This window comes from Hyalella azteca, unplaced genomic scaffold (assembly GCF_000764305.2).
Source record: "Hyalella azteca isolate HAZT.00-mixed unplaced genomic scaffold, Hazt_2.0.2 contig1513, whole genome shotgun sequence".
Lineage (NCBI taxonomy): Eukaryota > Metazoa > Arthropoda > Malacostraca > Amphipoda > Hyalellidae > Hyalella > Hyalella azteca.
Genome location: NW_025931829.1, coordinates 237,042 through 309,130, shown reverse-complemented (window position 1 = coordinate 309,130; position 72,089 = coordinate 237,042). Strand labels below are relative to the sequence as shown.

Genomic DNA, 72,089 nt, shown 5'->3' with positions numbered 1-72,089 from the left:
CTCACAGTTTTTTCCCTGCCGCGTTTTTCCCCTAGAGCAGGGCAGAGATCAAATGTTTGACCACGAGCCAAAACTCCCCTATTTCTGGTAAATTTCTCTGCAAAATATGTACTCCCGGCACCTAAAAAACGAAATCATTATCATCTACGGAGAAATTTTCAAATGAACGGCGCTTGAGCATCGGGCTCGAGTACGTGAAAGTGGTTTTAAATTTCAGATTTAAATTCGCGCTATTAGCTTCAACGAAACGACCTCCAGTCCGACTCGAGCTTTGGGAATGCAGTCAAAATTTATGTTGAGGCCATTCTTGCTTTATGAACTCACGAATGCATATTTTGAATGTGCAAAGTATAAAAGATATCCATGTTAATAAGTGATGGATATATTTTAATGAATAATTAAGTAGTGAAATATTTCAGATACCGTAAACAATTTTGTTTAAAAATTTATAAGGATTTTTACAAGAAATGAAACGCGTTCACGCGTATGATTACCATTAGTGATCCAAAGAGTATATATTTATCAGTTTCTTCCCATGATAATTTCTTCTAGTACAATATTACACAAATATAGCTATCTGTCAGTTACCCATGAATCTGGTAAAATTTTTTCTTTCAGGATCTCAAGAAATTAAAAAAATATATATATCTCAGAGCTTAGCCAACTTACCGCTACTGCATCCGGATTCTGGGTAGGTGCGAAATCCCGCAAGAAATTCAGAACTCCAAGGAGCCAAGTTAGCGCAAATTTTACGGCACAAGCCATGAAGTAAATTTCATACACATTCACACCCTACAAAAAGGAAGGCAAAGGATTTTATTGGTTGGAAAACAGGTCCATGCCTTACAAGTTGGTCTCTGATGAAGTGGTCTTGCCTGGATAAGAGCAATGGTCGCTAGATTTAAAAGTGGTGATTGGACCAAGTTGGCTTACAAGCCTCGTAGAAGAAATTATTTCCGAAACTTTGTTTATTTTTTTCCTCTTCAGAAAAAGCCTGAGGAATTTTCCATGAATCTCTATGAATTATTTACATAAGAGAATAACGTTATTCTACATTTCTGAGCGGAATCATTTACATTATTTATGCCAATGCAGGTACACCTAATGAACAACAAATGAGTAAAGAACTTTAAAGTAAACTACGTAATCATGAATTGACAACCACACTACAATGTGATGCCAATGTTCACGCTTTAAGGTCTATTTATGTTATACAAGTATATCAAAACTCACGTATTTACTTGGCGATATAATCTATTTTTAAACCATAAATCACGTAAAAATCATAAATAAAACAGCTTTTAATCAAAATCACTATTTTCAGAGTTAAAAACAGGCTGAAAAACTCTAAGACTAAATTTTTTTCATATTTCTAGCAAGTCGAAATGAAAAGCGTCAGAAATAATGGCGGCAAGCCAGGGCGCCTAATTCATCAGAGGCGCGGGCGGGGAAGGTGCGCTGCTCAAAGCGGCTCTCGTAAGTCGAGCTGGCGTCGTGGAGGAGTTAGAGGTCCATTGGAGAAGCAACAGTGACGGCTTTATAGGCCAAGCTTTGTAACGGAAAAAATAGCGCGTGGCTACGAACGAGATAACATGCATAGAGATTAGAATAACGCACACTAAACGATGAATGTCAAGTTGGAAAACGGAGAATGTTTTAGCTCAAAAAAATGGATTCACAGCTTTGTAACGGTTAAAATAGCGCGTGACTACGAACGAGATAACATGCATTGGGATTAGAATAACGCACACTAAACGATGGTTGTCAAGTTGGAAAGCGGCGAATAAGAATGCTTTTAGCTCGAAAAATTTGATTCACAGCTTTGTAACGGAAAAAATAGCCCAACAAGCGCGCGGCTATGGAGAGGATAACAATAATTGAGATTAGAATAACGTACATTTGACGAAGATTGTTAAGCTGAGACGTGACAAAAAATGTTTTAAGCTCCATAAAATGGATTGATTTTAATATGACAAACATAGAAATGATAGTACAAGCATAAAATTATTGAATTCATGTAGCGCACAGAAGTGTTAACATAGGGTTCACAAGACATTTATAAGTTTAAAGAAAACGAATGAGCGGAAGAATGTGAATTCAACACAAGGATAATGTGAATTAAACACTGAAGGCAAGTTATTAAATATGAGTTCAATAAAAGGGACTGAGTTTTCTGTATTTTGACCGACAGAAGATGAAAAGGAGTGCTGGGCTGGGCCGAAAAGGAAAGCACGATGTAAAAGTAAACCAATATTTTTTTTTTAGCTTTTATCCGTAAGAATAAGTTCTGTTTATTAGAAGTGGAGAAGAGATGGAGATCGAAACTAATCCACAATAAATGATGGTTTAGTCATTTTAAAAAGATCCTTGCAGTTTAGAGCGTAAGTTTAATTCAAGTTTTGAGCCGTTGTGTGCCTAATTCCAGTAATTTCCTTCATCAATATCTATTACTACTAAAACTTGGAGATACTCACAAATAATTAAGGTCCAAACGTGAAAATTCTTTCAGTTCATAGCCCACCGGAGCATCTTAGCGTGGATTGGGAGGCAAGGTAAGTCACGCAGACGTGAGGCATCCAAGCGTTCGCTACAAACCGGATCTATTATGCCGTCCGATATCCGGTAATGCAGCTAAGCAGGCGACACACGAATCAATATCGGCTATTTCAAGTGAGAATAATACAAATTATTTTCTCGTTATAATATATGTTCAGATTTGAAAAATATATGTTCAGATTTGAAATGCCTAGCACCATATCGAACCCGGTGGAAGTCTAGTAGCTACTTGAAACTATCGTCAGTCATGAAAAGATCCGGTCAAATGAAACGATATTAGATCTTCTGTGAACAAGGCACGAAAAGGGAAAAGAATCGGCGACAGGCCACATCAGGCCTACACTTCAGCGCCAAGATCAATATGTTAATACGAGATTCTAGTTGAAATAATACAATATATTTTGGATTAAATGTTGCAAAACGGAGAAACATGACTTTACTTAGAAAATAAATCCAGTCGAAATAAGATTATTATGACAAGATGAACCACTTGCTATTAACAGTAACACTAGTTACCTTCTTTTAAGATACAAATTGTATCGACGGTGGTGATAATATCCGTGGATTATGTCGATCATGAAACGACTACTCTATTCGAGTCGAAAAATTATTCTATCAGGAAACTGAAAAATTTTAAAGCGTAATAGTTGCATGAACTGCAATAAAACGCCATTGAGATAATTGGTGACTTACATTACCTTACTCTGTGTTAGAAAGTTATCTTTCGTTTAATTAAGACGCAAAGAAGTAACTGTCGACGAGAAACCGTCTAACTTAAGACATGAGGAATAAAGGAAAAGATTGACTAAAAAAGAATAAAGAAATAACACTTATTAAAAAAACATAAAGATAATCGGATATACAAGCTTCAAAATAATTGTACCACAAATAACTCCAAATAAAAACACATATAACATAATATGATTTACGATTTGCACGATGCGAAAGCAGCTCAGTTGGGATGATACAGCGGTCAGGCCGAACATCGGTTTCCCAGCTTCGCAGTGATTTTGATATCATCATTGCACTCTAAAACTACAATAAACAATCAAATCTCAAGACATTTGATAATAAATTATAAATTAACAACATATTATGCTGGGAATGAATTTCTAAATTGAATGATTCCAAGTCGACGTTTTCAGTTGTAGAAAAAAAACTCAGTAAATTCGCAGGAAACGGCAAATTTTACAACGTATTTCTTTAACAAATATTATCAGGAAACTAAGCCCCGGCGGTAAGTGGACTAACGCATGGCTGCCCCTCATATAATCGACTTATTCATTCTCTTGGAGGCGCATGATATCGCGAAAAGCTTTCACCGTAAATGAGGCTCGATATCATCTTTTGGGAAAATTAACACCGCATTTACTTTGGGCGAATCGCCTTATAACTTTCTCCTAGCCCGACCAAAATAAAGAAAAGACGAAGAAACTTAACGTTCAGCTCCTCTATTCAGGCCGAATATTTTTATACTTCGTACAGACCTCAGAGCGATAGCGTACATGACAATAGGGAGAAATACAATTGGTACTAAGCAAAAGCTCATTTTTTGCCTTCTTATTGCTGGAAATTAATTTTTAAAGCGACGAATCAATCTCAATAAGGTTTCAAATTTCTTTTTTAATACTAAATAATTTTGATAAGTTTCTCCTTAGCCAAGTTCTCGGCCTTCGCGCTAATGGAGGTCACAGGATGTCACTTATGAAAACTTATATTTGAAATAGGCAATTAGATGGGTAATAAAATAGATTAATTTTTTGCGTTGTTGCAGATTTTTTCATGTTTTATAGTCAATTTCAATATTTAATTCAAAAGAGAACAATATTATTATAATAAATACAACAATTCAAGATTTTATTGAGAGGAAGAGAGAGATGAGATGTTTGGCAACCACGGGCAGAATCACAAGGATTTTTTAACTGTGAAAAATCCTGAACTCAGTGAGAACAAAGGAATATAATTAAAATATTGAAACTTGATGCTTGCCATCAACCAATTTCCTATAAGCTTCCATAGCTTTTTGAATCAGTTTTTTGTTTTCTAAAATCGAGGTTCGAGACTACAGTTCTCAGACTCAAAAGTGCATCTTCCTTTGACTTAGTTTTAGGGGCACATTGAATTGTCGAGGTTCCGAATCCACATTTCCATGTTCAGGAATCATAAATAAGAATAACATTCGTGAATAAATAAATCAACAGTGCAGAAGCTCCTATGCAACAATATTTGCAACTATATTCTTATGTAATTGCTATCTCAAAAACCAAAGATAAAGACGATTAAATTTGTGATCTGTGCTAAGAGTATACATCAAATATTCTCAATTTAGCTATAACAAAGTCAAATATCACAGCCTAAGGAGTTACACTCTTCCAAGTTAGGACTGGGCTCTCAGAAATGTTTTATAACAATATTGACGACTAAACTGAAGGTAAAGCTTTTCAAATATTAATGTCGAATAATTTACAAAGTAGTTACTTGATAAATCTTATACATCAAAAAATATAACTCAGTACTCACTGCAGTGAGTGACAGAGAGCGCATTTTATTGCGACGAAAACGTGGTCACGGACGGACGGACGGACATGACGAGCACAATAGCGCCTTTTTTCCATAAATGAGAAAATGCGCTAAAAACTGACTATATCGATAACACTCAGAACTATCGCTGCTATACTGCTTGCAAACGATAGCAGTGTCAGTCTTTTAATTTATTGCGACTTCGCCGTCACCAGGAGTTACGTGTAACAGACCATAACAATATTCCCTTTAAAAACAGCGACCGCTCGTTCATATTAAATAAGTAATATCTTATAGAGAACAAAAGTCTGCGGATCCACCTCAGGCATAATGCAATAACGGCAGGAAAGCATCAATGCACAAGATCAATAAGGTGTGATATTGCAGCCACAGGCGCCAGTGTTTAGGGGCACCAGAGTAAGCCATAGAAGACCTGCCATAACAAAAGACGTGACTCGACCACCAACCGTCTAGAATGGCCTAGAAAAGTATTACGATAGCATGTCCAAGGAAATATTGCAATGACGGTCTGCGAATAAACTGGCTTCATCGCAAGATCACGACGCATGAGGAAGAGATAGGCTAAAAATAATATTTAAGTCAAGTATAGGCGCTCGACTATACATATATATAATATATGTGACTATAAAGTCAAATATAGGCCATATTATCGTATATAGTATAGAGATAGGATGGCCTAGGAAATATTGCAATATAAATGGGACCATCGCAAGATCACGACGCATGATGCAGAGATAAGCTAAAGATAATATTTAAGTCAAATATAGTCACCGGACGATGACTATAAAGTATTACGATAGGATGGTCTAGGAAATATTGCAACATAAAGTGGGATCATCGCAAGATCACGACGCATGAGGTAGAGATTGAGCCGAAAATAATGAAATGTTTAAATTTGCTCACAAGCTGGACGACCTTATTAGACTATTAAAAGTCTTATAAGTTTTTGTACGTGCGATCATTTCACTGACGAAGTTCTTTTGAAGAAATATTCAACCATCTTCTATGATTGATAATGAAAACCGCGATATATGAAAGCCTATTTGTGAAAAAGGTCTCACGGTTAAAGTTATAACATTTTGACTACATATTTATTCCATCACAATCATATTCCAAATTATACCTCATCACATTTTAAAAAAGTGATTCCAGTTTGCATTTATTGTCACGGCAGCAGAGATTTACTTCACCGAAGTTTGCTCTATTCAGTCTCATACTTCATAACAATTATCCTACAAAATTACTCGCAATTTGTAGGATACAAATTATCAATTTGTAGGATACAATTATCCTACAAATTTGCTCGCAACTCACTAAAATGAATTGCACAATTCAGCCACCGTCCAAGAATTACGTTCAGTAAAATGAACATCGGAATGAATCACGCTGCATATTTCCAAGTCTTAGAATATAAATTTACACAATTTTCCCTCAGTTGTTCACGTGAGTCGACACATTTAATCGCTTTTTCTTCACTGTGTCATATCATTCTCTCATAGCTTGAATCAAGAACTAAAAAAATACCGGTGAATAAATTGCCAAAACTTCAAAAATCACTGGTTGGTTTTCAGCATTTTACCGCCAGAACATTAATCACAATATTATTCTCCTATTATTTTGTTCTCTGCAATGTCCTTTCTCGAGATTTACTCGCATTTTCTCACCAGTTCCCCCGACGACTCGGACTGCCATGAATTGCAAAGCAGCTCGCAGGCCGCAGCATCATTCGTCTCTGTTGCAGCGCCCGCTGACCCATGCAAGCCAGCCTATTACGTTGCTCCTCCCTCCTCTTTGAAGCTACCCGACTATTTTTTATCTAATAATCAATTATACTCTACAAATAATCACAGCATCAGATGATGACATGAATTCCTACTTTTCATCAGTTATATAATTCCAAATTTCTAATTCTAAACTTCGTTGGGGATTTTTTAATACTCCTTCTTCTTCTTTTTCTTAAACCCACGCATTTCTAGCAACTCTGTAATCGTCTTTTCCTTTCGTTCAACACATTATTTTCATTTTAAATTATTATAGTTAACCATATCCTTTAATTTTGCCGTACACCATAGAATCAATTAAGAAGACAACTCTCCTCATTGTCTTATGTAATTACCCCGAGTTCTTTCTTCAATAACATCACCCATATACCTTACATATACTTATTTCTTCCTCGCGTTCGGATTCGTCATCCTGAAGCGTCGCCGAGCTGAGCTTTCTTATATGTAATGCCGGACACATGATTAAACAGAATAGTTTTACTTAATTGTAAAAAATATTTCACAGAAATTCTCAAAGAAACTAATTAAAACTTCAAGCGGAAAATAGGAAACTCCTTTTGATATAGAGGGGAGAAAGTTAATTCTAAGCGCCAATGCACACTTGTTCAATGTTAAAGAAGTACAGCTTTGTTTGACTGGCTCGGACGTCTATGGTAAAGATTAGAAGGCTTCTTTCCATTATACATGAAATAATAGGCTACTATGGAAGAATTAACTCGAACTAAGTAAAGAAACTCATTATTGTCTATCTTTGAGGACTTTTTAATATGAAGCTGTCATGTTGAAGACTTCAACACATGAAAGTGATCACTTCAATACAGAATGATCTGCATCATAATAGACATCATAGACACGCCTACATAATGGCATTAGGTTGAAAAGATTCTACGTGTTGCCACAAACGAATAAGTATACCGATAAATACTTATTACTACACTTGAATGCCGTTCTGTTTTACGATCATGACCATGCAGGAGATGAGTTAGTAACCAAATAAGTCATTAAAGACGTCAAGGTTTTAGTAATAGTAATAAAATTAGTTGCAGAGTAATGAACTTTCTTCCCATTCACGTGTTCGCATTTAAGGTTCTAACTTCTTTAAAAAAATGAACTTCTTGTTCATGGTTAAGATCCTCGGCGATCTGATTTATTATATCGATGATTGGATGCATTTGGAGGGATGGAGGGATGCATTTTGATGGGACTAACAAAAAGCAACGTAAACTTAACCCGTGTCAAAAAAGTATCTGTAATTGAGCAATTTAATGGAAAATACTAACTTGACGTTGGGTATTGCTACTTATATTCAATGGGAAATATGCATAATACTATCAAAATAGTTAACGATTTATATAATGTGCGAGGGTTAAGTTCATATGGTGTTAGGTTCAACCAATAATTGAACACGCATTTGATAAAAAATATGTCAGTTAAATTTTCAAATGCAACACTAATTCTCTTGCATTAAACACACACTCTCAGGCAACATAACTGACATGCCCAGCTCCTACAGGAAGGGTCGTCAGAAATTGTTCAAAATCAGCCTTCTCATCAGTATCAGGGCAAATGACCATTTAATCAATATGGCAATTAAAATAATCAATAATACTTTGACTTCTGGCATTTGCTTTTAATTTACAGTTATGGTATTTTTTATTCTACAGTAAAAACAGTACAGTACACAGTATTCTCACCATTATTTAAAAGAAAGCTATTGTGAAAAGTCTAGCTTCACTTAGATGAGAGCTGAAATCACGTGCCTGGTAAAATTTTCAGTCGTAAAAAGATCAAATTTCAACACTTACTCTCGTCCAATATCAAGTCTCGCAGTTTCAGTGAAATTATAATTCTACTCCAGGTTAGAGTTGGAAGAAAAAAGTTAAGATCAATTAATTGTTGACACGAGTTGTTCTTTGGAAGCCAATTTATTGCACAATTCATTTATTGCAAAAAGAGATCTAAATGATATGCGTTTAAAAATTACTTTTTAAAGACAACACGTCTAAAGAATCCAGTGTTTTAGATGTTACACGTGTACAATGAATTTCTAATCTTATTTTCAAATATTAAAAAAATTCTTTTTCAAATATTTTTAGTATTTAAAAATTTTGTAAATTTTCAAAATTATTTATTCTGTCAACTGATTTATGCACTGTCTCCGACTTTATGCAAGTGTACAAAATTTCTGATCGATTGGACAGGTAGAAGTGTGTCAAATATGGATTATAAGATTTGTAGCAGACAAAATAATTTTAATTTTTTTAATATTGAAAAAAGTATATATTTTTGAAATTATTTATTCTGTTAATTGATTCATGCATTGTCTCTAACTTTACGCATGTATGCAAAATTTCAGATCGATTGGAGAGGTAGAAGTGTGTTAAATATCGAATACAAACAAACAAACAAGAATAGAAAGAGAAGTGTTGTAAACAGGAATTCATTACAGATCTAAAAAAAGGCTCCGGTCGATAAGTCAGGAAAAAATTCGGCATGCGACTTTTGTAATCAAGCTATAATGAAACAATTATAATGCAATCGAAAATCCTTGCGCTATGGATACATCGGAATAATGGAATAATATTCATACACATCGAGTGCTTTTCGAATATAAGTATTTTCCATGAAGTCTACAACTCTTTAAAGAGAGTGGAAACGATCCTTATTTACTCAAGTGATTTCTCAGAGCAGAACTCACAGAGATGAGTTATAAAGTCGCTAGTCCAACAGTTTTCACATAAGACTTCATTATTTCCAAATAGAGTCTAGATCGGTATAAAATCTCTAATGAACTTTTCTATTGCTTCAAATGGCATAGTAAAACTCCCGCACCCCACGACTACTGGTTCATTTTTCAGTCCTATTCAATTTTTAAGGTCTTAGGTTCCATCTTAATTTTTGATCTCCCAGCACAAGGCATTTGTCATCTCCCAAATATTTTCGAGCTCTTCCCACATTGCACTTGGAATCTCGGAGAAACTCGGTGTTAACACAAGCAAGTTAACGTTTCTGAGTCAAGCAATGCCCGCAACGACCGTATCCGCAGAACTGGGCGGCATCTGAATAAATTTCACCGATTCACGGCGGGCTTTTAAATGCAGAGTTGAGATTAGCATGCACCCACTGCACGTTGATCCTCACAGTATAACTGGGAAGGATATTCTGATTAAGCTGGGATACTCTGATTGATCAAGCCAGGCCACATAGTTCTGGATAAGGGCTGAAGGTTACTCTTTATTTTGTTATCTTATAATTTTTTACACTTTTTTTAAGCATCAACTAACTAAACATCAATCTAACTAAGCATCAATCTTAAGCATCAATCTAACTAAACGACTTATTTCAGGCTGCACAGCACTCAACGGAGCAGAAAATACAGAGCTTGGGAGAAATAAGACGAGATAAGAGAAAATATAGTCAAAATTCTGACGAGTACTGAGTGATTTAAAATACAATATATTACTGAGCATTGTGATAATGATATTGTCAATACTGAAATCCAAATGTCCTCATAATCGCGGATAATATACTATTACTTCGCTTCGTGTAACTCTGGATACCTCATTTATGAGAACAATTACACGCCGAAAACTGAATACTATGAGAATGTAAAATTATTTCATTATTCATTAACCATTAAGTTACAGAAAACATCGATGGAATGCGGCGATGAGCATGTCAAGCCAATTATATTTTTCACAACAGGCTTCCTAATCAAGCTTGTTAGCTTTCAGCAGGAAGAGCAAACTCATTAAATGATTATACATAAAATACTATGTATTTTATTCTTGACTATATATAACTACTATTTATGCCTGGGCAGAGATATGATGTTCCACCGCACTTCAATAATAAATTACTTCTTAAATAAATACAATATTTATCAGCCTCTCCATCTTATGCCCGAAAATCTTTTACTTCTTTTATCAACTTTAATTTTTGGAAATCTTCAGTAAAGAAAGATTCATTGAGACTGAATAAGTAAGAAAGAATAATATTTTAGAGCGAAAATCAATTTCGCTAAATTATATCCCACAAATGCCTAAACTTAGTAAGTTTATCGGGCGTGTGGTGCGTATTCCCCAACTTTATAAGCAAGAAAAGTTAGCTGGAAAAATAAAAAGAGTAACGCACCTGAGAAGAAATTCATAATAAATTTAAAGGCAGTTTATTCTCTCTCCCAGGAAAGTGGTCGCATGACGAGCGGTTCTTGCACTGAATAAACAACGAAAGCGCACAGAGAAAAATTTTTGAGACTTTGTCCAAATAGTGATGTACTTTTTGCGTATGTATAGTTTTATTTTACCTAGTTTGGTCGTGCAAAAGGGCGTATCAGGGCTACATAAACTCTTTGTTTGTGCTATGGTAATAAAGCGTCTCTTTTTAGCGCTTTTCTCATTTATGGAAAAAAATGCGCTATTGTGCTCGTCATGTCCGTCTGTCTGTCCGTGACTCCACGGACGGACGGACGAGAAAATGCGCTCTCTGTCACTCACTGCAGTCAGTACTGAGCTATATTTTTTAAAAACTTGACCCAGTCATTTACCTGAGTGCCAGCCAGCAATTAATCTTCTGCAGGCAAATGGCTGTACACGGTTTACTTTGTCCAGGCAAAAAATGAAGTCAGGACCTTTCTTACAGTAAAAAACCTTATAGTAAAACTATGAAACGACGGCCTTCTGCACGATTAAAATTAAGAGTTTTATTTAAAAAACAATAGGGGAAAAGATGACGCAAGATCTCCATGAAGACGGAAATTGGTAGCTAGAAAGAAGTTTGTAACAGTATTTTTCTCTATCAAAGCGTGAATAAAAATCTAAATATAATAATTGAAGACGGATTTCCAAGAGTTAAAGTGGAACCTTTCAAGAACTGAAAATTGTTGAAGGATGGATGTGCACTAAAGATTTTCTGCTGAAGAAAACCGAGAGAATTTCTGCAAATAGCGATGCATTTTTTGCCTTTGAGTTGGTCATCCCAACCCTGTTTGGTCAGAATGGCCTAGTTTTGTTAAGAATGTGTCACTAACTGGATGTAATTACCCATTCATATTTTTGAGTGCAACATGGAATCACGGCAGGGATGATTGAGAATTGAACCTGAGAAGGAGCGCCTCAAGGGCGGCTATTGACACCGAGGAAATGGCAGACGGTCAGTTGGAAAAAAAAACGAGAAAGCTACTTTCTAGAACGTGAGTGAATATACTGAATAATGGATGAATGGACGAATAATTTCCCTACTTTCCACATTATTATAATTTTTATTAGAAAAAGGGTTTTTATCAGAAGAGTGTGTTTATTCCACAATAGATTTTTTGTTAAAAAAAAATTTTCTGTGCTAACGACAGACAAATTCATATGCATCCCTTTCTTCGATTATAATAGTTAATTTGCAGGATATGTCTTGATCATAAGTATAACGTCATTTGATATCTTTTCACGTGATCATAACTCCCCCATCTTCTTTCAATATTTTGTTTAGTTTGACGTCGGCATTCTACTAGATACAACTTCTCGATCGCTTAATATCATAGTCTTCGAATTTCAACATTTTATTAAGTGTTGCTATCAACAAAGAAACATTTTGGACAACAAGAAGAGTTTGAATTTCTGCCCTTACGAAGAGCCGCTGCTCTGAAATTAGTCAAAAGGCATTATTTTACTAAAATTATAAGAAAAAATTAAAGTGATGCAGCGCAGAGATTTAAAATAAAAAATAATAACACGAAAAAGTATTACTTATCAGAAATCCAGATAAAATGATTCTAATGCTGACTTTTTGTGTTTATTATTATATTATTGGTTATTACTTCAACAAAAAAACTATAAAATAATCATCGAAATGATAAAGAACTAATGTACGTAATAGTACCAGACAATGTATAATGTGATTTATATATATTCAACAAATTAATGTTCATTAAATTAAATGAAATACTAAACATTGTTGACCGGCTTAACTACTAAATAATTGGAAGATATTCCACTAAGAATTAAGCACTGGCGTTAAATAAAGTATTAATCGTAATTCAATAAAAAAAACACAAAGAAAAGCGTGGCAAGATAATTAACATGGGAAAAATACTAGAAACTATCAATTTTCTATAAAAATTTATAGCTAAAAAGGCACGCAACTTTTTAAATTACCAGATTATGAAGGGTACAATAATTCTGAAGCGATGTTCACTGTCAAAAATCTATAACAATTACTCGTAAACATTAGGGGAGCGTCAATTTGAGCGTAAAAAACGAGTTCAAAAATTAAACTAGCAAATGGAATCATTAACATCATCAAGTTATTAAATAAATATTGCTCGGAACGTCTGAAAGCAAAAGCAAAATCAATTGATATCCGTCGATGCATAACGGACAACTCAATTTAATTGTTAATAAAACGAATTTAAAAATTGCAGTGACAATGTAAAAGTCGGAGACGACAGAACGAAAAGATGTTAACAAGCAAACTAGATCTGGCCACGCATATCGAAACACGACAGCAGCTGGCGTAAACAAACGCAGCAATGCAAGCGAAGAATAAAAAAAACTCGAGAAAGATAAACAAAAACTCAAAGGAATAATCGGATAAACACGATTTGAGATGAAAAAATAAACGAGTTAAATTGAGATTAATGAAAAAAAAATTGAATGTTAGGATTACACATAAAAATTTACGAGTAAGAGAAAATTAGTGCTCGTAAACTTTTGAACGATATATAATTACCAGAAGGGCATTAAAAATTTCTAATTATATCACTATGAAAGGAAATTATCTAATACATAATGAAATTACATAATACATACATAATCAAAAACATAACTGCTAGATGGAATTAAAAAGGTTAATTACAGAAGTGATTTTTTAATTTTTTTCTATTAACTTCTATTTATAAGATTGGGTGAGAAAGGAAAATTCATAATGCAATGAATAATCGACAGGGATTAACAATGCTAAATTATGTAAATGCTAATAAAATAAAGTTAAAATGATACAGTTACTGAAATTGATTGGAAATAATATACGATATGATAATAACAGAACTGAGATCGAAAAATAAATCGAAAACGATAAATTAATAAAAAATAATTCAGTTTTTAAAGGATACATAACTGACAGGACGCATATGAGGCAATTAGAGCCTAATTAAATAACATCTTGCGGTAATTATTTCTGATTTCGATGATGTTTTCCATCAGCCAGCAAACATCGCAGCCTGAACGAGTGTTGGCAGCGCCAGGCCAAAATTCCAGGACTAATTCGAAGCTCATTATAGCGGCATTAATCAGCTGCTGCCAAACTTCAGGCTTGGTAAGAAATTTGCTCGATAATTAGCTAAGGATCGCTTTATTAAGACGGAACGATCCCAGCAAACTTAGCAGGCAAATTGCCGTAAAATGTTGGCCTCTGTTGAACAGATGGTTACTTAAGCCATATTAGGACTGGTCAACAACATTCTGGCAGTAATTTAGCATATATTTGGTGAAAACTTTTTTTGAATTGGAAATTTTAAATTCAATGGTGGAACCACGAGGCGTGGCAAAACCGGAGCAGGGAGAATGGACTGAAAATTCTAATTTTTGTTAAAATTTATAAAACGAAATTGTTGTCAAAAATGAGGATCAACTATATTAGGCTTCATCAGGTTTGGTTGGAAATAATATAATAAGGAGAAAATATAAGCTTATTGATAAAAAAAGCTTTTTTCCAAGCTTTTTGATACCAAACATGAATTTGCATATTGTTGGAATCGTCGCTACGAATTCGTGGTCAATGAAACATAGTAATTAAGAAGTCACCATAACTGTGCATAATCTAGGCACACCTTATTTCATTAGCGGTACAACGGCATCGAGGTAATCATTATGGAGTGAATTAACTCAATTTTATTTTCCCTAAGTGGCTTCTGGTAGAATTTATACCCACTTTTAATGCTGAGCACTATACAAAAATTTTTAATAAATCTGATTTGGATTCTTAATGGAAGATTCTGTATGTACGTATTTAGATTTAAAAACAATTGAGAGTGTGAATTTGAAAACAGCGATATTTCGGTCAGATAAGATAAAGATAGATAAAAAGATATTAAGAAATATATTAAGATATTTTATCTCTTTAAGAGAAAAAACTATTTTACGTAAAAATAGGGCCTGCATTCGGCAATTTAGAGTTGAAAAAATAGGGATTCAATTCCCTGGAAAGTCATTCAATGAACCCCAGATCGGCCCTTAACTTTTCAAGATGCAACTTACGATTCTCAATTTCGGCTAGACTATAGAAAAAAACATTTCTAAAATTCGTTAAACGTATCAATAAATTTTCTGTGAAATAAATATTTCTTACTTCTGTTTATGAATTCACGATAATTTATACACTATTTTTCGACAATATTTATAGTCATTCTTTTTTTTTTTGCAAATGTGAACAATTTTTTATAGTCTCCGGGTAAATCTTTTGCTCACTCGAAAAGAGCTCAACAAATCTCATCAAATGGGATCGGTTAAGCCGATATTGAGCCAATAAATAAAGTGGTGTGCGGCGCAAGATTGAACACCTTCATTCAGGCCACAACCTTGGTTAAATGAAAAATAATTTAAAGAAATTCAACGTAAGGCCTTGAAACGATTTTTTCAACAAGAGTTGGCAATAACTCGTTCCATGAAATACGAGTTCCCATTTTAACAAAATTCATTTTTAAATTCAAAATATCACAGCTTGTAAATAAACCCATACAATAACCAATTAAACATTTGTTTCCATGAACAAATTATCTAACGATTTGTACACGTCTGATCGCCATAAAATGAAATAAATCGATATCGAATTAAATAAATTATTTCAGATCAAATCAATAAGCGCAGGTATTATTCTATTCATTCATAAATCTTAATTGAAAATCAATTAGCTACACGCATGACAGAAAATTGCCAAAATTACGTTTAACCACTGAGATCCTACTTATTGTTAGTTACGTACATTCAACGATGGTCTTGCATTAAGGTGTAATTATTGACATAAAGGTGTAATTAATACAAGTATCAATGAAGGTAACGAGGTCAAGTTTGATTTACGACAAGAGATGGAACCAACGCTACGCCACTACACTTTCAATCAGATGAAATTACTATACAATGGTCTACATAATAAATACAAAAATTTATAATGACATCAAAAGGCTCACAATACTAAATAATTTAGTGAAGGTAGCTAATTTTCGACATGAGTCTTCGCGCCAGACTACATTTATAAAATCAGGAATAAAAATATTTATAAATGACACGTGATGGAAGAGCAACTAAAGGCAACTAATTCAAATGAAAATAAACACCTCAAATGTTAAAGAGCTGCGGCTACACTATGTCTCTAATAAATATATGTACGTGTTTCAGCTTTACAGGTAAATACACAATCTAGAAAGCAGACATCTCTTTAAAGAAGCGGAAGTTAGCGTACTTCGCAATATAGTGTAAACTACCGGGAAGTTTGAACAAACTTATGGAGCTATCTTGAGCTTGAAGGAACTAATCTGACTAGAAGAAAGCCAAACTTGTTAACAACGTACTAAAAAAAACGTTACAATTTTCCTAAGTAACTTCTGAAATCTGCCGGTGAGTTTAAAATCCTAAGAATTTCAAGGCAGAGTAAATCACCAACAACATTCCCGCCCCATGTATAAAAGAACTGCAACGGGGCTGAGAGATGATTATACCACACAAATGATAACTATAAACGAAGGTAAAAACATTACAAACGATTAATTATTACGGTGCTGATCTCAAGATAATGTAAAACGTTAAGTAGTAGTCAAATTATGCAGATATGACAATATAATATCAACAGTTTGAATTATAACATTATTTCATTCCGGTTTGGTGCTTAGATTGTGTATAATTAAAAGGAGTGCTCAAAATTACAGAAAATGAGCAAGTATGTATTTTATCTTAATTTGATTTGGCAATCTGAAAATCACTGTCAGTGGCAAAACCATTAGTAAGAACGAAATAAAATTCAACTAAGCGATTTCAAGTTTATTTCCGTAGAAATTAAGTGGACTTCGTGAAACAGTGAAATTAAGTGAAACATTTTTTACAGACTTTTCATATGAAAAACAATATAATACGAAATTTATTATAATGTTTTATTAAAGTTGGTTATTTCATTAGGTACCGGTACTTGAACGTAATAAAAACATAAACTAGAATGCGAAAGAAAAACGGCGAAAATTCAGAATAAAATTAGGAGTTCACAGCAGGTCAAAAATTCATTTCATTAATTTTAAGATAAATTCTAAATAACTTCTAAAATTTTTCGGCTTTACAAAAATCAGAACGAAGTATAAACTTACACTATACATCCATAATTATTACAACCGTAGCATTTTAAAATATATTTAATAATAAATATGGATTATTTATTTTAAAGTGATTCTAACCAAAGAGAATTTTTCTAAAATTATTAAATAATTATACAAAAAAGTTCTAAAAGGCACAGTTCAGTTAGTCTCGACAGAATCCACGAGCCTTTCATGATTTTTTCTCGAGCCGCTTTATTATATGAAAGACCAGCTGCCTTTCTAGGCCATCTACCGCACATAAACAAGTCCGAAGTCTTCATAGAAAAATTCTAAACTTCCATAATCACCAAAGAGCAAACTTGAGAGACTTCGGATATAACTTTCTAACTTAAAAACTATTCGTCATCGCCGACACGCCGGATTTTCCCCCCTTAAACTAATTCAGGAGAAACCCAACAACAGAAAATAAGAGAAGTCGCCACAAGTAAAAAAATGTGTTCAATTATCGAAGGATACCAAGGGACAAATAAATAAAACTCATTTTTCTAAGAAATTTTGAAGGAAAATAAAGCAGGAAAAGTTTACCAAGAAGCAGCGCAATTATGAGTTCAATACAAGGACATCAAATATTTGTCAATTGAATTTAGTCTTTTTCAAAATGTTAGCAACAGTAAATCGACTATAAGAACATCATTTGACAGCTAAATTTAACTAGTAAAGAGGTTGATCTATTCTCGTTATTCATTGAACATTTCAATGACTATAAATGGGCTCCTTAAGATTAACTTCGTACAAATATCATAACTCTGAAAATGCTCTACGTTCTTCACTAACTTAACAATTAAACTTCACATACGGCACAAGTAGTCGAAATACCTTCTCACTTAAAATGAATGCAAAGAACCAAAAAGTATGAATTAAACATTATCAATGCTATTTTACTCATTCAAAACTCTCAACAAAAGCAGCATTCAGAAGACGAAAAAATCTTCGTTCGCCAAAGAATGCAGGTACTCGCAATTTTCGAGACATAGAAGCGCTTTAGAAAAGGATTTTACGGAGAAAATTGCAGGGTTTTGAGCGACAATTAAAGCAGAGGAGAACTGTAATGTATCTTTTGGTATCACAATGTGATACACTTGGCACTAATTGTTTGAACAAAACGGCAGCAGTTAGCTCTAGTTGGTTGCACAAAACAGTTACAGTTCGCACTTATAGGTTGAACAAAACTTGTGCAGTTAGCACTAATTGACTGAACAAGTTTAAGCCACGTCCATTGACAGCACAGATTCCAAGAATATGAGAGCGACAAAAACCTAAAAAAATTACGTAAGAAATAAAGCATTAATAATTCCCTAGATGAGACATTTCTCCGAAATTATAGCAATTTTATTATCAATTTTCTTTTTACTTATTTACTTTGAGATATTGTTCACGGAGCTACAAGAAAAACTGATTCGCGAATATATAAATGTCCGCTGATTGGTTAAAATAGCACGTGTGTTTAACGAGAAAAGTATTGATCTTAATTTAAATTTAAGTATTGATCTTAATTCCTAAAGATGTTCATCAACAAGCATGAATTCATCTCCAAGCATCGGCAGCGCCCATGATGACCAACGACAAGGTAAAGATATGGAGACAGCGTGAAAATTTTATTGCTTTCGAGAATCTGGACATATGTCACGGGAATGACATTTTTATTGATTTTATTTAAGTCTTAAGTGACTGGAAAGGTCATAAAATTTCCAGGAGACAACTTTATTGCCGAGACCGCGAAGCTTCAGTTTATGGGAAGCTAGACTAGCTTATTATGGCTCGTGGCTGCAACAACAGTGTTGCTGCTACACCACAGTGTTGCTGCTACACAACAGTGTTGCTGCTACACAACAGTGTTGCTGCTACACAACAGTGTTGCTGCTACACAACAGTGTTGCTGCAACACAACAGTGTTGCTGCTACACAACAGAGTTGCTGCTACACAACAGAGTTGCTGCTACACAACAGTGTTGCTGCTGCACAAGTGTTGCTGCTACACAACAGAGTTGCTGCTACACAACAGAGTTGCTGCTACACAACAGTGTTGCTGCTACACAACAGAGTTGCTGCTACACAACAGTGTTGCAATATTACATTGCCAGATAGTTGCTTCAAATTAAAACACATATAAAACGCAGCTCAAAGCAAAACATATTTCCCCTGGCTTCTTCGAACTCATACCTCGAGTTGCAAATCTGCGACGTCTATCAAACAGCCTTCACGCTTTCCTGGCAATAGTTTTCATCGCAAAGAACTGTTGTCTTTTCTCCATTAGTGGTTTTTGCGTTTGATAGACGGCCTACTCACACTCGCCGTCTGCATTGACGTCTGATAATATTAAAACATTGTTATCTTATAAAAATAACAATTACGTTTTCTATTCCTACAACTGTTTTACATTTTCTATTCATCGGTTATTTTCACGTCTACGCGGTTTTATTGGTCCTATCAGCTATTTTCCCGTCTCCAAAGTTCATTTTACTGAAGTTATCAGTAATTTTTAAACCTAAACAAATTTTTAAATGCTTAATAAACTATTTTCACGTCTGCAATTGTTACATAAACTCCATCAGCTGTTGCTATGTCTCAAACATCTGTTGTATTAGCTGCATCATCGGCTTTCGTCATGGATGGTGCAATTATTTTTTTTTTCACGCAGCTGCGCCTTTTATGCGCTATCAAGTCAAGAAGGCTTCAAACTTTTGTCATCCAAGGTCTGACCCTGCGTCGCAGAACCCAGATTCTGGACAATTGTCCTAGTACAGCTGTCAGAACTGGACGTCTGAAGCATCACCAGTGGGTTGACAACATGGTTGAACTATTTAAGATTGAACCATAACGATTTCCGTCTTTCAGTTCAGCTTCTTGTTACGTCACTGAGATCGAGAAACGTAAACAATCCCATCATTTCCATGACGGATTGGTTGACTAGCTTGATCACATTTCGGTGAATGGCTAATTCCCGTGACGTCACTGAGATCAGTGACGTCACATGCGAACAAAAAACTACATCCGCAAAATGAGCTTCTCATGGGTCAACCTTATACTAGTTCAACCATGGGTTGACAAGATTTGGCTTTGCTGTCCATTTGAGGAAGCGGATTAGGCGAGAAAAAAAATTTCAATTGATGCATTGTCGCATGCATGTAGCAACATAATACCTACCTCGGATGCATTACGTCACAAATTAATAAACAATACAAAACCATGCATGATAATTGTAATTGTAGTTGATAAGGATTCATAAAATATTACATAGTAAATCAGGATGAATTTTTTTACATTCTTAGAATGAAAATGACACGAAACGAGCATCATAAAAATTTCAGCATGAATATAGGTAGTAACAAACGTGATTTTCTCGTTATAACGTAACTCACGTGTTTAAAATAACGAACGAAATAACAGAAGTTTAAGCTACATAAATTACCGTGACGAAGCTGCAGAATTTTCAATACCTTGAAAACTATGCACATATCGTTCATTATTCGAAGAATGGGCTGGTCGTTGTACGTGTGTTCACTAATATCGCGGCGAAAAGAATAATTTATATAATCTTGAGCCAACGTATCGATGATAAAGAAATAAAAAACTGAATATTGACTCATACTCATGATAAAAGTTTTTTTATTACAGGCACGACGTTGTTTTCAGCCACTGGCATACAAAATGAAGAGCAACAGTAATAGCATAGGTCAGTTATAACGCATATCAAATCGAAATAAGCATAGAAAATGATTGAGAAGAATTAACTATGCTAATAAACTTTTTCTTATGCATCATTAGGAAGTAATAACCAACAAATCTTTTATAATAATAAAAGATTCGTCTTTTTAAATCAGGAAAAAAATACACCACTCGAAGCAACAGGTCACACAAGGGACGTATTCAGTGAATTAATTACTTATGTATTCTAATTTTGATGAAAAGCAAGTTAGTGTTTGATAAGAAAAAAGGCAGCCCATGCATACGACTCTTGCTAAAAATAAAGGACATTATTTCCGAGCTGAGTAAAAAGCACTTGTGACCTTCAAAGCAAGATGCACCCAAGGCAACCCATGCATACGACTCTTGCTAAAAATAAAGGGCATTATTTCCAAGCTGAGTAAAAAGCACATGCGACCTTCAAAGCAAGATGCGCCCAAGGTTTTTGGGAACGCCTCAAGCTCGGTCAATACGGCTGCATTTTGTCCGGCCATCTATCCGGCGCGGGTAAGGATCCCTTCCATCAGTGCGTGATACGAATGCACCCAATAGCATATTGAATATAATATCGGGCTATTCATCACTTCTCGATCATCTGGATCTCTCGAGAGCCATGGACAAGCTCGGAAGGGAGTTTCTGAAGAGAAGGTTGAAAGAGAGTATAATTTAGATAGCGGTGAATTCGTAGTAAATTCTATCGGAGTCAAGACAATGGATGAACATAATTAATGTAATATACAGGGGGGGGAAATAAATATTCGTACACTTGAAAAATCGTATTTTAATGTATGTAAGTACACAAACTTAACAGGAAAAGTGATTTAAATTATGTATAGAGACGTCGTCTCTATACATAATTTAAATCACTTTTCCTGTTAAGTTTGTGTACTTACATACAATAAAATACGATTTTTCAAGTGTACGAATATTTATTTCCCCCCACTGTATGGATGCTCAACACAAACGAAAAAAATTTGCTTAATTTATAAATTGATTTTAATAAAATAAGATGAAAAGAATAAAATAAGATTTTAATAAAATAAGATCTATTTGTCAAACTTTTAAATGATCTAGGAATTCAAACAAAATAAATAAATAAAATTTATTTATTTATTAAATCTACAGGCTACATCTTCATATATAAATAAATCTTCATAAATAAATAAATTTTCAGTCTACATACAATGAGTGTCACCAGCATTTAAGGGACTTACTCGCACCAACGAATCGAACGTAAATAGGAATTCTCATGGTGACAGCTGTAATTTAAGTAAAATTGGATGGTCAGTGATTTCACAGTTTCCAAGAAATCTGCAAATTTGAAATATTCAGTTGGCATGCAACTTAAAACATGAGTACTTTAAAACAAGTACCCTTGTACTTAAGTTGGAATAAATCAAAAATAGGTACAAAAAATAAATATATATGGGTTCATTTCGTATTGAAAAAATTTGATCTTGAATATCCGTAATTTATTTATACACAAAATGTTAATTTTTACTTGACGGCAATGTGTGATAACCCATTCGAAACCTCTAAACCTTTGTTACCTAGGCGTGAACCAGATTTGGTCGCAATCGAAGTCAGCCATTGGTATTTGGTATCACATGCGCAACTCGTCTCGAACTTGTTCACAAACTTCTGACTTACTGATGGATCAAAGAAGGTCCATTTATGCTCCACCGAACGCCGACTCGAATACATTCCGAATGTCAACAATCGCAACAGAATATAACGAACTTTAAAGATGCATGCAAGTATAGCGTTTCAGCACGCATCACTAACTTAGTTGCTTTAGAAGCGCATTTGTGGCCAGACAATGTCGATAAAAAAGTAAATTAAAAATTAGAAGTTCAATAGCGTAAAATATTTCACCAGCAACCTAATTATTTTGAAGCTAAAAGCACCATATGTGACATTCAAGAGGCATACCGCGCCACAATCTATGTCCGTAGAAAAAGATACTCAATTACAGCAGAATAAATCAAATAGATAGTGAAGTAAATAAGAGTAAAAAGTAAATAAGAGCGTACTTTCAAAATAACACACCAGATGGTTTAATTATGGAATTAATAAAGATTAGTTTAGTTTACTAATAACACAATTAATTTCAGCACTCAATTTGATAGTTCAACAATACTAGCACGTTTTTCTTTAATAGAACGTAATAAAAGTTAATGCGTTTAATAAGTGTTGTGGATCCTGCTTGAGTAACTTTGCGTATACTGACAATGATTCGAGTTCCCAGTCATTTAAGTATAGCATTAAAGACGGTCAATTCATCAGTAAACAATGATTTAAGATGACTTAAATAAGGATTTATAAAGGTTTCACGAAGAAAAAAACTCGAGGGAATTATGGGAAAAACGTGATATGTTTCTTAGAAGTATGTGTAAAAAGGTCAGCCATCTGTGTTGTTGAATAAGGGAGGTGAAAACTGGGGATGATTTGAGTTGTTTTTGGAAGAACAGAATGTTAGGAAATGATTGGAGAGAAAGCAATAGAATTTGACAAGTGATAAACCGGTTAAGGGCTTAAGGCATTATTGAGGGCCTAACAAGTGACAATTCTACCGCTCCTTACGAAAGAGCATTTGCAAGCAAGAACGAAAATTACAATTTCTAAGCACACAGCGAAAACATCGGCTTCAATTACGTATCTATAGGTATATGCATCATTTTTTAAAGGTAGCTAACGTACGACTTGGATTCAATTTGCCCGACGTAAGCGAGATAGAAATTGTTTAGAAGTTTTAATCAAGAATGCAAGCGTATGCTTCGGACACTTGTAAAGTTCCGAGTTTTTTAACCTGAACTTGGCAACTCGAGGAGCAATCGTGAGCAAGTTTTGACATCTCGAGCAGGTGTTGGGAGCTCTAAATTTGTTTGCAGGAACTAAGCGATGTATTAAAGCACTTTTCTGTCACCAAGCTAAATCAGGAGGCGAAAGCATCAGTTTAAAAGCGAGAAGTTCACCGAAGTGTTGGCCATTACATTTGCGCATATGCGAAGTTTAGTAACGAAAAATAAACCCGTTCCCAAATTGAATTCAAGTTTATAGAACTGAATTTATTCCAGCAGTGAAAATATTGCTCGACAGACAGAAAATTACGCGTTAATTAGAAATATTGATCAATTTCAAAATAATTTTCTAATTTGAATTCCAGTTAATATAAAATAATATACGTAAGGAAGTAATAGTAATAATAAAATGATACAAGTGATGAAATACAAATTATGCCAAATCAGTCAAAATGAATTAGTTTTATTGGTTTAATGATTACATAGTAACAACAGACATGAGCATCTGAAATCAACTCCACTAAAACAATTCAGAAGAATTTCAAGTCAAAAAGTGTACAGATAACGAATCTCTAGTAACAAATCTTCTCAGAAAACTCTGCGTTAGAACTAAGCGACGACATCTTCCGGTAAATTTTAACGCCCGAGAGAATTTCGATCAGAGGATCTTAATGAAGGTTTTTTTTATCCTCGAGCTACCCACTTGTTCCGCTTGTGGAACTGAGGAAGACATCACGACTGCAGCAGTTGTGTAATGGTGCTACTTAAATTAATGATCATCCTAAGGACCATGAAGATCTTCGCCCATTTCTTTTTTGTAACAAAAATGCCTATTGGAAATCACACCTTTCCTTCAGATTGGATTTATCTAGGATTTCAGAGAGTTAAGCTTTACCGAAGAAATTACCGATTTTTCACTAATTTGAGGAAATGACAGTCGTTACAGGAAATTTTAAACGAGAAAAATTAGGCAAAAATGTTGGTTTATAATATCGTTATTGTCTTAATCATTTTGAAACTATTAGTGAGTAAATAAACGAATAAAACTAGCAGAAAGTAAATCCAAATTCTTACCTTATAAAGGAGCCATCTTGAGATAAGTTCAGGAGGGATATGAACTCGGTGTAGCATACTGACCACAGAATCAGCATGTGTCTTCCAATTTGACCTGCAATAATTATTTGAAACAAGTTTCGACAACCTTCACTTAGTATTCTACTAGAATATTAAAGGAATTTAATTCCGCACATTAATTAACAATTGTTATCAATAAAATAAAGCTTTTCATTTTTAATTTAATTTAAAAAAATGCCATACCACCACTTTTCAAATTCACAACCGTCTTGTGTCTCGTAATTTTCTGCGAATAAATGTTAAATTAAACTTCTCAAACTTCTAGCAGTAAAATATAGTCATACGGTAAATGCGATTAAATGGTCTAAACACGTTTTTAATTAGTGAATAAGGAACATACAACCCATCGTCATTTTCTCTATTATGCTGATTGACTCGTTAAATCTTATTCAACTAACAATACAGACAATAAAAGAGAAAAATACAGACAATAAAAGAGAATGCTTTAATGAATAATAGTTTGATACTAAAGAAAGAGTATAACAACTGACCACGCGTTTACAGCGACGATGGACTCGACTGGACCATGTTTCAGAAAACCGCCAGCATAAAAAACGGCTGAATAAAGAGGGTTTGATACGCTGTTCCGTGAGGATATTGACAGAGCGTCGAAAAATGCTCGTCTTTATCGACTTTTGGACTAAAAAATTGCACGTCTAAAGGGAGTCTCACGATAGCCTTGGACTCTGGTCCTATTTTTTATTATTTTTTATTTTTTCAATGAGATCTAATCCAAGGACGTCATGGCCAGGAACGGGATTGAATATATAGAAAACACGTTGAAAAATATATTCCACACCTCAGTAAAAATTTAGAGCAACTCTCATAATTTGAAATCTCGGCAGAAAAGAGGGACAAAATGTAAGCATTACATATCAAAGTATAAACATTAGTAATTATAAGCAATAATAATAATACGTAGAATGAAGGGGGCATATAATACGATGGTACAAATTTCAATAAAAATTTTAAGCGACCTTATCGAGACTTACATACAAAGAATAACTAGATCCTCTGAATCAAATTTAAATATCAAACGACTACTTTCCGGGTTAGACCTTCAACTACTATTTTGGTCTCGGTTGGACTTGGAGTTGACAGCATTTCCATGAAAGTTTTCAATTCTCGTTACCGAATGCAACTGGTATTCTTATATACACTAATCTATTTATAGAAAGTTACGTTCATTATAACGAAAGTTATAGAAATGCATCAGTTTTACTTACGGTATAAGCAAACAAATTCCGTTAGCCTTGATGCCGCCTCTGATTAGGTAACATATTTGAAACACTGAAAGAGAAAATAAAACGCTTTTAAAATATTATTAACGAAGACGATAGCAATCATAGCATCAGAATTAAGAAACGGATCGCCAATTTGAGGCGACGAAATTTCAAGGACATACATATCTAAAAACAAATCCAACTCTGCGATTACCAGGTTTCGCCATTACCATTTACATTAAGATCAAAGGCAAGAGGGATCTCATTTTCGCTCAAAAAGCAACTACAGTCAAATATTGCAGCAAATCTCTTGCTTCATCATTCCACGACGAGAATCACAATCCCGATCAATCTACTAGACAACTTTTCAATAACGAATTCACATGTTGATATCTTTCATATTTTCACACTCGATGCACCTTGATCAAAAATGACTTTTGAACTACCGATACGTCTATGTAAACGGTAAAGTAATACCGTTATAGAAACGGACGTATATAACATAATTTTCTTGTCTGTGCCGTATTGAATACTCGTCAGTATTTGTACTGTTTGTTCTTAACTTCTTAATTTAATGCGTCGTTTTACTGTGGCTCAATATCTGAGGATCGATACATTACTTCCCACGTCCAAATTTATTAGTCCCATGATTAGGTTTCGATAGTTCAAGTGATCACGCAGAGTCGCTGACCTCGCAGGCACACCTCAAAAAAAAGTTGACCAGTGAATTTCCTCGCCTTCGTTCTTTCACGGGGACGGACGGGCTACAATGCACGAAATTATTTAACTAAACTCCAAGCTAAAACAAATTATTTTACACGAATAAAACGAAAACTAAAGTATTTGAGTAGAGGAGCTAAGCATAACTGAGCTTTTGTGGAATGAATATGCGTAATTGAATAGGATCCTCCAAATTATCATATCGGAACTAAACATTCCTTCGAATTGTAGACGAAAGACTTTCTTTTTCTGTTGCTCACCATTCTATGATTCTAATTAAGCTTGATTATAGTTACTTGTACAGCGAGTTCATTCTTGCTTGTTGTTTAACGGTAGTCACGCAGAAACAAAAATAAAAATGTCATAGAAGACACTATAACACGAGTTGACGAGTATAACATTAGTAAAAACACCCAGTCGCAATTCTACTGCCTACCGAATTAGTTGAACTAATTACCTTTCTTTATTACCCCTGAAAATAGGCCTCTTCGATAGAAGATTTACACAGTTTTTCGATATTAACTGATAAAAATTGACCTAGAATACTGCTACAGTAATGGCTAGTAAGGCGGCTACCGACCGATCATTCCACGTGCTTCAGTTTTCACTGAAGTTGACTCTTGACTCTTCAGTCTTCATTCAACGGCAACCCTAGTCGTTCCAGACTTTCGGATTCACTAATTTTTTTATAAACGGTTGAAATTTTCAATTCGAGCAAGCATCGAATACAATTTTCCAAAATATTCAGAAAAATACAGTGAGGTTAAAAAAACAGTTAATGATTATGTTCGGCTTGGAGGATAATTTTACTTTCAGCTCATATGGCGTTTCTGAAGCATCGAATTCTTCGGCAGTCTTGACAGTGGATTAACAAGAAATCACTTTATTCCCCCCACTTATTACCCGTTCAATTCTGAATCTATTTTGATGAAATAAAAACGTATCCCATCAATATGAATTTGCCGCCACAAGTGCAGTTAGAATTTTTGTGTCCTCTGCTTTCCATTTCACTGCAGAAAAAACGCATGTTTTATCTAAATTGCCCATCGCATATCTTCCTTATTTACGAAGCGGTTGTTAATTTTATGGCAGCTACATTTTAAATAAGAATGAAATTTTCATAAGTTTATGCGAGGATAAGATAGGTTCAGGTTAGGCTAAGCTGGTTGCTACATCAGAACAACTTTACCTAAACTAACATGACCTAACTGAACCAAACTCACTTGAAGACTTCGTTTCTATCAGAAGTGAATTATTATTCATCTATCTCTGTGAAAATTATTTGACTTGGTTTTGATAAAAAATGACGAATGGATGCGCTGGGCACTTGTGCAAATTGTGCTTGTGTACGTTTTAATAGAAAATGAAGCCAAACAATTTTTAGCTTGACGCTCGAACGAGCAGAATTTTATAAATGCGATTTAAATTTCGTCCTGATCGGTCAAACATTGATGGAGTTGTGAGTGGGCCAACAACTGGCGTTTTGCTTTTGAACGAGTCGGCGCGTTCGTAAAAATGCTTATCTTGTAGCAATCCCCCTCAGGGGGGACTTCTGACGGGTGTCTGTGCTCGTCAGAAGTCCTATGGGATTTCGCGCTCCTAGGGGGATTGTTCCTGAGCGCCCCACCGCTGAGCTCGCGGTGTCTGACTGCAGGTCTCAGTTGTGGGGTTAAGTTATTATGTAGGTAGGATTCCTTACATTTCCCTTCTCTGTCTCTCTCGTGCGGGCGGCCGACGTCCCGTGTAAGCGACCTCTTCGAGTGTCATTGTTTCTGTTGCTTTTCACCTGTCCCTCATTGTCACTTCGTCTCTTTGAGATGCTAACGCTGCGTCTTTCGAGCCAGCTTCAGCGGGCTGGACAATTGAGACCTTCCACCCCTTGTGGGTGATGACCTATTTTTGATTTGAGAAACTTTTGATAATTGAGACCTTCCACCTCTTTGGTGATGTTCAACATGACTTTCGGTGCGAGATAGCTGCATAGCTGAAGCGCTAGTAAACATGTGGCCACTAAACTAACTAACTATCTTGTAGCAAAGGCCCACCTCGTTAGATAATTAATAGATAGTTTGTGAGCAGAGGGGGCGAAAATAGTTCCCCGATATTTTACAGCCAGACTGAGTACTAGTTGAGTTCGTCGGTTATTTCTACACTTCAGTGTGTAAAAATAAATATGAGCATTTGGTATTGACTGCATACCTCATATATTTCAAATAAATGACGAGCTTTTACGAAAGAAAAACAAGTGGAAAACCAGTCATGATTCTGACTACTTAAGTCACCAGGTTAATTTTCAAGTGGGACTTAATCTATCAATGGATTGTAAAACCACGGAAAATTTGATTACTTCCAACATTAGAAAAGCGTAAATTCGCATCATCATTCTGCACCTGATAAAAAAATTAGGGAAGAATAAAAGAATCCTTTAAATACTCTGGTAGGTTCGAGGGTTAAGAAGTAACAATACTTTGGGATAAATTAGTTTTATTTCACAGAAGGCATTGTACAAGAAGCCTAAGTAAAGAGAGCGTTTAAACGCACTCTTCGCCTGATGCTCCACGCGAATAGCATAGCACGATCGACTTTATATTGATTTGAACAAGCATTTGAAAATCTGTACACGGTCTCAAATCAATCATCTACTCTGTAAAAACTCACATACAACGAACAATACAAACATCTTTCTACGCTGTCTAGCAAGAGTAATTACTGACTACATATCTACCAAGAAGGCATAGATGAAATCTACTACAGTACAGGCATGGAAGAAACACGGAATGAAGGAACGGAACACAGAACGACAGCACTTGAAAAAAGGGAGACAAATTCTATTTTAGTGTTTGGGGCATAGCTGAAAAGTTTAGGGCACCACTAGGATAACTTCTACACGGTACAAGCAAGAAAAAATGGAGGGGAACCCCGGAACATGAATTGTACAGTAATTGCATCAGTATTCACGTATAACACTCAACTCTATCACTATAACCTAGAGCTAAGCAACTATCATCACAAAAATGTACTGCGCAAACCCATTCATTCAAGAGAGAAAGTTCATACGCGGCAAGAAATATCATCTCGTATTTTGGCAAAAATTTTAGAAAAAAATTTGTGCGATTTGTGTATCTTCAAGAGCCATCTAAAAGTCACACAATTTCATTATAAAATCGGAATGTCGGAGAAAAAAAATCAACTGATTAAATAGGAATAGATGAGGAAAATTTAAGCTTTAGTTGCGATGGTTGGCAAATACCGATCTTTCGAGTCCTATGCTAATTAGAAGCCAAAGTTTTAATAGAAATAAAGTTAGAGGATTACCTACGCACCTAAACTACAGCACCATCATCTACAATATCATTCAAGACTCGGGTCTTCCACAAATCTTAAAACTGACGTAGCGTGTCAGTTTTTCACGATTAAAAATTAAAAAAAAACGACAGTTCGCTAAGATATTAAAATTTAACTTTAAATAAGGTGATGGTAAACATGAAGCGGAAATTCCTACTTAATAAGGATGAGTGGATATCCTATTTGATTGAAGTTACTCAGCAAACATCGCCAGCAATATCAGCAGCATTACAAGAGTCGAATGAGTAACACTGAAACTCGTGTATTGCAGGATTTCAAAACACTCAAATAAAAAAGGATTTCTCAACAAATAATGCCCGTAATCGAGAGGAGCTCAAATTAGAACTTGTGAATTGAATTACAATTACGGCTTGTGAATTACGGCTTGAATTACAAAGACCAAACATCATGAATGATCGAACAAATTATATAACACGAAAAAGTTGACAAGCAGGAGAAAACAAGGTTGCCGGAGACATCAGGTAAAAATTGATGTCATTGTAATCTTGATAAAATCGGTAATCATTTATTCATCACGCTTACCCATACTCATTACATCTCTCATCGATAGTTGAATTATGTGGAGGTTGTCAAGGACCTCCACAACCTAAAAAGTCCTCAAATTCATGATAAAAATACTAACAGAAACAAAAATAACCTTAAGAACACATCTTAAAAATTCGATTATCCCAGAACGTTTTCTCAGCGTTATGCATTAGATTTGGGTAAAAATAAAAATGATATTATTTATGGAACAAAAGATGTAAATTATCATAGATGAAAATTTTACACGACTTGCATAGGAAGTGATGGAAGTTCAAACAATCGGAGTATACTAGGAAATATGATAGGTAGAAAAGAAAGATATATTCCCGAATATATAACTGTTAACGAATAAAGAAGATGAAGAGGTTCCGTTTTTACGTGTATGCCTTCTAAGACTAAATAGATCGTAAATATCGACTTCAGCAAGTAATCCCTAATTTGGCACAGTTAACTAAACAAGATATCTGCGCAGCAATGAACAGACACACGCAATAGTAGTGATTTATATTTATTTCGAATTTCCAAATCGTCATATCGCCTTTGTTGAAGCGACGAAGATGAACTGAGCGATTAACAAACATGTAGTGGGAGAAAGCCTAAAATATCAATGTCAGATCCATTTGAACAGGAATGACGTTTTCGCTAATGACTCGTCTCATTAGCCTCTATACTCTCCATTGTGTGTATAAGAATGTTATATTAATGAGGGGAGAATAGCGTGATATTATTGGCTGTCAACATTAAATAAAGACTTTTTATATAGACCAAGCTAAGCCACTTGAAAATAGAACTCGCCTTACTATATAGTTCACTTGTAGAATCTGCCCTAAAATAACCCGTCATCATATTCATAATGCCCATTTACAGATATGTTTTCCGTCGTCCTTAATTCGTTAGTTACACATATTACAATTAATGAACATTTTTCATCAATTGAAAACAGCAAAATAATAAATGCAGCAAATTTGTTACCATCGACTTTGGCTCAAGTTACATGTACTTTATGCAGACAACAATAATTTGATCTTGATATATAATTATTCAAATACCTCTAAATGACTCCAGAAGTGATTACAAGATTTGAGAAAATATTCAACGGTAAATGACCTTATGAACCTCGGTAAACCTCGTTTATAACACATGAAACTATTTATATATATACCCGACTAATGGTCAAGAAGTAATGTTCACAGACACACACAAATAAATTTTCACCCGATGTCATTCATACGTATGTGTGAGATTTTTCAATTTTTAATCTGAATTTTATGTCGCCCACTGCTTAGTCAACGTTCATAAAGGCGCATAAAATTAGTGCAGTCACTCACCGCCTGCCAAGAATTCGCACTCACAATGATGGCAATGTAGGTTTGCATCGAACGTTGTAAAATCACAAATGAGATTTAAATGCATCTTCTAAAATATTCCATCACCATCCGGCTTCAATCTATAAACTCATTCATTACTATTATCAATCTGATCGAGGACAAGGGAAATTGTCAATTGAATGCATGTGACAATAAATATTGGCTAAGAACAAAGAACGCTAGTTAACGCAGTCAGAGTTGCAACCCATCATATCACAATTGAATCGGTCTAGATTTAATTAAATTAAAAATTACTGTGGTTTCTGTGTTCAGGATGTTTCTACTAGTCAGTGAAATTAATGCTGTGTTTTTTTTCGACCAGAAGTCCAACACTAGAGGAGATAACAGTAACACGATGAGAAATAAATAAACAATTATAATTGCACGTGGAAAATAAATATACAGTACACAGTATACAAATTAAAAATAAAAGAATACAAGGCAAATACAAGTAGACTCCACAGTCGATAGCTGCAGCAGAGCACGTCTAGTTTCCAGCCGTACACACGTCCACCACTCGTGTGCACGCTTTTCAACATTTCAATGAAGAAATATTGGATAAATTAATGCCCCAATTTTGTACACTTCTAAAATTTTAAAACTAAGTAATTACAGTCCGAATTCAAAAAGATTATATTTTAATCGTTGACGCTCAAGAAGAACTAAAAAACAAATCATGAGGGATTAAAAAGGATTCAGTCCCAAGAATATCTCAGCTACGAAAATTATGATAAAATGCCACTTCAAATAATATTTAATAATTAAAAAATTATCATTGAAAGTATTAAAACACGAACATGATTAGTAGAATCAGGATGAAGCGGCAAATAAAAATATTCGACATTTTGTAATCGTAATTTTAATGGCACAAATGTTTGTAATCGCAGACAGGTAACAATATAGTAATTCAGGAACATCATCAGCAATTACTCTCCATGTCATGTACAGGCATATTGACTCGTTTTAGTAAGCGTAATTTACTTGGGTTTGCCTATCGCCAAAAATCTCCTTGCGTAAAAAATGACCTAGTAACACATTCGTTGATAATATATTCTGACATTTGCATTTTAGGGTCCAATTACCTGTACACAATTTCAACTTAATTATGCAAATAAATTTATTTGGAACTGCAGACGGCTTCTCGAGGATACAGATAACCAGATAGAAGATATTGTTATTTCCCTACAGTTTGTGCTCTCTTGCAGGAGTGAATCAGATTGGCCAAATACATAATTAACTTAGTTAACAAAGGCAATGCATGAATACTGGTAACAGCCAATAACATGTACAGTTCGATTACGAATTCAACGCTCGTCTCAAATTTCTTGAAGAAACGTTTAGAAATTTTTATCACAAATCAGGACTAAATTAAGACCACCAAAAATAGTAATATCCTGTTTTAAATGCAGGCATGTTTTATAAATTTCAAATTCATTTATTTTTCAACCTTTCGTCATCGTTGTTATAAAAAAATGATCAACATTACATTTAGCATAGAGGGGCTGGCGTTTTCCCAAATCTTCAATGTTAATTAATTAAAGCTAGGTCATTTCAATGGGCTACTGTCAAATTATTATCACCTACTGCTGCATTTGTTGCTGATATGGCGCAGTTGTTGGCTGCTGTGTTTGAGTTAGTTGCTGTTGTCGTTGTTGAAGGGTAACTCCCCCAGAAGCCATCTGTTGTCTCAATTGTTGTTCTTGTTGTGATTTCTGTTGATAATGGGTAAGTGGAGGCGGTTGATACTGTTGATGCATGTATTGCTGTTGAGACAACTGTTGTGGCGAAGCATGTGGTCTGGATTGATTAGGAGAGATCGGGCACTGGCGCCGTAACATCGGCATCTGTGGAGGCATTTGTTGTTGGGGCGTTGGTTGAAGTGGCATCTGCTGTTGAGGCCTCTGTTGTCGTAAGGGAATTTGCTGCTGTTGGGGCACCTGCTGTTGTTGCTGTTGAGCCACCTGCCGCTGCGTTGCCAATTGCTGTTGTTGAACAAACTGTTGTTGTTGTCTCGCGAAATGCTGTTGAGGAGACAGCGGTGTTACTGGAACACCTGATTTTTGTTGCGGTTGCTGTGAGACTTGCAAGCTCTGTTGAGACCCCAGTTGCGGTCGTTGAACAGCTGATTTTTGCTGCTGGACAGAGGTCATTTCAACGGGACTTGCGAATGAAGGTGGTGGAGTATGAACTATAGCCTGTTGAGGGGACAACAAGGGAACTGACGCCGAAGGTTTTTGAACCTGTTGATGTGACTGAACATTAATAGGGCTTGCCTGGTGTTTAGTAACCGCTGTAGGTACAGGTTTGGAAGGTGTTTCTGATACAGTAACACTTGCTGATGAAACAGGAGAAATAACATCAGTGGCGGAGGCTACAGCCGTGTCCATTGACGGCTGCTGTTTCAGATGTTTAGCAGCTGCTGCGCCAGCAACGTGACGTCGCACGCCACGCTGATGCTGGTGCAGCTTATCGTCCATTTGCTTCTCCAGCGCCTTCAATTCACCCTGCAAATTCAATTGCACTTCACCAATAAAACACTGTGAAGGAATGTGTACTATCAAAACTGAATCCAATAGATTTGTCGACATAAATGACAATAACTAAAAAAAGACTTGATCCAGTATCGGCAAGGTTTGAAGGTTCCAGTATCGAGGTTCCAGTATCGGCAAGGTATGACAGGTACGGGAGAACTTAGTATCAGTACTATGCAACAACATTCAGTGACAGCCGCCAGTAGTCAACATCGATTGGCGTAACAGTCAAAGAGTGCAAAAATCGTATGACGTACAAGTACAAACTCACCACAGTGTAGCGGTACAATAAAGTACAATGCTCAACAGCTGATGGACAGTTCGTTGCCAGTTCGAGCGCGTGTTCAAGGCAGTACATCGCTCCGTCCTTGCTATCCAGAGCCTGAAACGCGAAGGCCAAAGTAAAGAACACACCCTTAAACTTTATTGGTAGAATATTATCAGCAGAATATAAAATTTGCATGGGCCCTGAGCTGCTCATTTATTACATTTGAATAAAAATCGCAATCCATAAAGTTGCTGCCTTTGCTGTTGAGAGTACTTTTACAAAATACTGGTAAGATTACCATTAGATAAAATTCAAGAAACTCCGCAGAAACGTTGCTACTTATATTTAATCCGGTTGAATGAGAAACCTTAGGTTTTTTTGGAAATCCCTAGGTGCAAAGATTTCATAAAAGGAATTGCAAAAAAATATAACTCAGTACTCACTGCAGTGAGTGACAAAGGGCGCATTTTCTCGTCGACGAAAACGTGTGAAGTCACGGACGGACAGACGGACGGACATGGCGAGCACTATAGTGCATTTTTTCGATAAATGAGAAAATGTGCTAAAAAATCAAGACACGAGAACGAGAATACACGAGCAACAGGAACTCACATAAGCGATGTATTGCTCCTGCATGCAGGAAGCGCAGAGCTTCTCCTCATTATCCTCGTTGTTTTTGGCAGCTTTCTGCTTCTGGTGACGAGACCGACGCCAGCCGCCCCCACCACGAGGATGGGTCGGCGTGACTCGACCACCACCTGAGGGCGGCGCAGCTTCCACGGTCGACATGCGCTTAGTGCGAGTCATGCCTGCAGAAATTTTTTTTTGTGACCTTCAAGACGCCTTCGAGTTCAGGTGAGAGTTATTTGTAAATAAAAATTAACAGTACAGTCAACAGTTAACAGTCAACAGTTAACAGTGTTAACAGTTAATACTTAACAGTTAAAGTTCACTTACGTGACGCTCACGAAAGCGGTGATAGCAAGTACAGCTTGAAATTTTGTATTACTGATACTTATTTACTCTCACAGTTGCATGGGGGTAATTTTAGGTTGCATATTCCCAATTCATGTGCTCGTGTGGACATTTACATTTCAATGACAAGTTGATACTCAGCACAGGTACCACTTTATTTGTATTGTAGGATCCTACTGACAGAATTGAAAGAGGAAATTGTCAATAATAAAGCCACTGACCCAACTCCTGCAGTTGTTGCCACAACTTTGAGTGCTTGGACACGATGTTGGCCAGGAGCGGACGAGCCTTTGTCAGAGTTTCGACGCTGGCCCGCGCGTCTCCAGCCACACACACCACGAGGCGCTCCAGCGAAAACATCGCCGGTTCTCGACACTTGGCGAGCAGCGCGAAACACTGGAATTATGTAATAAGAAATTAGTTCATGAAACACTTTAATCCTTGCGGTACTGCACGAGTATAACTGTACCTACACCAGGTAAATGGAATGACGCCATAATAATATGCCTACGTACAAATGTACCTACACCAAGTAAGATGGTATGACGCTATAACATTATGTCTTGCCGGATTGCAAAGGTACAAATGCACTTACAGCAGCTAAGATGATACCGTAAAATGGGGTAACTTAGACCACTTTTTTTCTTTTAAATGATGCCATTTTCTTACTAGCTAAATTAAACTTGAATTGAAACATGCAAAATACAGGTCTATACTCTAGCTTCACTCACCATAAATTGCTGGCTCCTGCCTCTCATAGTCTTTATGTAATTTCAAAAAAAGTGATGGTCTTTGTTACCCCAGCTCTTGGGGTAACTTAGACTGGATGGTAAAATCAATTATTTTTTTTGGTAAAATAACTCCAAATAACTCCAGGTTTTGGTGCATTGTAGTAGAACTCTTCTAGTTACATATGCAAATGACAAATTTTAGGAAAGTGTCATAGTTTGCAAATGGGGGGCGCCACCCCATAATGAGGGAAATGTGACTACCTAATGGCAGTCCTGATGGGGTAATATTGACTGGCTTGGATATTAAGTTAAAATTACCATATATAAGACTCTGTAGAGTCTGAAACATAAAGAAAAAACATAAATAGGCTGTCAAACATAAAATATGTTATATATGGTAATTTTATATTAACTTCCAAGCCGGTCTATGTTACCCCATCAGGGCTGACATTAGGTGGTCTAAGTTACCCCATTTGGGGGCGGCGCCCCCCATTTGCAAACTATGACACTTTCCTAAAATTTGTCATTTGCATATGTAACTAGAAGAGTTCTACTACAATGCATCAAAACCTGGAGTCATTTAACCAAAAAATAAAAAAATTGGAGGGGGTACTCTGACAGGCTTTAAATAATAGCTTTTTTTTCGTGGGTCACATTCTTAATTTTTTAACCTATTAGATATGCAAACTTTTAAAATCTTTCTATTGTGTTATGTAGCCTCAGTATTAGGCCTTTAATGCCCATTGACAAAATTTTTCTATGTCAAATAGTTTTTGAGTTGTGGGGGTTTTTGTAAAAAAAATGAAAAGTGGTCTAAGTTACCCCGCCGGTCTAAGTTACCCCATTTTACGGTATGTTATAACATCATATCTGACGGACTGCATAGACATTGTAACATTATGCCTGTCAGACTGCATGATATCATAACATATTTGCTGTTCGTAGGCAGTATGAAAGCAGCGCCAAATCAAGAACAGGAGTTTACATGTTCAAAATTAGTCAATCGCTTTTGATCAAGCGTGAGTTACTTAAAAAGAATATTTACCTGCCACATTAATGCAATTTTTCAAAATACATCAAAGTTTAACAAAAAATGCAATATTATCAAGTTACTTACTCGGTCACTGCGCGATATACCCAAAATTAACAGTTGAAATCTTTCCCGCACTTGAAGTATGTCACGGACCAAATTCAAACATACAAAATTGAGTTTAACACAGAAAACATATTCTCAAACTCCAATTTACTGAACCATTTTGAAAAGCGATAAATGAGGGTCTCAATGCACTGACTTTTTCGGCGCGTTCAAAGTAATGATGGCGAGCGAAGAACGCGCTTTCGGCGATGAGGTAACCGGTGCAGAGCGAGGCCGTGAAAGCCCCTGGGAAAACCAGGACAAACTGGCCAGGTTCCTGCACGACTCTGCACACCGGCACCCCGGACTCTGATAGCGATGTGGGATCAACCTGGCGAAAGAACCACAAGATTAATTTCGCTACGCAAAATGATGCATGCTTTCACATTTCAAACAAAACAAGATTTATTTTTCCATAAGCATACATATGCATTTTACCTAAAATTTCATTGTCACCATAATACTCCAAGAAAATAGCATAGGAGGAATAAGTTAAAATCATTGTCAAACATGCATATGCACCCAACGGACTCGTCCTTTTATAATTAAGAGTAGCTCTAAATTCTCCATTGCCAGAATAGGTGGAGAAAATGTTAAAATAATTTCGCTAACTGTTCAGTGGACGAATGCAACTCAATTGAAGACACCAAGAAGAGCAATACTAATATAATTGTAGCACACAAATTCTAGATTTATTTATCATACACACTGTATCTTTTTGCGGAAGTTTCTATATGGATGCCTGTTCTTAATTTTAATTTTTGTTTATTTGGTATTTTCCTCAATTCAATCGGTTAATAAAACACGTTTGCTGAGTAACAAAAGAAATATATATGTCTTGATTAAAATTTAATCCAGGGATAGAAAATTTTAAAACGTAACTTCTATCAAAGTAAGACTGGTAACTGACTTGTTACGCCTTCAAGCACAAACAGAAGCTCACCATGGTAGTGTCAGATGGCAGCCAGATAGGCGAGTCTTTGACAAACTCAGGAACCAGCTCCGACATAGCTTCACGTAGCTTTTCCTCGGCACTGCTCGCAACTCCGTACCTGTGAACGCATTTTAAAACTAAATCATTCCTAGAAGCAGGTTCAGTTATTTAGAACACTATAAGGAAATGTAAAAGGAACAAAAAATTCAAAGTCGCAGCCTTGGTCAAGGGGGATACCGTCGAAATTAGTTAGTAAATCTAAATGGAACACCAAATTCAAATGTACAGCCTAGGTTAAGGGAAATACGATCGACAATACGACAATACCATAATTAACTCGAATTTATACTTGTAATTTACCATATTTTTGAAGCACCGGAATGCAAGTACTCAATCCAGGGGAGGCTGTGAGGGTCTCTGTACCAGCACACGCTGCTGAACAGCATCCCGACATGCAGGGTGGGAGAAGTCACGCCTGAAAAATAATTCAATTTCAGGATAATATTTGAGCGCAGCAAACTTTGTCAAAAAGATGGATGTGAAGAAAATTTGTACTAGGTATCAAAAGATCGCAGAAGAATACTCTCGCGTGCATGAGCTTGTCATTAATAGCAAGCTACATCAAAACAGGGACATTGTTTTTGGCAAATGACATTTTATTCAAGTTATATTTGATTTCTGATAAAGAACTAAAAAGAATCATTTGAGTATTCACGATAGCTGAAAAGGTCATTATTGAATTCAGACAATGCTTTTTTGGTATGGACGTGAAATGTACACAAAATGGAAACGTATAAAGCATATTTGTAACGAACCAAAAATGTATCGAGCATTTGAGTAAGGCTCACCAATAACGTTGCCCATGCTCCTGAGAATAGTGCTGCTGCTCTGACAAAGATTTTTGAGGTTCCACGGATGTTTAGCAGAAGGACTGTTCTTGGGGCTCGTAAATCCATATCCGTGTTCGCTGGTGTCGAGACTGGCCTCATGCACACACACGTGTCGCGTTCCTTCCGTCACTATGGACCAGTAGCGCTCGTCTACTTCAAGACCGTTGGGATCAGGCAACCACTGGGCCGTGGTATTGCGGGCCAGGCGGTAGAATGCGCTCAGAGAGATGCTTTTGCCCTGCGATGATTTGACAATTATTGAAAACGTGCAAATATCGACATTAGCGAGAGAGATGCTCAGAGCTATCAGAGATACTTTTGCACTGATAATTAAATAATAATAATATAATTATAAAAAAATGGGACATCAAATTTCTTTACGGCAAAAGAATTCCTTCAAATAATAATTGTATCATTTAATGACAAAATTGTCAAATTTAGAAACATCCATAAAACAGGAAAAATTCAAGAAATCGTATAACATGGAAATTTTATAAATATCTAACCGTAGTGAAACAGTCAAGAGTTTCATATTCATCCTCAGAGTCAGATTCTGATTCGTCGTCAGACGAGTCTTTGGTGCTGCCCCGACTGTCGGACTCTGATTTCTTGCTTGAAGTTTTGCTTGATTTTGCTTCTGAAGCAACAGCACCGATGAGTCGCGCATGCGCTTCATCAGCTTCCTTCAACAACGATTCCCGCTCTTCTGCAAGAATATTTACACCATTCAATAAGTGATTACCAGTAAGGAAAGCTCATACACTTGGAACATTATTTTGAAAATATCAGCAAAAATTTAGCCTTGCCTTAGCATGTCCGTGACAAAAGTTTATACCTACTTCATTTATATAATAATTAATAACGTTTCCTATAATAAATCTTACTCTGTTAATAACATAACATTATTCGCTTTAAAAGAGTATAATGCTGCTCACGTTTTTCAATTATGTTATTACTTGTATCTATTTCAAATAACGCTGTTAGTTTTAGCTAAGACAGTCCGATTATTTATTTATAAGCTTGTGAATAACAGACATCTTTCCAAATTGACAATTATTACAACAATTAATTGTTCAGAAGACAATGTCGATTTTAACAATGCAAACTTCAAAAACCTTCAAAAATAGTTTAAAAGTTATTTGATCAAAAAAAAAAAAACTAGAAGGGTATATAAGAGGGCAGAAGGTATTAAAAAATCACTAGGTATACAATTTTATATGGATCTGGCATACGTCAGAATTCATTTTATAAAAAGATCCATCTCAACAAAATGTGCTCGTCGAGAAGCGCATAAGGAAAAGATATTGAATATAAAATAACCATTATTATTATTATTAAACGAAGCAATTGTCGTGGCGTCTCGTTCCACTGAACTTCAAGGGCACATTACAAAAAGACACGCGAATGGATAAGAACAGATTTCTGCCATTTTCACAACACGTGCTCGGGTGATTTCTGCCATAAGCTCGGGCGTCGCATAAGGCTAAGGCATTTAGAATGAAATAGCCATCTCGATAACACGGACCTGGTTTGAGCGTCGCATAAGGCCCAAGGTATTGATAATGAAATAGCCATCTCAATAACACGGACCTGGTTTGAGCGTTGCATAAGGCAGAAGGTATTGATAATGAAATAGCCATCTCAATAACACGGACCTGGTTTGAGCGTCGCATAGGGCAGAAGGTATTTGCAGTAGACGGAATCGAGCTTAGTGAGCCTGTCATGAGCAGTTTTCGGTATTCTGCAGATCTGGGCAACGCGCCCCCACAGCTGCTCTTCTAGCACCGTCATGAGGCCCCCCAGCTGCTCCACAGCGCGGTACAGCTGCACCAAGTCTACCTCCAGACCCCCGATCTGCCAAACAATAATGAACAATTACTCGATTAATGGCACAATAGTGTGAATATTTACACGTTTGCTGTTTCCGATGTTCACTGCAACAAGTTTGTAACCATCAAATGGCACGCAGCAAACATTACAAAACGCCAGGAACCACCATCATTTCTTCGCCGATCCACATGCAGCTATTATCAATTCTTCACTAATTCGCCAGCAATCACCATCATTTCTTCACCAATTCGCCAGCAATCACCATCAATCATTCACCGATCCGCCAGCAATAATCATCCATTCTTTACCAATTTGCCACTAAAACTTACAAGGGGATTAGAAGTAAGCTCGATGTTCTGCTTAGCAAGACACTTGCGTATGGCCCAGGTGGTGCGAACGTTTGGACCCCAGCGCTTGAGGAGCCTGTGTATGTGTTGGTTGTTGACCACGAAGCGCATGTCGTCGTTCACGCGGCATTCCGGCCGGAATGACGATGGCGGCACTATGCGACAGATGCCGAACCTGTCGCATGGGGGGTTGTTTTTAGTGTCGATTGAAAAGAAAGCAACAGAAGAAAATATAAAATATAGCTAAAAAATGAATGAGCAACGTTTTGAGGGTGAGACTAAGAAACTACAATTGAACCGGCACAGGAGAAGGCTGCTTAGAATTTATCAAATATACGGACACACACGAAAATATACAATTTGATAAGCGAATGGCGTGATGATAAAGGCAAGGCATGTCTAGAAACCTAATTAGGATTAAATTCAAGGTTGATCCAATGAAAAGTGATGCGAAATGAATAGTAATGCTCAGAAAATTATGAGGCTGGAAAATGGAATGAAATAAGAGAAAATAATAGTTATACAATAACAGATCGCCTCTCTCGGTCAAAGATCGTAGCATCTCGATGTAGTCAAAGCGTTCGATGCACTCAACCGCGGTGGAAAAGATAATGATAACAATAAATCACCTCTCAGCCTCAGGTCGTATCTTCTCTATGTAGTCAAAAGGTTCGATAAATTCTTCAGCGGTGGTTAAGATAATAATAACAATAAATCACCTCTCAGCCTCAGGTCGTATCTTCTCGATATAGTCAAGAGGTTCGATAAATTCCTCAGCGGTGGGGAAGAACGACGGGGCTCGCGCTAGAAGCGAGTTCTCGCTAACTTGGGGAGCTCGGTCTGCTAGGATGGGGTCAGGATGCCAGGTTCCTCCTCCTGTAGCAGCGCTGGGGCTAGTCTGGGGAGGCTTAGTGTCCCCACTGCTGCTGACGCTGCTACATGAGCCTCGGCTGCTGCGTGCTAACCTGCAATTTATTTATCTTTTAACAATTTTTGTAATTAATTATCATAATAATGGTTATTAAAAAATTGATAACTTTTACTAAATTAATAATCGAATAACTTATTAGCAGTTTTTTATTTATTAAAAATGTGTTTTTCTTTTGATAGTAACCCAGAAATATTATTTAGCTGACAAATAATTTGCAAACTTTGAAGGTTGCGCAGTTCATTTATTGATAATGAAAAAGAAAAAGAGAAGTGCAAGAATACTTGTAGAATTTATTTTTACTATCAATAATCAAGGTTTTTCGTTGATGACAACATGCAATTTAAGCAATAAAATAAAAATCAGTTTGCATTACACTCATTTAATGAATCGTGATGTAAGAATTACATAAAAGTTTACTAATACTTCTTTACTGCAATTTTGAAATTGTTTCGCTCAATACCCTAAAAATTATTATTGATCTAGAAAGATTAGAAATTCTTTAAACCTTCAATTGAGATTTCAATGTTGCAGGAATAAAAAAAAATTTGTTAATCTTCTTCCTAATTTTTAATTATTATTACGAGTCACAATAGGATTAATGCACGAAATTCTAAAAAAATTTTCATACATAAATAAGATATACCGGGGTTGCACAAAATAGGGGAAACACCTGACATTTTGATATCGTAATTTTTTATCGTGACGTTTTTATGTTTGTTTATTTATTGTTGGCTTGCTGCTGTTAATTTATACTTCATCCTTGCAGATATTTTTAGTAAATTTTTACGTCTATATCCTATAATGGCAAACCTCCCTGACTTTCAAAGAGGCCAAATTGTTGGTGTCCGTATGGCAGGTGCTAGTGTGACTGAAACTTCTCGAATGCTTAACGTTTGTACCGTTACTGTCTCAAAAGTAATGACTGTTTTGAAAGGAAAATCGTCCTCAGCAAAACCCAGATGTGGCCGAAAGTCGAAGTTATCTGAGTGAGACCCTCGGTACTTAAATCGAATTGCGAGGGACAATCGAAAGACCACGGCTGTTGTAATTACTGCAGACCGCAACGGACACCTACAGAACGCAGCTTCCATATAGACCGTCCGCCGAGAGCGGCACAAATCTATATTCCATGAGAGTTGCAATTACAAAATCTCTGGTTTCAAATACAAATGAATCAGAGCGTTTAGAGTTGTGTAAAAACCTCCAGACTTGGTCCCTAGAGCAGTGGAAAAATATGATTTTCTCTGACGAATCATCGTTTATCAAAACGATGACCAACCAAATGAGTCATCGTTTACCAAACGACACAGTCAAAGGAGTCATTTAATCCTAACTACCTCCTCCTAATCGTAAAACATGGCAGGGGATGTATGATGGTCTGGGGTGCTATTTCTTGGAAATCATCGGTCCGAGGGACTTATGATTTCTCTTCATGGAAGAATCAACAGCCGTGACTATTTACGTATGAATTTTGGAGGACCAAGTTCATCCAATGATTGAAACACAGTTTCCGAAGGGGAACGCCATCTTTCAAGATGATAATGCCCCGATCCATACAGCTGGAATTGTTAAAAAATGGCACGACGAACATTCTAATGAAGCTGAGCATCTCATTGGGCCACCACCATCATCAGACCTGAATATTATCGAGCATTTATGGTCGATTTCAGAGATACAAGTCAGGATTCGATTCCCACCGCCATCGTCCTTAAAAAAAGCTGGAGAGAGTTCTAACAGAAGAATGGGCACTAAGACTACGCGTTAGATAGTTCCACAACCATCACGGGCTCGCTGAATAATTTGACATTACACAACACCCTGGAGCCAGACAAAGTAGAGGCCGCACAATAAATACCGTTAATTACACGTAGCGGCTAATTTCTCGCCTGTAATTTATGCCATCAGTTACAAAAGCCGAAACGAACGCGCAACTATTTTCGATAGTACGGTCCCAGGGCCTACTGATATTCTAACCTCCGTGGCTGGGGTGACTGATGACGCTGGGCAGCGGCCGAGGCCGAGGCAGCGCTGCTGTGGCGAACGCTCGTGCGCTGGCTACTGCGCTGCGATGTCGTCGAACTGGCGCCTTCTGAGCTTTGCGACGGGCTAGGGCTGGTGCACATTGAAAATGTTAATGTGTTAAGTTGAATAGTAAAATAGCAGGATTCATACTGAGATATTTATAAGAAATTTATTTTTATCAGACAAAACTAACCAAAAACTGAGGGAATATTGCGACAATTTTTCTGGCAGTACGATGACCTGGCATTACGATAATCAATAGAGAAAAGTGTGATAATAAGGATAAGTTTCAGAAGGATAGGAAGGATAAGTTTCAGAATATCATTACCGGGAATAATCTTCTTCGACGATATAAAGCCCACGGTATTTTCCTTTCAGATAATAAAATTCACTTTTAATGCAAGAGTAAGGCGACTAAGTTTTAATGTTCCTAGACATAAGCAACGGTACTCAACTATGTTTTACGGAAAAGCACAAATTTTCAGCTATTACTTCCAAGCACCAAGCTTCATCTCCAATGAAAAATTTATTCCACATCCTACATACAAACTCTTTAACAACCCGCGAAGACCTTTCCATGAATCGAAGAATAATAATAGGTAACATAGCCAGCAATGACTTCAATTAGGATAGTGAAGAACTCTATCATTGGAATTAGGCTTGGTAGAAAATCATATTTTATATGTCAATTTTAAATCGAATACAGTACTAGGTATATAAATCTAAATAATCAGTCAATTTTAAATCAAATAAAGGATACTGTACCTGGTCAATCTGGGAGGAGGCCATCCTCTGAGAGCGTCAGGGGAAAGTTGGGGACTCAGAGGGGGTGGAAGTCCCCCAGCATCGCTGCCAGCGCTGGGAGAAACCCATCCACTTCCCCCGCTGCTTACACGGCCACTTCCCCCTCCACTGGACCCTTTCCGACGCCGGCTCCGGCTGGAGTTCTTGCATCCGTCTTGGAGCTCAAAGTCCGACAGAGTTTCGAGGTCGTGGAAATCTCCTCGCGCCAGCGCGGCGGCGGCGCGTTTAGCACGACGATGCCGTCGCAGCTGCTCTACGCCCTGTTGGTCGGATTCCGTGGCGCGTGTCGCCGCTGAGGTTGACGAGCGATTACTGCGACGAACTACTGGCGTCGCATCGTTCTCGGAATCATCTTCGTCGTCGACTTTCTCGTCCTCCGCAGCATCGTTCGAGGCCGAAATCCCCGTGTCGTTTTCGTCGTTATTCAACTTTGATGAAAGGCTTTCCGACTTTAATTTCGAAGGGCGCTTTTCTCCTAACGTCGAAGATTTCTTTTCCGGCGTACTCGACACAGGTTTTTCGCTGTTACTGATATCACGGTTGGAGCCTTTCTTATCAGATAACTCTGAATTGTCTGCTTTCAGCTTCGGACTGCAGCTATCGTTAATTCTAGTTTTCAGCGTTTCATCATTTACTTCATTTTGAGTATCCACAGCTTTCGAGCTCTTCTCAGGTTCTTTATTATCACAATGAAAATTACCGGGTATCTTGCGACTTCTAGTTTGATTTTCTCTTAACAAAGTATGGTTGGATTCCCCATGATGTTTCACCATGGGATTTGATTCGCAGGCTTTTTCTGGGTGCGAATTGGTTTCACAGGAACTCGACACATTTTCAGGACTGGTTTCTTTAGCGATCACTGAATTCGAATAACTGTCAATGCCTTTCAAAGAAGTTGTTCCAAGCGAGTTCGCTTTACTACTGATGCAGCTCGATTTTTCACCACGGTCGCTGGCTGACTCTTCCGTTTTCGAAAATTTCGCTGCATTCGAACCGGCCAGATTTTCCTCTGCTCTTAGTACGGCGCTGACCATCGGAGGTTTTTCTGTCGCATCTCCAGATCGTGGTAGTGGGTCTTGGATAGGCTGATATTTTTTCGGCTCGGAAGTTACTTTTTCACTTTCTTTCAAATTTGGAGAATTTTGCATGGAACTCTGCGCTTTTCCAACGTGGCAAGTAATAATTTTATTTGGTTCTTCAACTTGATTCGAAAAGCCTGGTTTAAAACTTTTATTTAACAAAGCAGCTTTATTCGATCCCAGCTCTCGATCGCTTACAGATCCCATTTCTTTCTCCGAAATTGTTGGATCAGTGACTGATGGTCCAACTTCAGCAAGTTCCTCGTTAAAACCTTCATTATAAATGTTTTCGCGATTCACAGCTCCAGCAATAAGTTCTTCATCGCAAACGGGTTTGATACTTGTCAGCACAAGGGATGGTTCGTTATCCAAGTCAGACAAGGAGTCCAGTCTTAGTTTTTTATTAATAAAAACTTCGTCAGCGCTCCTACTGCGACTATGTTTAACACGCGTTCTAGAAGGTCTATCTTCGGCAATATCACTGTGAAGCTCATTATGGACCTCTAAAGATTTCCGCGTACTCACAAGCTGCACCGGACTATCGGAGTCTGTTCGTATCTTTAAAGCAGTCGAGGAAACAACCGTGACAGATTTGGCAGCGAGTACGCTTGATAGACGAGCGTCGTGAACGTCGTCGACCACTGAACTGTTAGGGGCGGAGACAGTAGCACTGGTACAGGCATTAGTGGTACAAGGATTTGTTCGTATACTATTATGAAGTGCACTTGTTACTGGAACTGTGCAGTTAATTGTTGAAGATATTACTGAAGGCTCAGATTTGGAGACATTGTGTGCTCGAGAGGGTGATTTAAGCCCGCTATTTACAGAGCTATGTGATGCAGTGGAGGACATAACACCAGACGACGTGTGGCTCAAATTCGAATGTGAATGATTTGATGCGAGAGAAGGTGAATTATGCGCGTTTTTGTTATGTGATGACAATGAAGAGGCCATGTATGCGGGCGTTGGGTTGAACGCCTCTGATGTTATCCTAGCAGGCGGTGTAATGTACACGGGAGGGGACGACTTGATGATGGGTGGCGTTTCAATGAAAGGACCCGAGATTCGAGCCACAGAAGTAGATCGCAGTGACCCAACTGAAGTTTTCATGTTTGCCGCTCCAATTTTGTTTGGATGCACTTTAGCAGGAACATTGCGATTCGGCTGATTTTTGGAAAGGGCCTGAGCCGAAGACTTGAAGTTTAAATGGGTGGGAGAGGCAAAGAGAGGAATGTGCGACTGCTTCGGATGAATTTCAACTTGAGACTTTTGTCCAGATTGTTGTTTTGATACATTTTTCTGCCCCTGCAATTTTAGGATCAACTGCTGTTGAGATTTTTGCAGCATTTGCTGTTGCGCTATCTGCTGTTGCGCAATCTGCTCGGCCTGAAGCTGAATACCAGCTTTTTGCGGCGAAGCAGGTGATTTGTTCACTTTAATAGGTTGCTGAGATTTAATCGACGGCAACTGCTGAGACGCCGATGGCAACTGTGTTTTATCAGATACTGGAGATTTTTGCTGAAGCTGCGCTTGTTGGGGCAATTGTAGAGGCGGTTGCTGCATTGCTTTCACTCTAGAAGGTTGTTGAACCGCCTTGGGTTGCGTTTGCGTGCGTGAACTGCCGTCGACGACAGCACGAGATGTTCCTGCTTTACTACTAGACTGCAATACATTAGGGTCAAAAGGAGCGCTTTGCACGAGGATGGATTCCTCTAACGTGAGCGCACCATGTTGTATAGGAACCGAAGATAGAGTGGTAACAGGAACAGGCTTAGCAACAGGCGGCGGTTCAGGCAACGGGGCATCAGAATGGCTTTGTTGCTGTACTTTTTGTTGGTGCTGCTGCGCCAGCTGAGCTGCCTGCTGGAGGATCATACCCGCCTCAGCTGCCCCCACCAAACCTTGGGTCTTGGCCAACATTTGCTGAACCAGTTGGGCAGGAAGTTTCTCGCCCAGAGCAGCCATTGCTAGGGGCAAATAATAAAATGGAGAAGCAGATGGCGGCAAAGGTAGTTTTGAAGGTCCTTCAGTTTGAGTCCCGCTTTCATTATTAAACGCCAGAATCTCAGGACGAAAGAGAGCGGCTACGGGCTCATCCATATCGCATTGAATTGCGATCGATGTGCTCTGAACGGACTTCGATTTTTCTGGTGCAGATTTACTACTACATACAGGAAGCTCCTTGTTAATTTCTGTGCCTGATGATTTAGTTAAAGACTGTGCAGCATCGCTTGAAACGGATGTACCATCTGCAGTCGCATCTATGATAGACACGCTTTTGATGGGCAAAGAGGCTGCAGTTCTCTCAATTAATGCTTCTGAGTTTGCAGTGGAATTCTGAGAAGAGACTAGCGGTGCCGGAGGTACAGAAGTATGAGGTGATGAAGCCTTACTTGAAACTGACGTTTGCGCCCCGTAACTAGTTGGTACCTGCGATGAATTGCCTAGAATCGAAGGATTCGAAATAAGACTTGTGGGTGGAACAAATGAGGTTTTGACGCCCCGAATAATGTCGATATCTGGAGCAGCGTGTGCGACTTGCACGATGGGAGGATTCGTGAAAATCTCAGTACTGAATTTCGGAGCATCAGCTGTGAGGGGAGGATTTTTTATTTTGCAAGAAACCTCCATCCTAGAAGGACTCGTGTTTGTGTGAGAATTTCCAACACTGCTCTCATTAGTCGTGCAAAGTACAGAATTTGATTGCATATCAGAGGGTGCAGAGATCCTTGGAGTCTTTGCGCCTGGCTGACTCGCAACATTAATTTCTCTATGATTGCTTGTTGAAGGCAATGAAACGGGATTTAAAATCGGAGCCAATGGGCTTGGAGATGATAATGTTTTTGGACTAGATTCAGAAGGTAAACAAGTATTACCAGTAACAGAGGATGATGTGGAAGAAACATTTAAGCGGCAATCGCCAACCTCGCTATCAGACGCAGAATCGGAAACGGGAGGCAGCGATCCGACTGCTGAATGCTTGCTCACTCTAACAGGAAGTGCAAAACAGGAGTTATTTCCGGTGCCAGATAGTAATCTGTCACCACTCTGAGGCATTGAGGGCAGGGAATTCTTTAACAGACATGATGCTGATTCTACTGTTGGAATTTTGGTAGGAGATATCATTGCTCGTAGACGCGACGAAGGCTCTTGCACTATAGGTACTATTTTAGAAGTGATAGAAGCATCCGAAACAGTTGATTTGTTTTGTTCTAAAGTCACACTTTCAGATTTGGCGTTATGGTAATCAGCAGGAATTGAAGGCATAGTTTCATTTGTCAGAGATGATCGACGATTTTTGAGTCGCTGGTTAAACGCAGTGCGTGGTGTACGTTTGACCATTGAAGCTGCGGTTTCGACGGCTAAATTTAATTTCACTTCTTCAGTTTCCTTGGCGCTACGAAGATTCACCTTGGAGTCGGAAGTGGATTTGAAAAGGATTGGTCTCTCACTTTCACAAGCAGCGGGTTTGATGGGCATCAATTGAGCAGCACTCTTCTTTTTTATTCGCTTTGAAAAAGCTGAGGTTTCATCAAGTTGTAAATCAGTATCAGGCTCGAAAGCATATACACTACTTTCGTTAACCACTGAAAATGCGAAACTACTTTTTGACACATTTTCTTGACTCTTGGTGCGAAAGAGAGGACGTTTTAATAATGGTTCTTTCTTTTTATCAACTATATTTTTCCCACTTGTAATCTTGCGGGTTCTGGAAGAATCGTTGATTCGTGCTGGAATCGTTGTAATTGTAACAGAAGATGAAGCAAATTTAGGAATTTTGCAGTTTAAACCACCAGTAACATTCATCGGTCGGCGATCACTTGCTCCCGTTTTGGGAGCATTATTTTGTTGCAAAAGAGATTCTTTGTTATTTTTTGCAGGCATATTTTGGCTTCCATCAGGCACTTTAATTAGAGGCTTTAACAAGGGATCTTTTTTCTCATCCGGAGTAGCAGATGTTGCAACCATTTCACTCCCAGAAACCTTATGCTTGGCAGGTTCATTTACAGTTTTTTGTATTTTCTGCTCAATAATGGGAGCGGATTTAGATGAATTTGGCACAGATACGACAGGAGTTAAGATCTTCGAAGGAACAAGAGTGACGGACGAGAAAAAGCTTCCAGATGAAGGATGTACGAGTGGCACCACGCCTCGGGTCATACGCGGAGTGGGAGCGGGTAAAACCGACAGGTGTTTTGGACCAGAGAATCTGAACGAGTTTGATGGACTTATTTTGGCAGCAAGTGACGCAGACGGAACTGAGGAGGCTGCACCAGAAGCAGGACTAAGAGTTGGATGCGACGCAGATGAAATTGTTTCACAAGCAGAAACAGACAATTCTCGATTTATAACTTCGCCAACATTTGTTTGACCTTCCGATGACTTTACCAACCTGCCATCATCGCAAGAGCTTGAATTTTTGGTCGTTTTCTGAGACATAGGTGAATCGGATTTCATAATTTCACCTACCCGAGAACTTACGCCGGATCCAATATTTGTGAAATTTTGTAATGGTTCTTCCTGTATAGGAACGACATTAACTTTGCTATTTTCACAGGATGATACTGGGAGATTGAGACTATTTTGCGGGAGATCATTAGTGCTTACAGTACTTGTCTTATTATTCGCAGATGTTTTCAAATTTAACATATCGTGTTTGAGGGCTTTTTCTTCAGATTTGGTCGCTTCATCCATAGACTGATCAACATCTGCAGATGAAACATCCGAGACATCAGCTACTTCAATGAAAGAATCGGAAGTCGAACAAGGTGAACCAAGAGCCTCATCTGGAGTATCGCATATTTGAAGATCAGATACATGATCCGACGTAACGAGTTTTGAGTCCTCTGAGAAAACAACGTGTTTGTTTTCCGAGGTAGGAACGATATCAGGGTCATTGTTGTTCGGAGAACATTGGTTAGATACAAGTTCAGCCGAAGATACAGCAACTGACTGACTCAATGGGTGTATTGGCGAAGGGGAGCTTGTAACAGCAGATTTTACATCTGCCGACTGAGGTAAAATATTGGCACTCGTTACAGTAATGAAGGGAGTAACAAGAGAGCTACTAGTAACAGAGATTGATCCTTGGGTCATAGACTCCATTGACCTCGCGATGTTCATACTTTTTGCCTCACCAAGTCCAGCAGAACCTTGACATACCGAAGTGGATACCAAAGATGGCTGGAAACCATAGTTAATCGAATTGAGGGGTGGACAGACGGAAGTAGCATTACTTACGTTCAATGACAAGGTTGCACCTGAATCAGTCACTACATGTGGAACTGTAGTTAATCCGTCTACGGGAAATTTCCGTTCATCGGTCGTCTGGGGATGATGAGAGCTATCGCACACATTCGAGATGGAGCTTTGGACGGATGGGACGCTCGGTATGTAGGTAGAGCACTTGATTGAAGCATCGTACGATGATATACCATTATTTACTGAAGTATTTAACGAAGCTCCATCATTGCAACTTTGAGACGAGACCGTGTGTTGAGGAACTATCGAGTACTGAGGTGCCGTGGAAAAACTGAACGTCGCTTGAGTGCATTCCACGTTGGGAATGGTGCTGACAATACTAAGTTGCTGTGACAAAATATCACCGACTGTAGGAGTGACTAGTTGAGCGGCTGCAGATAGAGACAACGCCTGAGTAACAGAAATTCCCGGCACACCTGCAATCGAAGGTATGTGCGTTGGAAGAGTCGGAACCCCTTGGAGTGGTTGCGGGAAAGCTTGCAGGCCTTGAGGTAAAGATTGGAAAGGTTGAAGGTTCGGAATGGTGTGGATCAGGTGAGACCCTTGGGGAGTCGTGATTATTTGAGGAGTAGTGTGTATCTTGTTCACCGCAGAGGGAATAGTAAGTGGCTGAGAAGTCAGTTTAGGGGCTATTTGAATTGGTTTAGGAGATGACTTGAAGTTATTTGAGACGGACGATGATATAGAACCACAGGGAACAGTCATTCTATTAGGTTTGGGAGCTATATGTATCTGCTTAGTTGTTTTAATAGGAGACGAAGTGGATGTTGGATTCGATGCCGCGCCCATTATGACACCAGATGTTGGGAAAACTACAGGCCGAGCATTGCTGCTCAGATTAGCCGATGGTGGTGCAGCGGTCAATAGATGTCCTGGGAACTGCGGTGTAGTTATGCCTACATTTGATGGTGAATTCAGAGACCCAGCTGGGAGAGGAAATATTGAACAAACGTCTGTGTTATTGGAAACATATGCGCTTTGGCTGGATGTCAGCATCGGCGTGTTCATCATGATAGGTGAGTTCCTTGCTAAAGATGGAACCGATGTGTTGAGGCTCTGCGACGAACCACTAGCTGAACTAACACTTGAACAAACACTGGAAGGATTTTGTGCCATCGATTGAGGAGGAATTGACATGATAGTGTACGACGGTGGTATAGCACCACCCGGCTGAACGAACGAAGAAACTGAGGACGCTGTTAGAATTCCCTGATGTGCAGCTAAAGAAGGAAGTAAAGTTGGAGTGACGTATGTCATTGTTGTGGTGTCAAAATAGGCCAATTGTGGAGCAGAAGTAACGTATGGTCTCACTGCTCCAGTGTACGAAGCCACCGAGTTGTATGTGACTGGTCCAGTCATTGGAAACACGGGAGGTAACGATGAAATGGTATTCAGAGTTGCGGTAGATGATGCAAGGCTAGCTTGGTTACCAATATTTGATGCGAGTGAAGACATGGAACTGGAGAGTGGCATTAAATTGTTTGATAATTGCGTAACGTTTGTCGGGAATGATGTGAGGTTGTTCTGCAAAGCTGGCATGGAATTGGGCAAGTTGCCAGCCAACCCTGATACCTGAATATTACCAATAGCACCAGCAGGGACGTTAGGAGATTGGATAGTAGATAAACGATTTGCATTTAGACCTTGAGATTGAATACTTTGTACGATTCCACCTGCCTGCAAGTTGGTCATCATACCAGCGGCAGGAACTCCGTTAACCACACCGGCAGGGCAAGCTCGGATATTAGATACAACACCGGGAGGTAAATTGGACAGATGAATACCTGATAGAGGATTTTGAGGTAAACCAGAGGCGTCGATAGGGACTACAGGATTGGTAACCTGAGTCACGTTTGTGGGTAATGAGGTCATTATTGTAGGCAGTTGAGATAACCCAGCCCCAGCATGGGACCACGAAGAATCTCCACCAGAGATGAGTAAATTACCAGAAGGTAGAGTTGACGCCACATGGGAATTGGCACTTATGGGTAAGTGAGGTACGTGTAAATTAGATGCAGTGATGCTACTTGGCACTCCTAAAGACGTTAACAGAGAAGATGGCAAAGCCGGTGATCCGATTTGAGAAGTAATGCAAGGAGGAATGCAGGTCTGACTAGGAAAAATGCCCATAGAGGAATTGAAGATTTGCGGGACCGGAGTAGCGGAAGGCGTGGGTGGCATAGTAACGTTTAGAGTTGCCGAGTTTTCAACTAACGGAGGCTCTGCAGGCTGAACACCAGGGCAGGAATTTATGAAAGTCGGCTGCGATTCTTGTCGAGAATTTTCGGTCGTCACGGAGAAATTCGTGGCTGAATTTGGCACTAGTGGTGACGAAGCAGGCGCCAAAGAAACGCATGGTATTCTCAAGCCAGTGCCAATTTCTACTTCTGGTGCAGTAATTTTTGTAATAAAATTAGTTTCACCGCTTGACTTGCCGCATGTAACAACCGCTATCTCAGCGGATGTAATATCTAGTGGTTTCGACGTGAAATAAGTAGCTGTGACTGTTGACGTGAGAGTGACTATTTCAGAGTTATCACAGTTGATGGTGATGCTAGGAATTTCATCACCTCTATTATTATCGTAATCCACATTCAACAAATTGTCATTGTTGGCACGGACGGCCAATCCACGTTGGCCAGGTATCACCTTAGGAATATTTAGAGTCGTTCTATTGATAGGACCACGACTACTCGTTTTTTCAATTATTTTAACCTTAGGAGTAATAGAGATCGACGAAGTGTGAACACCGCTAGTAGATATATGAGTGGTTTTCTTAAGCGTAGCTTTACCGTGAGCTGTTGATGAAAATGAAGAATTTTGTCGCGAATTGATTTTCTTAGAACTATCTTTCGATGAAGCATGGGAATGAACTTTCAACGATTTATTAGTTTGTTTGGCACCTGCTTTACTGTTCTTGGAAGAATGTGATGGAGATTTTAGCGATATGTGAGGCACAATAAGGTGCCCTGAGAGTGCAATGCGCTCTGCGGTAGAGGAACGACAAGCACCCGAACCGTAAAACATACGTGAGGGTAAAGTAGTGGACACAGTCACCTCTTGAGTTACTGGTGCAGTGAAAGAAGATTTGGTTACTTGCGGTGAGAGACGAGACGCGCGAGGTGCTTCAGAACTAAGCAATGGCAATTTTTGCGCATCCGCAAGATGTGGAGATGAAGCGGCATTAAAATTAGCTTTTAACGTACCATCAATGTGATCATTTTCAACATTTTCTGTTAGACAAGTGCTACGTGGTACGTCATTTTTCACGAGATTATTGGCCGCATTATCATGTTCCTTAGAGCTAAGAGAAGCAGTTTTAATATTCGAACTCACACTCGATTTAATATCAGAATTTTTGGTATACCTGGAAGGTATGAAGACAGGTGGTGAAATTTTACATTTTTTATGAGTATTATCACTTTGCGCAGAAACTAAAGACGCATAGGGCAATTTGCGTTCGGAAAGACGTAAACTATTTTTAATAATTCCTTGCTTATTCTTGGGAGCACCGTTATGCACTTTGCTGGATTTACTACCATCAACTTCGTCACATGGAGGAATCGACCCAGTAACGTGAATTGCTCCTTCCGATAAACATGAGACACTTTCTGATGAATTTACACAACTGCTGCCAGTTTCAATACTTCCAGTGAAACCATCTGATACAGAAAAAGCAACACTTGGAACACTCTCAGCAACAATAGGTTGCGATACACTCGATAAGCTCTTAGAAGGAGATACACTCATGATAGATGACGTTTCTACTTGTGCGATGAAAGAAGAAGCCTCAGTCCGACCAGGAGCTTTTGGCAATGAAGCACTAGCAGGAATAGAATTTGAAGAGCCACTCGTGCTGACCAGTGGTAGATGATTAACAGACGTGGTAGTGGTGGTGGCAGGAACGCAAGCAGATACGGTATGTGTGGAGGTGAAAGTAGCAGAAACATGAGGTATGGTGAGAAGTGAAGAAGTCAAAGTGGTGGTGGAGGAAGTCGAAGTCATAACACACGCGATAAGTGCAGGACCAAGACACACCTCACGTACTTGCCTCTGCTTGTCGTCATCATCGAGAGTTTTTGTCTTGAGATCTTTGAGGAAGTCGGGTTTATCATCCGTAACGCAAGTCAGGGGACTCTCAGCTCGTTTCTTCTCGGCCAAGCTACGCACGACGTCACTAAGTTTCTTGGCATTTAATGGCCCACGGCGTGGAGCCTTCAGCAAACTGCCCGTCACTTTCATCAAAGTACCTGAGGGAGATTGGTTAGTGCTGTTACAGTTTAGGTTACTGCTATTTGAATAGAACATCACACTGTCCAAACCGTTGACCAGATCACTCTTAGTGCCTCCAGGCACGTTGGAAGTTGTTTTCTCTCCGGGGACAATCCGGGGGTGCATAGATGATTCATCAACTTCTGTAAATGGGGAATTCTTCACGTGTTTCTCTGGACTTTTATTTCCTAATGCCAAATCGCGTTCCATTTTGCTGTAATGACCTTCATCGATGTTATCTCCGAAAACTTTCGCCACAGAACCAAGGACATCATCGAGTCTCTTGTCTTTAGGATTGCAGGCTTTCTTTCTAGGTATAGAAGCTCGACGTTTGAGAACACCAATAGATGTTTCGCGAGGAATGTACGCACTTGCATTTTCTGAGAGTGAAGAATTGGAAGACCTTGTTGACGATGAATGGCTTGAATCCAAAGTTCGTGTCTCATTTTCTCCTAAACTTGTGGAAGCTAACCGATCTTGAAGCGTTGTGACATCATTCTTCTCGCACTTGACAGATATGGCGGTGTCATACATACTTGGAACATCAACGCCTTCTACGTCTATTTCTTCATCTGAAATGAATTCTTTCTTGACAGGGGAGATGCACGGAATACTCGCAATGGTACAGTTAGAATTTACTAATAAATTTTTCTTTGAGGGTGGTATAATCGCTCCCAAACGCTCAGACGATCTGGTTCTGACAGTTGGCAATTCCTGCGAACTTTCATGGCTGCGAGTGCGACGCTTGTTGAGACTAGTTTTCTGATCAGTCGATTCGTTCAACGAGTTTCGTTTCGAAAGAGAATTAGTTGCAACTTTATCTTCATCGTCTCCGTCATTAGCAGTTTCGTCTTCACTAGAGCGTGGTTCATCCGATTCCCTCTGGTCAGTGTCAGAACGCAGATTTTTATTAGAAGTTCCTCTTAAACTGCGCCTCTTTTCATAAAGATTTTCTGTTTTAGTAACTCGCGAATTATGCATTATGGAGCCCTTCAAATCCTTGGAAGAAGCGCCAATTCGCCTACTCAAAGAACTTTCTCGTGACACAGACCTCGACTGAGCACCTCGGCTAGATCCACTTGATAAACTTCTTGTACATATTTTACCGGGCGAATTTATAACAGTAACAGTCTCTTTCGTTCTGCTGATACGCTGAGACTTTCTAGTAGCATTTTCAGTCGCAATAAAGTTTTCATCACTGGATGCATCTGTAGTCGTTGTAGAGGTCGAATCGGATTTGAGTCCCCGGCCGTGAACACGGATGTTTCTTTTGCTACGGGATTTGAGACGAACGTTCTTGCTATCGTTTTCATCGAGAACCACTTGTCTGTTAGTTGCATCCTTGACTAAATCGGCACGCGCAGGTAATGGCTTGTGAAGAGAACTCTGAGGTGATCCTTCACTTGCACGTCTGCGCGTTTCCCTGACGTCTAAACCTGAGTATACGGAGCACATGTTGGAGCAAACTAATGACAGCAATAAAACTAACATCGATGAAAATGGAAATCAAAGTAGATATACTAACCTCGTATAAGTAGAGTTAAAAAAGAGGAAAATTCCCTCGAAACGAAATGGATTGCGTAGCTGGGTTAGTAAAAATTGTTTACTTCAGGACTTCATGTGCTGAACAATCTACAATTCACTCCAAAATACCGCTGACTGTTAATGATCATTATATTATCAAACTTGGAAATTAATGATGGAAATGAAGTACCTAACTGTCGTTTTCTATCAAACTTGAAAAAGTTGATTTCATAAAATATCATTAATTGATTGCATTCAAGCGTAGAAGTGAGAAGGTAAAGCTAATTTTTAGCGGCGCAGAATAGAGAGCTTTGAGCTGCGGAAAGATTACTGAATGAGTCTTACTTGCAGTACTCTCGACTCGATCCTCTCGCAGAGAACAGCGGAGTTGCCTGAAAATAATGAATTATAAGTTTTTACAGGAAATTTCAATGAAAATCAACTCCTAAAATTCAATAGTTAACATAATTTTACGCTTATGAAGAGAGTCTTAGATAAAGCGCATATAACAATTCAATGGAATATACGATATTAACAGGTGCACGAGCATCTTTCCATTGAAATAATATGCGTTTAAAAAGTACTTTTTAAAGACAACACTTCTAAGGAATACAGTGTCTCCAATGTTAAAGATGTACAATGAATTTCTCATTTTATTTTCGAATATTAAAAAATTTAATTTTTTAACATATAAATTTTTTTCAAAATTATTTATTCTGTCAATTGATTCATGCATTGAATCCGACTTCACACAAGTGTGCAAAATTTCATGTCAATTGGACAGGAAAAAGTGTGTCAAATATCAGTTATAAGATTTGTAGCTGACAAAATTATTTTTTCAATTTTTTTAATATAAAAAAAAATAAAAATTTTCAAATTTTAAAATCATTTATTTTGTCATTTGATTCATGCATTGTCCCCAACTTTACGCAAGTGTGCAAAATTTCAGATCGATAGGATAAGTAGAAGTGTGTCAAATTTCGATTATAAGATTTGTAGCAGACAGACAGACAGACAAACAAGAAGTGAAGCTAAAGAGAAGTGTTGTAAAAAAGTCAACAATTATACTTCTAAATTTACCTCATTTTCTGTACATCAGATTTAGGAGAAACTGTCGAAGTGCTGTCCTCTGGAAGAGTGATATCACTGGCAGACTGTCTTCTATTTGGCTTATTTCTGACATTATGTTTCTCAATGGCACCTGTAGAAGTGGAGTTTTTGCTCCCGGGAAAATATTTACACGCATTATCTAACCTAGAAACTAATGTGTTGTTAGTTGCACGATTGTTTGCATCATCCTGTGTTTTCGAGCTCGTGTTTGTACTTGCATCCAAAGGGCCACAATACAATGGAACATTAATAGAAGACTCTGAAGTAACAACTGAGTTGAAACTGTTGCCACGTCGCGGTCTTTTCACACGAGGCACAGATTGCTGGCAACCTGCATCAACTTTTACAACAAAAGATGCGTCTGAAGAAGGAGAATTTTCAGGAGAAGTTGGGGTACTAGGCACGGACGAATTTCCAGACATCAAACTCAGTGGTGAGCTGCTGAGAATGCTGGAGTGAGGATCTGCGTTAGCAGAGGGCTGAGACCGAGGTGGGGATAGGCCTAAACTCGACCTTCTCAAGGTTTTTGAAGGAGTGATGTCGATTGTAGAAATGTCCGGCTTGATATCTGTAATTTAATTTAAGGAAATTAAGACGATGATACATCGATGTATCAGACACCAAAATCATTAGATGACTAGAAGGAGAAAGTCAGTTGATACTATATTATAGACGCTCAGTGACGGCTGAGAAAGATATTTACGCTCGTGACTACTACCTATCGCCAGCACTACCAGTAAACATGAGGCAGAACATATTTAGACACCTATGGAATGTGAAATAATAAATGCCTAACAGTTGGCTACTACCGAATGACACGTGAAAATATTTCGAAGTATTTTTTTAAATAAAAGCTGCAGTAATGCAGCCAATTAAGGCGTAGATTAAATCATGTTATAAATATATCAAAACTTTTATAAACGAAGTAACAAGACCACCAAGATTTTGCAAAACACCCACCTTCAGGAATGGCACCTTCATGTAGCTTAGGTTCCTTCCTGAAAATCCGCAGCTCTTTGGTAGCAGCTTTCCTGACATCTTCCTCTCCACTGTCGTCCTGCATCTCCTCCTTCACTTCCACCTTAACAGATCCTGGAGCACTGAAAGGCTTCCGACGTTCTTTGCGTAGTCTCGATGGACACAGGGTAGGTTTATCGGGTGACGCTGAGGATTGAGTGTCAATTTGGCTGCGGGTTTGACGAACGGGACTTAAAGAAGAATGGTTTGGTACGGAGCCATCTACTGTTGATGGATCAGCCGCTGCAGAAGCACCGCCAAGCCTGGAAATACATTATAAACTTAAAAAGATTTTGAAAAAGGGAACAGAAAATAAGATTAATGCGTTCACAAGTTTGTCAAGCACGTGTCATCCTTCAGGGACATGTGATTAACATTTCAAAAATAAATCAAATCAATAATCGAAATAAAAATAAAATAATAAATAAATTACTCAAGTGCAAATTTAGAAAATTACCAGGATTAACCCATCCGAGAACCCACACGTAAATACGTGAATAATTTACCTAGTGCTATGTATATCATGTATCAATAATTAAGGTGGTAATTATGGGACAGAGTTACAAAATATGAAAAATTACACTAAAAAATACAAACCATTCAATGCAAAATAAAGGTTACAATTTTGAAACAAGCCTCATAGTTTTCATTGATAAATTAATAAATCTACATATATAGACAAGATATAAAGCTCATTAGGGATTAGAATTATAGAAATATAATGCAGGTTAAAGAAAATTCAAGAAATGCGCTCACGCATCATTCAAGTCGAGTGTCTCACCTAAGAAGTAGCCTTGATATTCTAGGTTTATTTCTGAGAACAGCCAATTTTGCCAAGCGGGACTTCTTAAGAGCAGCAACAGCCATAGGTGATCGTGCTGGACTGTGCTTGCTAATTTCAATTCTCTGGTTTCTGGAACCATCATCCAATTTTATGGCGGATGCTGGTCTATGAAGGGCTGTACGGAAGCTGCGCTCTGGAGTTATGCAAGGTTGTGCAAGGCTAGGTGATGCCTCGGATAGCCGGCTCTTGAGAGCATCATTATTTCTGTCTCTTCTCATTGGTGGCTGATCAACACAATCTTTGGGTCGAACATCCATACTTCTGCTGATTCTTCTCGGAGGAGACAAGGTCTCCTTTCTTCCAGTTTGACTATCAGGCAATAAATCATCACAACTACGCCGGCGCAAATTTCCTCTTCGTTCTCTACATCTGCTGTTAGCTTCAAGCTCAGGAACTGTATCATTTTCAGAGGTATTTTCAGAAGAACGAGTCGCTCTTCTCTCAATTCCAGCAGCAACATTCACTTTACTGATAGCGACTGAACGATTACTAAGCCGAGACTGTCGTCCTCGAATGCATTTACTTTTCAACTCTAATGCCTTCTTGATTAACAATTTCTTTTTGTTGCTGAGTAACCGAGATCTTGTAACATGCTTGCGATGCAAAGCCGTCAGCACGCCCTCGTCTACCACATCTGTTTTAGAAGCTGGAATTTGAACACTCCTAGTTAAACGTTGGTTTTGAACAGAACTTGCACAGCCTTCATCGGTATTCTTATAGCGGACACTTTCCTTGACGGTTGAGCTGCCATTGCCATTGGTAGGCTGTTGATGATCACCATCTAGAGACGTTCTGCTGCTTTTATTGCCTTTTAGGCAACTGGAATGGTCAACGTCTTGTTTCTCTGATGATAAACGAGAAGGTCTGTTTGCACCGGCGTCATGAAGAAGAGTGAGCTGAGGTGTGTTGAAGTGATCAAAAGCTGATGGAAGCAAAGGGGTACCTGCCAAATATTATCATAAATATTTTTTCGCAATTTAAATGTTGGATTAATTACAACACGTTGATCTAAGTGCAATAACATTCAGTGAATTATTCAATTAGGCCAAAACTCTGGCTGTCACGGGTTAACTTCATAATAACCTAACATGGCAAAATTTACTGTATAATGAGTTATAAACTTTGAACAAAAACTCCAAGTAAAACATGTCATTTTCACACAAAAAATTAATTCACAATACCATTTTCCATCTTGCAACAGACAAAAAAATTACAATTCATTATACAGATCACTATTTTTAGTATAATATTAATTCATTGTGGGATAAATCAATTTCCAGCATTCAATCAAGGCCTATTGGTCAGTACATGTATACAAGAGTACAAACGCCATTGTATCTAAAAAATGTTAACGAATTGCGATCTAAAACTTATTCATTGTACTTTATACTGAAATAGAAAGTGAGCCCTAAAGCAGAAGAATATAGAAACAGTACACGAAAAAGATCTCACCTCGGAAACAAAGAAAGGTGAGGAAATCCTCAGTTTTAGGTCTACCAGGAAGAATCAAATCATCAACAGCATCAACACCATTTCCAGCAGAAGTTTCAGTATCAGTATTATTGTGTCCTCGTCCAAAGAAATCAAATTGATTCCGGACAGGTACACTCAATGGAGGACGATTAAAAATTCCTCGCCCAAAAGGCTCCAATGTGCGCCCTGGAATTTCAAAGCTGCTTCTCCCCCCATTGCTGCTTGAACCAGAGTTGCGACTCAAGAGACTAGGTCTGCCATCCAAGGAGGTGCTGCGCTCCCGAACAGCCGCCCCAGTGACACTGTGACTGGGACATTCTGCTGGATCAGTATCTTTGTGCACCAGGGGAGGAGGTTGAGACCCTTGAGCAAATTTGCGCTGGGCTTGAACTCGGGGCCTGCAAAAACCATTTTGTTGATACGTATGCAAGATGAAATCGTGCATTCAACTGGGATTTTAGTGCATTTTGTTGGCATTTGGGACAAAATTGTCAATTCACTTTCAGTTCAAGTGTAGAGAAAAAATGAAAGATAGCTCAGCCAGCAGGAGCTATGCATTTGTATTAGGGTTATCATACTTGGAACCACAAGAATTGGATTAGAAACAAACTATAAGAGCTTAAATTTACCTATTACTTGTATACATACTCTACTAATATAAAATGAAAATTTGCAGAATATACAAATTTACACTGAAGATTTGCAGAATAATTAGGTGAAATATCACTCTTAACCTAGTTTCTAATTCCATTCAAATGATACATATAATGGAGCATACATTTTAAATACTATCTAGCATGATATAATCCTGCATTTAATTCAGTTAATTAAGCCAGTGAAGCTTATACAATAAATACGTATTTTGCAGGATATCATCCTCTCTTCAATCCAGTTATACAATTTAACCAGAGAGGCTCAAACAGTGCAGTAAATAGTTTGCCTAGAAATCATCATGATTTAAATTCAGTACATTAGTGCATTGAAGCTCAGATGCATATTTTTCTGGATATTGTCATGAATATTTTAGCAATTACCTTTTAGGGAGTCTGTGAAGCAAATCATGTGGGATAGTTCTGTTCAGGGACGAGTCTTTGCGCCTCTTCCGTGTGTCCATCATATGGCCTGAAATGATCAAACAACTGAGTACATCTTTAACAAATTGAAATGCTAAAAAAATCTATTAGCTTGATAAAACTCAGTTATAGAGAATTAGCCATAAAACTACAGGTACCATTTAGCAATTTAGTAATTCTGTTATAGAATCCTTAATAATATGGACCATCTTTCAGGCCTAAAAACCAGATCTTAGGAGCACAATGATAAAAAAAAAATTTAATTAGAAATTTAGCAACTCTAGTCATATATTTTCAACAAAATTGGAGTTTTGCAGCTCAATGATGCAGTTTTTTAACAATTATGTAAGAGATAATTAGCAAGTATCTTGTGGCTCCAAAAATGGTGGGAGAGCTCTAGTTGCTACTTGACAAGTAAATAAATTTGCCACCATGAAAAAAAGAAATTATTGCAAGTGTTACAAAAATCTGTCCCTTGTTCTAATTAGTGGCAAAACTCGTATGCTGTGAGTACAGTTTTTGTGCAATGTATCAATTTTCCAAGCTGTAACAAACAACATCCAAACCATGGAAGATATTGGCATCAAATCTCTATTTTATACCTCAAACGAGAAACAAAGATTTTTACCATACTTGAGAGTCAGTTTCAGTGTACCAGTACCAGTATTATAGTTTTGTTGTTGTTGTTATAACTGCATTATAGTTTCCTTGCTACTGTTAAAAGGGGGTAATAAGGGATGGGCAGGGTAAATTTGGACAGTTGTCTCACACTTTGTAGAAATGTTGCAGCAGCTAAACTAATCAAATATTGCAAAACTAAAAATAGTGGCATAAAGTTCAACATTTTTACTATCTATATAGCATAAAGCAAGTTAGGAGGAAATCATGCATTTACTACCTTTAATAAATCCCTGAAAAGTGTGAAAAGTGCGATTTTGGAAAAGTACCTCTGCTAAGGTCTGTAGCAAAAAAAAATTACGTATTAAAAAATTTTACTTACATGAACGTTGCACACAGGTTTGGGCTTAAAAGCACAATTGACAGAATTTGCCTCTCGTCAAAAAAAAAATAGCGGCCATTTCCGCAGGATGGGGTAATAAGGGACACCTCCTGGGGTAATAAGGGACACCCCTAAAAACGCATTCACAGTAGAACCTCAGTTAGTTGACCAAAAAATCAATCAACAACAAAAAAATTTTGATTACATTTACCTCATTTAGTGAAAAAATTTCACTTAATGAAAAATTAATGCATCATCAGTCATCACAAAATTGTGCATAGAGTGTCATAGATAGAATTGTGCACCAGGCAACATAGAATTAAAAGTAATTAACCCAAACCATGATTTATTTCTCCAAAAATATGATGGTTGTCACTAAAATATTCCTTTCTGTTTCAGGTATATTTTTACAATCTTTTTGTTATAGTGAATTCACTTGACCTAATTAAAATGGTGTGAAATTAAAAGCCATCCTGAAAGCTTACAGATACATAAAAAATGCTACATGGCTGTTGATATGAAGCTTGCAGTGGACAAGGTCGTTGTAAATGCACAATGGCATGTCCATGGATACAGTAATATCATATCAATAAAGGAAAAACAAGAAAAAATTACAGAAAATGTTATTTATTTTACATCTACAAAGGAAGAGGAGGACTTCAGAGTGCTGTTAGTAATGGACGAGTACACTCTGCATGCTTCAAATGTTTTAAAATGAGTTTTATTTCAAGTGTCCCAGATTATCCTGTTCCCAAAGGTAATTCAGGATTCTTTTGTTTTGCATTGGCACCTTACGAATAGCATATTGAATTTTTTTGGAGATGCTATTCGATAGCCCTCACAAAGAGCTTCAAAATGAGCCTAAATTAGTTTATGAAATGTTTCATGGTAAGAAGTTATCAATAAAAAACACTCAACCATCCCTTATTACTGTTTCATGGAATTAGCAAGCACAGATTTTAGTTTGAAATTTAATCAATTTGAAATTTTCTATGAATCACGTATTGATGAGTTGCACACTTTTTAATTGAACAAGTTTTCATAGGTTTAGACCCAGATTTTAAATTCACACAAAAAATAGATTAACTTTGGAGCCACTCTCTATTAATGAAACCCCCAACAGTAGAGTTAGCACAAAATAAGCAGAGCACTCCTAATTAATTGCCCTAAAGACACCAAAGTACAATTTAAGAAGACTGGTTGTCAATTAAGCTTCTCCATGGATAATGATTTATAATCAATGTAGTCAATGCCCAAATATCAACATGGATGTAGAGCTGTTTGGCAATTAACATTTCTGTGGGTGATGAATGCAAACAAGCAAAACAAGCACCCTTCACCAATTTATGCAGTTTTGAGTGATTTATGCAGTCTTGAGTGAGTGGTTTGTGATCAAAAATATATTCAAATTTAAGGTCAAAAATCCAATACAGTATGCAGTATGAGATTACATTTGTTTGCATTTTTGGAGTTTTAGAGTCAAATCTTTGTTAGATATCTTGGTAATACAATAATTGTTTGTGAGTGCTAAATTTTGGAGTGCAATGCATTTTCATCACTATTTCAATGCCAGTAGCTCTTCTTTCTTATTGAAATAGATTTACACAATGTCAAACTTTAACACTGAAAGTGATAATAATTAATTACATGGCCAACTTTCAGAGAGCTTGAAGATATGAGTGAAATGAAGGAAATAATTAGTGTAAATCATTTTTAGCGCATTTTCTCATTTATAGAAAAAAGGCGCTATTGTGCTTGCCATGTCTGTCCGTCTGTGACTTCATGCTCTCGTCGACAAGAAAATGTGCTCTCTGTCACTCACTGCAGTGAGTACAGCAATCCCTTGATTAGCACGGTTTTGAATACCGCGGTTTTGATTAACGCGGAAAAAAAATTTGCGACCTACCCTTAATCTACGCGGTGCCAGTTTTGATTAGCGCGACTTTTNCATCATGACAGCGACGTGAAAGGTGTGCAGCCAGTTGCTCCATACCTTCTTGAATGGTTTAAGGCTAAGTTACGGTATCTTGGCTGCGTTGCGACTCTTTTATGTCTATTTAAGTGCCGCGCGGGCAGTCTTTTGGCCGTACTGAAAACCTCATACTGCTCTCACGGAAAATCTATCTCCTCCTACAGTTTTTAAGCTACAGCAATGAGACATATACCATTCAATTTGTAAAGACCAAGCCTATCGAATCTAACATCACTTTTTTTAATTTCGATCTGGTTCGTTTTTTATATGTGGGAGAAGGGGGGGGGAGTGGGGGAAAAATGAGAAAAATGGGAAAAAACGTCATAAAAAAACTATGTAGAAAATGAAAAAAGTGATGTTAGAGTCGATAGGTATGGTTTTTAAGAATCGTATGATACGTGTCTCGATGTTGTGGGATGATATTTGTGGGAGGAGATAGATTTTCTGAAGTACCCCTTTTTTTAGCTTTTTAGCCGTTTTCTATGAATTTCACGTTTTCTATCAATTTTTTCGAAAAATTCATAGGAGCAAAATGTTTTTTTTCTACATTTTACGTAAGTATGTGAAGTTTCATGACAATCGGATAATAACTGTAGACGTTTTTGTATGAGGAGGTCGGTCCCCTTAATTATTAATAAGAAATTTCTTGGCAAGACGTTTTGAAGTGAAAACATAAATTTTAATGCTGATCTGTTGTCCAAGATCCTGAAATATTTGCCCTCTCTCTGCACCCTTGCCAAGATAGCTTAAAAAGATGCCAATGTTTAGAACTAAAAGCCCATTTAATATTTGTAAGGGCAGATATAAGGATATATACATATATATATCATAAACTTTTACTGTCAGGTTGAAAAATATGAATTTTCCAAATTATTCTGGACCTGACTAAGCATTGTACCGCATAGTGGGTATTAATCTCTATATACAATGGCCCAATGCCTGCATGGTCCAATGGGCTGCACATTTCAAAAGGGTAACCAAATTAACAAGAAACAAGAATTTGTTGGGCGTGACTACTAAAACTGCGAGCTGAAGCCAAACCTCTCAGTGCCCATCATGACAGCGACGTGAAAGGTGTGCAGCCAGTTGCTCCATGCCTTCCTGACTTGGTTTAAGGCTAAGTTACGGTATCTTGGCTGCGTTGCGACTCTTTTATGTCTATTTAAGTGCCGCGCGGGCAGTCTTTTGGCGTACTGAAAACCTCATACTGCTCTCACGGCAAATCTATCTCCTCCTACAATTTTCAAGCTACAGCAATGAGACATATACCATTCGATTCGTAAAGACCAGGCCTAGCGACTCTAACATCACTTTTTTGAATTTCGGTCTGATTCGTTTTTTATATGGGGGAGAAGGGGGGGAGGGGTGAAAAATGAGATAAAAATGAGAAAAATGGAAAAAACGCAATAAAAAAACTAGATGGAAAATGAAAAAAGTGATGTGAGAGTCAATAGATATGGTCTTTACGAATCGATTGATATGTGTCTCGATGTTGTAGGATGATATTTGTGGGAGGAGATAGATTTTCTAAAGTACCCCTTTTTAGCCGTTTTCTATGAATTTCACGTTTTCTATCAATTTTTTCGAAAAATTCATATGAGCAAAATGTTTTTCTTTTTACATTTTACGTATGTATGTGAAGTTTCATGACAATCGGATAATAACTGTAGAAGTTTTCCGTAGGGGTAGCCGATCCCCTTAAACAGGGTTGCCAGACGGTCATTTTTTCCGGACAAATTCCGTGATTTACTTTTTCTCAATTGCGTTGGCTGGCTAAAATTTATGATATGGGTACTTCCTAATTAAATTTTAAAAACTGCAAAAAGAAAATGAATGGAATTTTTATAGCGGAACCTACAAATAAACTAGTATATATTGAGTCATTGGCCTTTTTTTGTCCTGGGATTTGGCTGATTTTAGGCAACCTGAATTATGTACCACTACGTCCTGGAGAAATACATTTCGTGGTTTGCATATGTACCACTTCAGAGTCAACGTGTTAAAACATTAAATTTTTATACTGGAGCATTGCTTGATGCTTAGGATCCATTCTGATCAAATAAAGTACCAGAAGATGTTTTGAAAATTTCACTTAATAACAGTAATTTATAGGTAATTTCCAAAAATTGTGACAATAATAGGGTAAATGCACCGTATTCCAACACTGTGGGTAATTCCAACACCCCTCAACTTTTTCCTTTACATTAAGCTTGGTCTTAGTTCCATGCATGCGTAGATGGTTGAAATAGTGACGTCATACTATTGCGCGCCAGACTAAATGGCCACTGCCCGGCCGGCGCCAGATTTCCGCAAAACACTAGGTCTAGCGGGAAAATGTTAAGATCCGCAGAGCAAAAGTCCCAAGTCAACTAGTGAGAACATCGAAACATGTATGAAAGTTGATAGTTGACCTTGCTTTACTAAATAGTGATAAACTGTTTGTGTAGAAAGAATATTATGGTTCGAGACTTTTAAATAAGTCTGTGAATATATTAGGAATCCTTTTAAGTATACTTGTATTTGCTGATTTTAAGTGGTATATAAATTAATAGATGATTGATTTAAGAGACGGTTTTAGACACAAAAACTAATTCCGACTCAGGATGTCAGAATTATGACACACAGGGTGTCATTTACTGTCGTATTCTGCACACTCACACAGGGTGTGGGAATTCCAACACAGGGTGTCGGAATTACGAATTTGAAGCACTGTCAGAATTAGTCTCACAATATGCCGCATTTAGTCACACACAGTGTCAGATTTCAGCAATTTTTTAGATTTGAATTCTAAAGGCTTTTAAATAAATATGGCAACAGTTTGTGACATTTCATCATTGCTGGCACATAGTGTGGTGTTTTGAGAGTGACGTAAACCAATCAGAACTCGAGTTGTGCATAAGGTGATCTATTTATAGCCATTTATTTCTTGCTACATCCTTAAGGTGTTGGAATATGTTGTGTTTACCCTATACAATTTTTTCAACATTTTGACAAAATAAATTAGACACGAGCCATGAAATTAGGTGAAATTCGTAATACTTTAGATTAAGTGCATCCAAAAAAAAAAGGGTGTTTTTTTTAGTTATATGTTTTTTGGGGTGTAGATTAAGAATCTGAAATCTATTTTTGGCGGTCTGCATCAGAAATTTTTAACAGAACCTGTTCCTAACTGGACCTAACCTGCGAGGTTTTCGTTGATTGGCTAGGTTTTTCCGGCTGCCGTACAGACTCCAAACATAGAAAAAACCTATTGGCTAGGTTTTTCCGGCTGCCGGACAGACTCCAAACATAGAAAAAACCTAGCCAATCAACAGAAACCTTGCAGGTTAGGTCCAGTTAGGAACAGGTTCCATTAAAAAATTTTTATGCCGACCGCCAAAAACGGATTTCAGATTCTTAATCTACATCCCAAAAAACATATAATTAAAAAAAACACCCTTTTTTGGATGCACTTAATCAAAAGTAATAACAGTGAAATTAACTGCAAGCACAGCCAGTGTGGAATTCTGTATAGGTAATATATTCTCATGTCAATATAAGAAAACGTATCGAAATACCAACCCTACCACCGCGTTACACCACCTTCCACTGCAATGAAAATTCATAAACTGAGCTCATTGGGACCTACCGTGCTTCCAAAATCGCGCGTGGTTTGAAATCCAATCCCGTGTTGCCAACGACTAATCAAGTTAACTAGTCATTTATCTGTAGGCTAGCGGACACATTTTTGCAATGAATACGTTCTAAAATAAAAATAAAACACATCCAGAATCGTAACAAATTCTCACAATTGGGCAATACTAACAAAGTTTTCGATATCACACAAAAGTATGAGATAAACGTCCACTTTTCCAAGGCGTACATTCACATGGTGTTTCCACGATCATATCTGACATGGCGGCGTCACAGGGATAGCTTTTGGTCATGTCAAGTTTGATTTCACAATAATTAGACTTGATCCACATTCCATTCTGAGAGTTAAATGATTGAAAGTTTTTTTTTTAATTATAAAAACCTATTTATACGTTCCAGATTTGAATTTTTTCCATTTTTTGCCCTATTATGTTGAATTTATCTTAATGAATTCAGTTCAAATTCTGAATGATTTTGTCTGCCATCCCGCGTTTTTGAATGTGTTGTATCTTTTAGAAAATTTTCTTTGTTTAACATGGGAAACTATTTCATTATATAAAACATAGAGCACGTACCATATAGTGCATTAATAATACAATTTAATTCAATAAAAATTAATTTTTAATATAAAAAATATAATCAGATTTTTATTTCAACATTTTTCTAATAGAATTTAATTCTACAGCTTGTACCATCTAGTGTATTAAATAATAAAATTTGATTTAGTACAATTTAATTTTAATTAATTTTTTAATTTAATTTAATTCTACAGCTTCAACTGGTAAAAATGAGCATCATAGGAATGAAAGTAAAACTGTCATTCATACATCATAGTGCAAGCTGCCCTGCAGACACGCAACATTTCCAAGTTAAGTGATTACTTTATAGAAACTTTTAATACCTTTACCTATACGTGTTTAAGCCTATAAGAAGTTAATTTTTTTGCCTCAAATAATGTTGTATCGAAAAACTGATCTAGGTGTAGCAAAAATAATATATGAACTGTAAATTTTAGAATTCCATCCTGAGCACAGCATTTTCATCTCATTTGCAAGTGGTTTCTGCCTGACTTTTCACTAAGTCTAAAGATTTAAACCAAAATCTCGTGTATGATAATGATGTTATGATTGTTATCTAAGATGATATCCTTCCTGGACTAGTCTAGGGTAGGCCTAGACAATATTTCGGATAGTAATTTAGGTACTCATTATACTGCTCAAAAATTTCTAGAAAATCTGGCTAATATTCAAGATTAGGTTTCAGTCTTTCAATCCAATTATAAATGTGATGATTGAGGAGTGTCAATCATTTCAACACCTGTCAAAATTTATGTTGTCAATAAATTTTTGAGAGTTCTAAGGTAAGGACGATGATAGGCTAACATCACAACTTCACAAGTCACAACAATCATACAGATACAATGTCCATAAATTTAGAGAAATATGAAAATATTGCGAAATATTTTCAATATAGGCACTAACTTTGACAGATGTATTATTGTACATATACTCCATGACCATGAGTCCATGTTTTTTACATAGTCGCTCGGATTGCTCCTCGAATCCTACTTCACTTTTTCCAATCACACATGCGGCAGGAGCATGTGCAACACCACAACAACAACAGTCAATACCTTCGTTTGATCTCGCAGTAATTCATAACGAGTACAACCCGTCAACCTCACAATATTATAGCATTGAGTAAATACCTTAAGTTTTGCGACACAGGTCGGTCCTATAAACACTGAATAACATCTTCTCTTTGTTGAGTTTGATTTAGAAAATTTTCTTGCCTACACGGCCATTGTTTTGCTCCACACTTCTGGATGCTCCCACCAGGTGTCGCTGTAATCTAGACAGTGCTACCAACATTTTGAAGCAAATCATAAATATTGAACCTTACCATTCTTCACACGAGATCAAGATAATCACTTACTAATAGCTATACTAATTGGCGACATTCAAAATTTATATCATCCGAATGCTTTAGATAGTTCTTTTACGAAGTAAGTCACACCCCATAGCCATAGGTTACACACATATGTGGGATTAAGTAGAAACAATTGCAACTTGAAACATTACTTACGCAAATTTGAAGGAGATAGGCATTCATATACAATTGGGCTGCAGCTTATCACTTATTTTTGACTCGAAATTCACAGAAATGTAAAACTTTCATCATATAACACTGTTTATATGGTAATTACCCCCTTCACATTTTAATTCAAGCAATATTCATGGTTTCACATTAAAAGAATCAGATATAAGGATATATATTCATACTAAGATAAAAAGCCGTCAGCAAATGAACTTTACCATTTAAAAATGTCTCACGTAGCACTGAAATAAAACACTACATCTAAAATCACATCCAGCTTCATTCAACT

The 72,089-nt window shown here is 37.4% G+C and overlaps 1 protein-coding gene across 1 annotated transcript; it reads right to left on the bottom strand.

Annotated features, from left to right (window-relative positions):
• Positions 1-29,254: 29,254 nt before the first annotated feature.
• On the bottom strand, positions 29,255-71,838 carry LOC108670692 (serine-rich adhesin for platelets). Its single transcript, XM_018158179.2, has 21 exons — positions 71,789-71,838; positions 63,060-63,147; positions 62,005-62,423; positions 60,490-61,495; positions 59,652-59,971; positions 58,662-59,259; positions 57,927-57,973; positions 45,406-57,493; positions 44,593-44,730; positions 42,407-42,652; positions 41,670-41,862; positions 41,166-41,364; positions 40,017-40,216; positions 39,469-39,748; positions 38,981-39,095; positions 38,630-38,738; positions 37,844-38,017; positions 36,042-36,216; positions 35,458-35,654; positions 34,849-34,959; positions 29,255-34,550 (listed from the first exon to the last, which is right to left on the bottom strand). Exons 2-21 carry the CDS (start codon positions 63,140-63,142, stop codon positions 33,627-33,629), a joined length of 17,622 nt encoding a protein of 5,873 aa, XP_018013668.2. The 5' UTR covers positions 63,143-63,147; positions 71,789-71,838; the 3' UTR covers positions 29,255-33,626.
• Positions 71,839-72,089: the final 251 nt, after the last annotated feature.

Bases quoted from the DNA above. Each gene is read 5' to 3' on its own strand.
- LOC108670692 (XM_018158179.2), bottom strand. From the start codon at position 63,142: ATGATGGACACACGGAAGAGGCGCAAAGACTCGTCCCTGAACAGAACT. The intron at 59,260-59,651 runs GTGGGTGTTTTG...ATTAAATTACAG, and splicing joins TGAAGGTGCCATTCCTGAAG to ATATCAAGCCGGACATTTCT. The intron at 38,739-38,980 runs GTAAATTACAAG...ATGCGTTCACAG, and splicing joins TCCGGTGCTTCAAAAATATG to GTACGGAGTTGCGAGCAGTG.